Source organism: Carettochelys insculpta, chromosome 9 (assembly GCF_033958435.1).
Source record: "Carettochelys insculpta isolate YL-2023 chromosome 9, ASM3395843v1, whole genome shotgun sequence".
Taxonomy (NCBI): Eukaryota; Metazoa; Chordata; order Testudines; family Carettochelyidae; genus Carettochelys; species Carettochelys insculpta.
This window is the reverse complement of record NC_134145.1, coordinates 31,832,771-31,903,899: the sequence shown is the minus strand read 5'-3', so window position 1 is coordinate 31,903,899 and position 71,129 is coordinate 31,832,771. Positions and strand designations below refer to the sequence as shown.

General features: G+C 46.5%; 1 protein-coding gene across 3 annotated transcripts; it reads right to left on the bottom strand.

Moving 5' to 3' along the window:
- Positions 1-33,303: 33,303 nt before the first annotated feature.
- LRRC8C (leucine rich repeat containing 8 VRAC subunit C) lies at positions 33,304-69,897 on the bottom strand. Of its 3 annotated transcripts, none has more exons than XM_075002970.1 (4): positions 69,827-69,897; positions 69,105-69,278; positions 42,244-42,385; positions 33,304-38,690 (listed from the first exon to the last, which is right to left on the bottom strand). In XM_075002970.1, exons 3-4 carry the CDS (start codon positions 42,379-42,381, stop codon positions 36,420-36,422), a joined length of 2,409 nt encoding a protein of 802 aa, XP_074859071.1. In that variant the 5' UTR covers positions 42,382-42,385; positions 69,105-69,278; positions 69,827-69,897; the 3' UTR covers positions 33,304-36,419. The 3 variants fall into 3 exon arrangements, with proteins under 3 accessions (XP_074859071.1, XP_074859073.1, XP_074859070.1); XM_075002972.1 differs by having other exon boundaries at positions 69,192-69,278; positions 69,827-69,891; XM_075002969.1 differs by lacking the exon at positions 69,827-69,897 and having other exon boundaries at positions 69,105-69,444.
- Positions 69,898-71,129: the final 1,232 nt, after the last annotated feature.

Here is a 71,129-nt window from a genome sequence, read left to right as displayed (position 1 = left end):
CATCTACCAAACTCACAGTTACATAGAAACTTTGGGCTGCAACCTATTTCTCAGCTTATTTCTCTCAGTTCTTGAGGGTCATCACCTCTGGCCCCACTGATCTTATGAGGTGTTCCTTCACCATCGTTTTTTGCATAGCGGAGCCAGATTCTCCCTTGATCTCCGCTAGTCATTTACATCCATGCGAAGTCAGTGTAATAACAATGGCAGGATCAGAACTTTTATGCGTCTCAAAGCAGGGAAGCAGCGAGAGTTCACACTCCACCGTGCACCGCACAAGTCTGCCCAGAACAATGGGCAATGACTCAGGCAGCTAGCTCTCACTGAAGCTGCTGGCTTCACTCTTACCAGTACCTGTGCTAGCTACACTAAAGCTAGCTCAGGTATGGTTACTTGGGCTGCAATCATATGCTATGGCTGTAGTGAGGGCATACCCATGGAAGAGAGGTTCCCAGACTGCGGGTCACGCCTCCTGAGGGTCTGCAGGGATGTTCAAGGAGCGCTATTTCAGGAGCCACAAAAAGCAGCAGCGTTGCTATTTCAGGGTACCTTTGTATCCCAAAATAGCACCCGTGCTGTAAACATAGCTTTACACATGGCAAAAGTTGTTTGTTTTTTTTTTTAAATATCATAGAACACTAGAACTGGAAGGGACCTTGAGAGGCCACCAAGTCCAGCCCCCTGCCCTCCTGGCAGGACCAAGTTCTGTCTAAACCATCCCTGACAGACATCTATCTAACCTGTTCTTAAATATCTCCAGCAATGGAGATTCCACAACCTCCCTTCGCAATTTATTCCACTGTTTGACCACCCTGACAGTTAGGAACTTTTTCCTAATGTCCAACCTAAACCTCCCTTGCTGCAGTTTAAGTCCATTGTCTCTAGTTCTATCCTCAGAGGCCAAAAAGAACACTTTTTCTCACTCCTCCTCATGACACCCTCTTTGGTACCTGAAAACCGCTATCATGTCCCCCCTCAATCTTCTCTTTTCCAAACTAAACAAGCCCAATTCTTTCAGCCTTTCTTCATAGGTCACATTCTCTAGACCTTTAATCATTCTTGTCACTCTTTTCTGGACCCTCTCTAATTTCTTCACATCTTTCTGGGCACTAACTGAACACAATACTCCAGCTGAGGCCTAACCAGCGCAGAGTAGAGCAGAAGAATGACTTTTCGTGTCTTGTTCACAACACATCTGTTAATGCATCACAGAATCAGGTTTGATTTTTTTTTTTTTGCAACAACATCACACTGTTGACTCATATTTAGTTGTGGTCCACTATAACCCCTAGATCCCTTTCTGCTGTACTCATTCCTAGGCAGTCTCTCCCCATTCTGTATGTGTGAAACCGATTGTTCCTTCCCAAGTGGAGCACTTTGCATCTGTCCTTATTAAACTTCATCCCGTTTACCTCAGACCATTTCTCCAATTTATCCAGATCCTGTTGAATTATGACCCTATCCTCCAAAGCAGTTGTAACCCCTCCCAGCTTGGTATCATCTGCAAACTTAAAAAGTGTACTTTCTATACCAATATCTGAATCATTGATGAAGGTATTGAACAGAACAGGTCCTAAAACAGACCCCTGCGGAGGTCCATTTGTTATATTTGTTAATATACGAACATAACTGAAATTTCCATTAGTTTGGATAATATAAGATAGGTGGGGGGGGGGCTGCTAATGACAGGGATGAAAAAGTTTGCTCACCCCAGATCTAAAGTACTGACACCATTTTGTGCAGAACTGATGGGCTTTGTAACCACTTCCATGGAGAAACTACAGTCCTGTGCAGCTGTATGGAACAGCCTGCTCTTTTATGGTGTTTCCTTTTCTGGTAAGACCTTGACAGGGTGTCTCACATGTTGAGCACATGACCTATGAGGAGAGGCTGAGGGATTTGGGCTTATTTAGTTTGCAGATGAGAAGATGGAGGGGTGATTAAATAGCAACCTTTGACTTCCTGAAGAGGTGCTCTGAAAGAGAGGGAAAGAAATTGTTCTCAGTGGTGACAGACAGCAGTACAAGGGGTAATGGTCTGAAGTTACAGAAGAGGAGTACGTTGGATATTAGGAAAAATTACTTCACCAGGAGGGTGGCGAAGCACTGGAATGCATTGCCTAGGGAGGTGGTGGAATCCCCATCCCTAGAGGTTTTTAAGTCCCAGCTTGACATAGTCACGACTGGGATGACTTAATTGGGGTTGATCCTGTTTGGGGCAGGGGCCTGGATTCTATGACCTCTTGAGGACCTTTCCAGCTCTGTGATTCCACTCTTCTATGACACATGGACAGGGAATGTACACTGTGTGCATAGAGAGCTGTTTCATGGCTGTACAGCTGTGGAAATCAGGTGTTTCTGAAACAAATCAAAACAATACACCAGGGTTTGTGGAACTGTAACCCCGCTGCATAAATGCACAAACATTTAGTTGAGAAATCTCTGACCTTGACATGACGTGGCGCTCAAATGCTATGAAACTGTCAGGAGAGTCTTGTGCCAGTGGCAAATGGAAGTAATAAGAATAATTAATGAAGTGCTTTGTGGTGTGTCTCTCAATAAATTATCACAACCCCAAGAGAGCTGGTACAATCTGTTGAATAAACAGCAGGCACACTCAGAATTGGGACAGTTAGCAAAATACAATTTTATGATTTAGAGAAGAACCCTTACAGCCAGTTGGCGTCATAGATCAGTAGGGCTGTGTAGAAGTGCACATTAGGGGTTTGCCCCCTCCAGGGTGGAGTAAAGTCACAACAACTCTCTACTGTCTAGGACAGGGATCAGCAACCCACAGCACACATGCCACAAGTGTCACGTGAGCCAGTTTTCATTGATACGCAAGGCAGGAGCTCAGCCCATCCCCTCTTCCCCTATGCAGCCAGGAGCCTGCCTAAAGCCAGGCTGCCTGTGTGTTAACAAAAGACCAGCTAATGCTACCAACCACAACATAAATGGTAAAGCTCTGCATCTGAATTTATTTATTAATGAAACTGTTTTAAGTAGGACTATTAATGACTTTAAAAAGTATCACCGGCACTCAGATTGTACGTAGAAGTCAAAAGGTCAAATTTGGGCACATTGCTGGAGCTGCCTGGTTTAGGAAGGGCCAACCATCACTACAGGGCTCAGTTCCCCTTTAACTGGGCTGAGCAGACAAGCAGTCAATAGGGGAGGCTCAGTGCCTTGCGGCAGGTCTGAGCAACCAAACAGTACATAAGTGCCCAGCCATGGGGCAGGGCAGCACAGCAGGCAACAAACAAGTCACTATGGATTCTGGAGAGGTGGAAGGCTGCTGCTCCATGGGGAGGGGTAAGGGGCGCAAGCCCACCCACTCCACTGTGCCCCAACTTGGGGCCCTAACAGCAGCCATTGCTAGCTGCCAGTCAGTGGGGATCTTGGCCTCCACACACTGACGCCGACTCTAGTGAGGCATGCCCCAGGTCTGCTTTCTACCACCACCTCCATCGGCTTGGAGTCCCACTCAGTGTCATCTGGGAGCTTGGGCAGGTCCACATCTTCTGAGTAGCTGGCTGGCAGCAGGTCCAGGGACTCAGGCAGATCAGAGCCTTCCTGGTACTGTACCCATAGCAGGTCTGGGAGCTCTGGAAGATTGAGGACCTCTGGGTAGTGGGCAAGCAGTAGGACTGGGTGTGCCTCTTGGGTTGGGTCAGGGCAGGTGACCAGCTTGGCCGGTATGCAGGGCTCCTAGCTTGGCATCTTCTACCTTGGCATCTTGTTCCCTTTTTCCCTTTGTTCCCAACTTGCTTCCTGTTTGCCCCCCACTTACATAGCAATAATCTCAGCTATAGTTTAACCAAATCATGTTACTAAAATTTAACTAACCAATCCTAACGTTTTGTGACATGATTGTCTAGCCAATAATAACCCAACACCTCAATTGGCTTACACCTACCAAAATTAATTATACAACAGATAGAAACAAAGAAACAGAGACCATACAGATGAGCAATAGAGAAGCGGGAGCCTTAATGGCAAAACAATACTGAAATGAAGATATCACAATGCCAACTATTGTCCTTGCCAGACAGAAAGTTATCAACCTCCAATTCCTTTAAAAAAATTCTAGGTTCCTCCCTTTATCTGGAGGAAATAATTTGGATCGTCTTTTTAACAGCCCAGATTTGCCTTATTTCAATGTGTGAGGACATGACCACATGTTTCTCATCTTATGACTGTCCCTGCAGCTTAGCCAAAGGCATTAGCTTAAGAACAAGGCCTCAGACTTTATACAGACTCTGTCTCTGATTCTTTGTTTTTATATCTCTATTAACTAGCTAAGTGCTAACTCCCACCCCTAAATTTCAAGCATATTGGCCTTTACAGACAGGCCTAAACAGCTATACACTAATATCCATTGTCCTTGTTCTGCTGCTGTCACTCATTTTGCTTAGAATTATGGCATCTGTTGTTATGTGCCATTTTCATCCAAACCACATTCCATCTTTAGATTCACAGCCAATTCCTCCCTGGCCATCAGAGTCAAATCTAAAATGGCTGCACATTACTGTATGTTCAGCCTTCATCTGTTACCCAGATTATGGACTGAACCTGGCAAACAGCATCCCTTAAGAATGCCTGCACAGGGACTTAGGCAGCTCTAAATGTATAGTTATACAGTGCTGACTGCCTCAAGGGGGCAGAGTGTACATACATCAGCTACTTGGCTCACATGATTCACCAGTTTGTGAATCAGGAACACCAGTCCTGGAACTTTTCCTTGCAACAAAGCCCGTTGCCAAGTTTGTCCACATATCTATTCTGGAGATACCAGCACTGGACCTAACCAGGTTATTCACAGAAGCACGGGCACATTCTCATGCTTCTCAACTAACATCATACATGTCATCATGTGCCAACAATGCCCAGATGCTTTGTATATTGGACAGACTTCATATTCTCTTAGACAAAGAGTTAATGGGCATAAAACAGACATAAAAACACTCCTGATTCACAAGCTGGTCAGTCACCACTTTCATGGAGTGGGCCATTCTGTTAATGACCTGAAAGTTTGCGTCTTACTGAAGAGGAATTTTCACAACACTTTGCAAAGAGAGGCTGCTGAACTTTTATATTCAAATTCGACACATTAACACGTGGTTTGAACCAGGATGGGAATTTTTTAGGTCATTATAGGGGCTCTTTTGCATACTTGGCTTACTCTAATTCTTGACTCCCCACCCCCACCAGCCCCACTACTCTCTGATTTGCTCAACTTCATAATATTTTTCTGATTTGTCCACCTTGATTACTATTTTTGGTTCTCTGTGCCTTAAATATTGAGTCTGTTCTGGTATAGCTATGATCTGAAGAAGTGGGTCTGTCCCACAAAAGCTCGTTTCCTAATTTAAAAGGTGTTTCTGCTTATCACCTGGCTACACAGATAACAACTTATGTTTGGGTCAATTAATAATAATAATATGCAGGGCAAAGGCAGGCCTCTGGAGCATAATAGTAACTGGGCAGAAGGCCTGTGAGACATTCTGTCAGTAGAGGCCAGAAGAGCTCAGGAGTGAGAAAACAATATGCTCCTCATTGTTATGTTAAAGAAGCAGCTGCCAACAGCTGATGCTGATTATAGCCACTGGTGTATAGAAAGCTCTTGGGTCTCAGCTTGAGCTTGGAGCAAACTAGCAAGTGATCTGTATCACAGTCAGCACTATGATAGCTGCGTGTCAGAAGGACGTTTGAGGTTATTACACCTAGTGATGACCACGTCTAGTTGATGCCAGTGCTTCGAGTGTGGGTGTCTCCACGACACTCTGTGCTGTGGCTTCGTTTGGAAGAATGTGTTTGTGATGCACAGATTGTGGTACGTGCACAGTTCAAGGAGACGCTGTCCATTGTCATTCATTTTTCCCACACCGAAGTGTCCTAAGCAGGAAGGCCATGAGGCCCAATCAGCTCCAACTCTTGCATTGAAGTCACCCAAGATGTATAGTTGTTCACGAGCAGGTATTTGCGCTACAGCAGCACTAAGCACATCATAGAACTTGTCTTTTACTTCTGGTGTGGCGTACAGGGTTGGGGCATAAGCGCTGATCAGGTGGACAGGACCGGCGCAAGTTTGAAGCGTGATACGAAGAAGTCTTTCTGATCCGCCCATGACTAATTCCACCATTTGTAGAAGGGTGTTTCTGACAGCAAAGCCAACACCATGCTCTCTGGGTTCTTCTTGGGCTTTACCCTGCCAGAAAAAGGTGTAGTCCTTTTCCTTTACAGATCCCGAATCTGCGAGTCGCATCTCTTGCAGTGCAGCGATATCAACTCAGAGCCCCTTCAGTTCCTCATTGAGGACAGCGGTCTTTCGGGTGTCACTGATGGCCTGAAGATCTTCAGTCAAGCCGGTCAGCATGGTCCGCACATTCCAGCAAGCAAGCTTAAATTGTTGATGTTTCTCATTTCTTTCTCTCATTCAAGCTGAGACCCAAGAAGCTGTACCACTCTAAACCTGCTGGAAGGCCCCACATTGACTCCAGAAAGACAGCAAACTCAGAGAAAGCTGAAAAGTTCAGAGAGACCCTCCAGGAAAATCTGCGCAGTGGCCCTAGGGGCACCGACGTGACATCCAAATGGCAACATCTGAGGGATACAGTTTACAACACGGCCTTGTCGGTGTTTGGAAGAAGAACTAGAAACACGAATGACTGGTTCGAGGCTAACTCCGATGAGATGATTCCAGTCATTGAAAAGAAGCGCGCTGCACTCCTGGAGTACACACGCTCACCGAGCCAGAGTAACCAGCAAGCACTTAGAGTGGCCAGAAGAACAGTACAGCAGACAGCCAGGCGCTGTGCCAACAACCACTGGCTCCAGCTATGCAGCAGCATCCAGACCTGTGCTGACTTTGGTAATCTCAGAGGAATGTACGAGGGTATGAAGAAGGCATTAGGACCCACCCAGAACAAGATGGCACCTCTGAAATCCAAATCTGGTGAAGTCATTGCTGACAAAGCCAAACAGATGGAGCACTGGGTTGAGCACTACTCTGAGCTGTACTCACGCAAGAACGTTGTGGTTGACGCAGCCCTCAATGCCATTGAGCTCCTACCAGTAATGGATGAGCTGGATCAAGAACCGACTGTGGATGAACTGAAGAGAGCCATCGACAGCATTGCAGCAGGAAAGGCCCCTGGCCAGGATGGTATACCACCAGAGGTGATCAAGTGTGCTGCAGACACACTCCTGGAACGAACCCCTACATGAGCTACTGTGCCTGTGCTGGAAAAAGGGTAAGGTTCCACAAGATATGCGCGATGCTAACATTGTAACGTTGTATAAGAGCAAAGGAGACAGAAGCGACTGCAACAACGACTGTGGAATCTCCCTCCTAAGCGTCACTGGCAAACTGTTCGCTCGCGTCATCCTTGGCAGACTCCAGAAGATTGCTGAGAGGGTGTATCCTGAATCACAGTGCTGATTCCGCGCAGAGAGGTCTACCGTTGACGTGGTCTTCTCTCTAAGGCAGCTGCAGGAGAAGTGCAGGGAGCAGAGGAAGCCACTCTACATAGCCTTCATTGACCTGACCAAGGCCTTTGACTTGGTCAGCAGGGATGGTCTGTTCAAACTGCTCCACAAGATAGGCTGTCCTCCACGGTTACTCGAGATGATCCAATCGTTCCATGAAGACATGAGAGGAAACATCCAATATGACGGCGCATTATCAGATGCTTTCGGAATCAGGAGTGGCGTCAAACAAGGATGCGTGCTTGCTCCGACATTGTTCGGGATCTTCTTCGCACTCCTCCTGAAGCATGCCTTTGGATCTTCAACAGAGGGCATCTTGCTGTACACAAGATCTGATGGGAAACTGTTTAATCTTGCAAGGCTGAAAGCTAAGTCTAAGGTGCGGGAAGTCCTCACCAGAGACATGCTGTTTGCAGACGATGCTGCTGTAGTGTCTCACACAAAAGACCAGCTTCAAAAACTGCTGGATCAGTTCTCCAAAGCTTGTAAGGACTTTGGGCTTACCATCAGCCTAAAGAAGACAAACGTACTCAGTCAGGATGTTGCTGAATCCCCATCAATCAGCACTGACAACTATACATTAGAGGTCATCTACGAGTTCCTTTACCTCAGGTCCACCATCACTGACACCCTGTCGTTGGACACTGAGCTAAACAGGAGGATTGGAAAAGCGGCCACAACTCTGTCCAGACTCAGCAAGAGAGTGTGGAATAACAACAAGCTGTCCACTCTCACCAAAATGCAAGTCTACAGAGCCTGCATCCTCAGCACTCTCCTTTATGGCAGTGAGACTTGGACCCTGTATGCCCGCCAGGAAAAGAGGCTGAACGTCTTCCACTTGCGCTGCCTCAAGCACATCCTTGGAATATCATGGAAGGACAGAGTGACCAACACCGCCGTCCTCGAGCAAGCTGGAATCCCAACCATGCACACCCTCCTCAGGCACCGTCGGCTCCGCTGGCTTGGCCACGTCCACAGGATGAATGATGGAAGGATTCCAAAAGACATCCTGTACGGTGAGCTAGCCTCTGGCAAAAGACCTCCCGGACGCCCCCAGTTGCACTACAAAGATGTCTGCAAGAGAGACTTCAGAGAGGTAGACATCGAGCTGGACAACTGGGAAGAACTAGCAGACGACCGCAGCAGATGGAGGCAGGGGTTACACAAGGGCCTTCAGAAGGGTGAGATGAGGATCAGACAGCTAGCAGAGGAGAAGCGAGCGCAGAGAAAGCACAATAAGGACTTGCCAGACACCCACCACATCTGCAAGAGATGCAGCAAGGACTGTCACTCTCGTGTGGGTCTTCATAGTCACAGTAGACACCGTAAATGAAGTCCTAAATTGAAACTATAAAGGGCGTGATCCATAGTCTATGCAGACTGAAGGATGCCTACTGATGATAGAAAGCTCTAAACTGCTCCCATACTGGCTTCTCTGAGGTTCCTGAGCAACACTTCAGGGAGCACTAGGCCAGCTTCCTGCTTTGCTCCTGCCTGCCACTCCCCAGGCATTCTCACAGGACGGGGCAGGCTTTTAGCATTTAGGCATAAATCTAAAGCACACTGACGCCAATGGAAAGATGCCCTTCAGCAGGCTTGGGATTCTCAGAGCACATGGTGCCTTCAAAACCAACGGACGCGGTGGGCAACTTAGCAAAACAAGTCATGGAACTGCAAAAATTCAGGGGATGAACCAAAACATTTAATTTTGGATTGAGCTAAAATGAGGGTTTTTTTTGTGAAAAAAGATAGTTGGGGTTTGGGGCAAGCAAAACGTTTTGTTCAACCTGCTGTAAAATGTTTTGGTTTTGAGTTTTTAAACTTTTTTTTTTTGCAAATGAATTTGCAGTAAAATTCAAAATAAAATTTGAATCAAAAAGTCAACATGGTCAGGTAAAAATGTCAATATGAAAAGTTTTGATTTTTTTTAAATTTGTGAGGGTATTTGTACTGAAACAATTAAGCAAAGTTTACACAAATTCATGTGATATTTCAGTTTACCCAAATCCACATTTTTCAAGAAAAAAAAACTGGAAGGAAAAATATGCAATTTTTATGTCTCTCAGCACCTCAGTTGTCTATCTTTTCTGTCTTGCATTTATCTGCTGTAGAAGCCATGTGACACTAAAAGTGTTTTTTATGAGCACAATGCTGGAATCCAAATGTAAAATCGATGGTTCAGGGAGCATTGGTCCAACAAAATAGAAAGAAACCCTTAATCACGAGCAGCAAATATTAGACATCCTGAAAACTGTAAGATATTCATGAGAGAGGTGGTGTCTTGCTATATATTCTTTAAGGTACCTATCACAACTATCTACCTGTGAACAATGAAGGGACAGGAAGACTGGCTAATTGCAATTCAATCTTTTCATATTTTTTGTGTCCCTCTCTCTTGTTCCAGAGATGCACATATGCTGAGGCAATTTGCAAAGTGTGCCAATGACTCCATCAGCTTGCTGAACCTTCAGCTCATTTTCTTCAGAGTGTTCAGAGCAAAGCTTATTGCTGCTGCTGTCTTGCCAATTAATTTTTCATACATTTTCTTTCAAATCTGAATTGAATTACTGAGCATACATAGTTAGTAGGGCTGAAAAAACAGCAGATAAAAGCTGCTATAGAGCAGGTGACTCTCGTTGCTGCTGCAAAGCCAATACAGTGTATTATTAAAATGCCAGGTAAATGTAGAAACCAAAGGCAGATCCTGGAAGCTGTTCAGAGGCCATTTACTTCTGGGTTTTTAAAATACTCCACCCTGTTGACACTATCATCTTCCTTGAGGGTTTGTCCATTATGGGCTACGTCTACACGTGCCCCAAACTTCGAAATGGCCACGCAAATGGCCATTTCGAAGTTTACTGATGAAGCGCTGAAATGCATATTCAGCGCTTAATTAGCATGCGGGCGGCAGCGGCACTTCGAAATTGACGCGGCTTGCCGCCGCGCGTCTCGTCCAGACGGGGCTCCTTTTCGAAAGGACCCCGCTTACTTCGAAGTCCCCTTATTCCCATGAGCTGATGGGAACACTCTGAAGAAAATGAGCTGAAGGTTCAGCAAGCTGATGGAGTCATTGGCACACTTTGCAAATTTCCCATGAGCTGATGGGAATAAGGGGACTTCGCAGTAGGAGGGGTCCTTTCGAAAAGGAGCCCCGTCTGGACGAGACGTGCGGCGGCAAGCCGCGTCAATTTCGAAGTGCTGCTGCCGCCCGCATGCTAATTAAGCGCTGAATATGCATTTCAGCGCTTCATCAGTAAACTTCGAAATGGCCATTTGCGTGGCCATTTCGAAGTTTGGGGCATGTGTAGACACGGCCATGGTATGAAAGCAACAACTCCAGAGAAGGCATCAAGAACAAACTCATTTACTGTTCAAAAGTGCTGAGTAATGCAGGAACCATCAGCAAAAGCAGTAGAAAAGTCCATTGTAACTGAAGGCCTGGTCATGAATAACACAGTCTGCTATCTGACTGGCTAGGAGACTTCGTCCCATCCTAATACACACCCTTATCACCTCTCTTTGGAACTCCACCACTGCCATATAGCTATGGGCATGAAACCATCAGCACCTGAGAAACATCCACTAGTCCCAAATGCAACAGGGCATCTCCTCAGCTACATGGATTATCAACACAGTTATGCTAATCCTGTCCTCTGCACTGGACTCTGTTTCCTACAGAAGAAAGTCAAATTCAAGGTCTCTTTTTTTACTTTCAAGGTGCTCAGCGGCTGGACCCAGGCTATCTAGAAGAGATCCATAAGTTCCGAGGTGAGAACTGACAGTACAGTTTGTTCCTCAGGGGACATCTATACATCTGGGAAGAATGAACTGGTCAGGGTCGATCTTCCATAATTCAATTTCATGCAACTGGTAAAGAGGCACAAAAATCAATCTGTTTGGAGTTGGCAGTCGACCCCCATATTCCTCACTATCATGAGGAGTAAGGGTGGTCAAAGGGAGAAACGGTCCCGTCAACCATCCTTAGTGAAGACAGTCAGGTAAGTCGATTCCGATACATTGATTCTAGTTATGCAATTGCCATAGCTAGAATTGCATATCTGAAATTGACTTTCAGGTCTAGTGGGACAATGGAACTATCCAATGCGGAAGCGAAGCAGATCTGTGCAGGAGACCATACTTCCGGGGGAGGAAGAGGATTGGTTTAAGATCGTGGCACTCACTCACAGAGGATCTAAGACTTTCATCACCTTTTATTCCAAGTGCAAGGTGCACACCTTTTGGAACTGGCTTTCAATAATAAACAAACAGCATCATATACAAATAGCGTATGAAAAATTGAATCCATAAAGCCCCCACCAATACAAAACATTATCCTGCTTTGCCTCATGGAGACAAAATGAACCATTCTTTACAGATGTTAATCACATCAATTAATGCACATCTGGAAAGAACTTGAATGCTATAGTGATGAAGATAATACTTCCCTATCAGTCTGTATGAAACTGTTGTCTTTTGTCTTATACCTGGATTGTAAACCCCTTGGGGTAGGGAGTGTATTTCTGGTCTGAGTTCATAGCACAATGGGCTCTTGGGCTATGGCTAGGGACCTAGCAACTACAGCAATATAAATAAACAACAGTGTAAAACCCATATAGAATGGAATAGAAGAAAAAAAAAAAGGGGGACTTTTGCTCCTATGGTTCTAGGTTGATCGGGGACACCCGTTAATGTTGGTGGCAGTGCTTAAGTCATGCAACAGGCAGCTCAGTGGTAAGTGACAGATTTCTCAGACAGGCTTATGGGCCAATGTTACATGCTGAGACTCTGAAGTGCGTGCAGCAGCCAGCGCAAGAGTTACAGACCTATGCCTCAGGTTGGGTTCCTTACCAATCTAGGTGCCCTTTTGTAACCTGATCCTCCTTCTGCCATACTGCCAGCACTAGAATGGATTTAAGACTCTGTTTAAAAATCAAAGAACAAATGGGGGAATACAAAGGGGAAGTTCAGATTGATGATGAGAGCGGAGAAAGTAAAAGTAAGCGGTGAAGTGAAGGTATTAAGGAATAAAAAAGTAAATGAAGATTAAATGAAGATTAGGATGTCAGAGGAGCAGACACCAATTACCTGCTCTGCTGAAGTGAACATGAAATTGCACAATTTTTTGGTATGCTGGCAAAAGAATCATGTTCATAAAATTGCCCTGAACTTGGGGGGGGGGCAGGGATTGGGTTTAAGCCTTGTTGTGACATAAATATGTGGTCTAAAAAATTTGTTCAAACAGTTTGAGTTTGATTCTCTCTTTTTTAAGCTTCAGAAATATAAAGTCTTTGCTGAAGGGCTCCCCGAGAGGAAGCAGAGCCTTTAAGTGAGTTCTTAAAACAAATGCTTTTCTTACATCAGTTTGTCAGGCCTTTCAGTTATCTCTTCGCAAAAGTCCAAGAGCCCTGTGCTGTCTGGACTGAAATCCACAGAGAAACCACCACATGCCAGAGGTGGAGTTGGAGCTAGTCCCTATTAGAACTCCGGTCAGCCATCATCTAGTTCAGAGAAAGCAAGAGAGATGTCAAATCAAGTGCAGCCTTCTGCTTTCATCACACAGAAGGGCCAAGGGAAGAAAAGCACAGCCCCCTTTTCCCCGTCTGAGACCAAGTCCTGCTCTCTGCCTTCTGGGTGAGGCACTTTTAGTTGTGGGATGAGGATTTTCTCTTTCCAGACAAGCGAGAGGACAGTCACACAAAACACTTTCAGTAGCTGCTTGAAGAAGGTCCATTCCCTTTGGATTCAAAGGTGGATTATGGATTTGTGGGGCCCCCATCAAGTGCAAGTGGGGTCATCTCCCTACCCGTTCTGCCTGGAGTCCACACACATGCACACCCCAAGTGCTCCTGCTGGGGAGCAGGGTCAGAGCGTGGGGGCTTCCCCTGCTGCCTGATAGGAGCACAGGGCAGGTGGGTGAAGTGGACCAGAGTCTGGGAGTACCAATTTTTTCAGAGTCCCCTGGTAGGCCAGGATCCCAGGGCACAGGCCATGTTGGCCCAGTGGCTAGTCTGCCACGGCTTAGATTCATTGGTTTCACCCCATCTGCCCAGTCTTTCCTCTAAAACCCACCTGAGAATTGTCCTCAATGATTCTGTAAGCATAACTGCTAAAGTGGATGGCAGCCCTGAGGTCTCATGAGTCTCACCTGAGCTGGGTTCCCTCAGAGTTAAGCTCTGCAGGCTTTGCAAAAGCCCTTTTTCTGTCACTTAGGCAAGGAAGATCAGTTTTGTTTCCTTTCCTTTCAAGCTATTGCTCAATCTTGTTGAGAAGAAAAAGGAGGCAATGGTCTATTAATAGAAGTTCCAAATGCATGAAAGAGCAGGAAGATGAACCAGCAGAACTGCAAGACACCAGCTGAATTATCCATTATTGTCCCAGCAATTTATTAAAAGAACAAAGGGAAAGGAAAGGCTAAGCTGTCTAGTGTTGATTACAAACAGACACTCAAACACTCTTCTTCCCCAGCTGTGTTTGATGTGCTATGTATGAAAGCTCTCACACATGTGCACACACCCATAGTGATTTCATATTAGTTTATGGTTTTTAATTGAATAATGTTTTAGGTTTAGCTCAAAGGTCTTTAGGTGTCTTCCTCCTATTGAATTCAATGAATTTAAATACCTCTGAAGCTCTGGGCCATAGGAATACCCAATTTGTTTGATGCACCTGAGTTGTTTTTTTTTTAATAGAATCAGCTGTAATTTACTTTTCTTGGAGAAGCACAGTGCTTTTTTGCTTTCAATAACAGCAACACCTCCCTTCTCCCACCAGAAAAGTCCCTTAATTAGTCAAAAAATAAATAAATCAAAAGCAAACCCCTTACCCACCTAGATCCCCATTTTATCAGGTGGCAAGCAATTTTCTCTCCAATTTTTTTCATCCGTGGGCAGAATAAATTTTATGCATACTGAGGCACAGGCAGGTGCACCACCAGGAGACACACAAGCCAAGCTGTGGGCACTCTGCTCATCAGCTGGGTGGCATTTGAAGCTCTCCTGAGGGGCCGCCCAAGTGCACAGCTTACAGGACACACTGGTGATAAGTGCCTTGAGAGAGCTTCCCCGGGGGCTCAGAGCCCACCATAGGGCACAGGACCCTGCAGGCTACAGCCTGTGTTGGAGCTCTGTCACAGCAGGCAGACAGCAAAGCGTGCTGGCTGCTGAAACCCCTCAACCACATATGACGTGCGAGAGGAAGTTTAAAAATAGCCCAGTTGTTCCTGAAAGTCTGATTTTGTATTATGATTATTATGAGCATGACAGGGTGTTCAATCTCCATGACAGAGACCAGGACAGGGAAGGCCTTGGGAACAGGGAGAGAAATTTAAGAAGCCCTTGCAGTCAGTCGAGGGGAGGAAGGTGGTTTCAAGGAGGAACGAGGCAGGAAACAAAGTGCCACCTCAGAGGAAGCCGAACGTTTCAGCGGTACTGCACGCCGCTCCTTTACTGCGCTGCAGTGAGACAGCTGCTGTGCTTGGACAGTTACACTAGACCAGCGGCTCCCAGCCTTCTCGAGACAATGACCCATTCTGACAATTCAGGAAGACTTTGTGACCCAAGGCAATTCAAAATGGAGGGGGGGGGTTCTCACTGGGAAAAATGCATCCCCTCCAACCCCCTGGCTTAAACCCCTCTCAGCCCCAACCCCCTCCCCCCACCTACCTCACACGAGTGCCGCACGCTGCTGCTGCTCCTTCATCGGGCTGCCATCTCCTCTGTGCGACTGCCCGCAGCTCTCCTACTCCCGTCCCCCATCTGCAGTGCAGGCAGTTTCCTGCTGTGCAGCGCTGAAACAGGACTCAACTTAATCGGTTTAACGGCTGGATCCCTCCTGCCGGCCATGAAACCAATGAAATTGAGTTCTGTTTCAGCACATCAGGACAGGGACTGGGAGTCGGAGGTGTGAGCAGCGGTAGCAGCAGGAGCCAGAAATGGCTCCTTAAAGAGCCACATGTGGCTTGGAGCCACCCAGCCGGCGACCCTTAAAATCTAATGGCGACCCATAGGCTGGGAATTCCAGCACTAGACTCAGTGCAAACCCCATCTGCCAGCACGGCCAGTGCCAGGTACACAAGGGTGTGGGTAGCAAACAGTAGCTGTGCTTCCTGAGTACCACGCAGCCGGCGAGACATGATGCAGCTGCAAAAGTTCTAGAGGGCAGGCCAGGCTGTAGCTCTGCAACACCGTGCTCCCCAGACGTTCCCTTCCCCTGGAGCAATAAATTAAAGAGCTGGCCATTGGAGAGCAAGGGAGTCACTGTAACAGGGAAAGAACCAAGGAAAAGGGTGACCAGCCGGCCCATTTCAGGCAGGACGGTCCCATATTTGGGATGCCAAAAAGGCATCCCGACTTAGTTTTAAAAGGGACTAGTTGTCCTGTACTTGAGCCCTCCCCTGCTGACCTTTTCCGCTAGCAACTGTGCAGGCACAGCTGCCAGTGGAAGTCACTTCCCCAAGCCTCAGGGAAGCAGGGGGAGCGTGGGTGGCTGCAGCGTCCCTGCCGCGTTCCCGGGGCTCTGGGAGAGAACCGGCAGCTGCCGCTTCCCCAGTTCCCAAGTAGGACCAACGGCTGCCTCTTCCCCGGGGCTCCCAGAGAGAGCTGGCTGCTGCCACCTCACTCCCAGCTCCCCAGGGATTAGTGAAGCCAGGAGGGGCCACCCCTCCCCCTCATATGGGAGATATGGTCGCCATACCAAGGAACCAAGAACCAGCTCTGAGACCCAGCAGAACATAGCTCTCCTACTATGTGGTGCACTCCAGTCATCTCTGCTCCATAGCAGTGCCAATGGTCAGCTCGCACTAGCCTGGTGCTGAGCGCCAAACAGGCAACAACTATGGCAGATAAATGAATCCGCACTCTTTACGTATATTGGTCAGAATTTAGTTAGATGCCTTTGTTCCTTGTCACAGACGCTACAAGAGGTGGGAGTCTGGAGAGAGGGAAGAGAAAGCTCTCCCTATTGCCTGGGGGTGCCTTTCCATCATTTCGCTTGGCTGCGTAGCTCTGCTGGACTCAGTTCAACAAACAGCTCTGGTTTCTCGTCTCAGAGAGGTAGTCGTGTTAGTCTGTATCTTCACAGAACACAGCAAACGGTCCTGGAGCACCTTAAAGGCTAACAATGTTATTTACTAGGTAATGAGTTTTCATGGGAAAGACCCACTTCTTCAGATTCTGGAGCGGAACCGACAGAAAACTGAGGAATCAGCTAAATATAATTTTTATATTAAAATATGATTTTATATAAACAAATAAAACATAAAATAATTTTTATATATTTAGCTGATTCTTCAGTTTTCTCTGTTTTGCTCTCAGTTCTGCTCCAGAATCTGAAAAAGTGGGTCTTTCCCATGAAAGCTCATTACCTAATAAACAATATTGTTGGTCTTTAAGTGCTACACGACTGCTCACTTAGCTCTGGTTTCTGTGACCCTCTTGAATGGTGGCCTCCTAGCTGTTGGATACATGCAATATTCCTATGTTTCCTAAGGGCCCTGCAGAGGCATGTGGAGGGACCCTTAGAAAAGGACCAGATTTTTAAAGGAGGGGAGAGGAGGAGGAGAACTGTAATATGACAGCAAGCAGCCAACTGCATTGTAAGCAGAGATAGGAGTGTGAATAAAAGTGAAAGTGCAATAATAAGTAATGTTGATGGCAAGGAAGCAGGAGAACAGCAGGGGTGGGATACACTCTTAATCCATAATTCACAGCGAGATCTATATTACCCTCTGCCCAAAGCCAAGTGTTTGAGAGCCAGAATCTGGAACTGGCCAAAAAGGAAGAGCCTTACTTTCAGTGATTTAGAAACACAGATACAAGCTGCCCACTGGTTGCATGGGATGATTTGCTAGCTAGGACTAGGTGAAATGGAGACTGCTGGCTATGTTTTAAATAGATACAGAACTGAGTGGAGCAGGGAACCAAAAATCTGCTAATATTTATAACAGTAAAAATAAAAGTCTTTTAAAGAAAATTTTATCTGTGGCGCTCAACGCATTTAGCAACGCGTGAATTCATCTGTACAACTTTCTTCAGAGATAATTATCCCTCTATCACAGCTAGGGGCTGGGACTCTGAAGAAATTAACTGAGCTCCCCAAGGTTGCAAGCAAATAAGTTGCAGAGCCAAGTGCAGCAGTTCAAACTTCCAACTTGCAAACTTGTGCTGCAGCCATTTTATTTGTCAGTGTAAGCTAGATTCAAAATATACATCCTGAGGGAGCAGAGTGCACCCTCACAGGAGTGGACCAAGGAACAGTTTTTGTCTGTTTCCAATATACCCACGTTTCCTGCTTGGTCAGGGAGAGTTAAAAACCAGTTACCTACCCTTTGTAACTTCTGTTCTTCAAGACGTGTTGCTCATGTCAATTCCATGCACGACCAGTGGAGATTTTTGCCTTAGTGGTACCATAGAGGTGGCTGTGGCACCCTCTAGAGTGCCATGCTGACGCCATGGTATATGAGGCACCACCAGCCCATGCATTCTCCATTCCTTCTTACCAGAGTGGATAAAAAAAAATCAATGATTAAAAAAAATTTGATTTTTAAAAATTTAATATTTATAATGAGCAATAAAATAATGTTCTTATTTTAAAATAACAGTTACGGTTGAATCTCATCACAAACATGCTTCACTTACAGTCTCAGAAAAATGAATTAATGGCTGTAGTCTGTCCAGCCCAGCTACTAGCTCTTGCTTCTTGAAAGTTCTGGGCTTTCAGTTTCTGTTTCTCAGAAAACTAAAAGGTAACATGTTCAAAGAAAGACACCAGCTGGAGAGAGTTGGTCTTGTTCTGTGCGTATGCGGTGGTGAACCTTGGCCAAGCACAGGAGTTAGTGAAGACTTTGTTTTAAGACAGAGAGACAATATATAAGAAAGACGGAGACAGCATGGAAAGGAATAGACCGGGGGTCAGCAACTTTTCCAAGGCGGAGCACCAAAATGTGACCTTTTGACCTCTATGTATGTTCCAAGTGCCAGTGATACTTTTTAAAGTCACTAAGGCTATGTCTAGATGGCGACCGACCCTCGAAATAAGTAACATAATTTGCGTTACACAAATCACGTGGCTTATTTCGAGTAGATTTCAAAATAGGCTATTTTGGCATGTGGCACTAAACAGCACCACGTGTCAAACTAATGCACTATTTCGAGGCATCCCTGTACTCCTCAGGTAACAAGGTTTACAGGGATGCCAGAATAGTGCGCTGTATCTCAAAACCTGTTTTGAAACAAGAGGTGCATTGCACAGACACGGGCAGCTATTTTACACACACACACACCAGCATCTAGACATAGCCTAATAGGCCCACAGGTCACAATTTCATTAACAAAGATTTCAATCCTTAAATCTCCATGTAGCCAGGTTTTTTGAACAAGGGGACAGGCCCCAGCTCCCCCCTGCTAGACCCCATCTGTCTAGGGCACCAACAGACCTGGGTTGCCAGCACCAGGGATTGAACCTGTAATCAAAGGGGCTAAAGCCCTGTGCTCTACTGCATGAGCTAAAGGCCAGCTGGCTCTCAGCCAAGGCCGTAGAACAGAGACTTCACTCACCCTAGCATGAAGTCTCAGTGCCTCTGGGTACTATGTCTATGAGGGGCACAGGGGGACACAAAACATCCTCAACCCCACCTGTCTGTGTGTGGGGGGAGGAGGTGGGACACAAGACTCACCCATCCCTCAGACTGTGGAGGGGGGCACAAAGTGGGTATGAGGGGAATGGCACAGGCCCAGAGCCTAGCTGTGGTTGCTGAGCCAGCTTTGGCCAGGGTCCCTCTTCGGCCAGCCCCCACCCTGCCAGGGTCCCTTTTCACCCCTACCCCCTCTACTACCTCTTACTGTTTGCCAGCTGGCTTGAGTCAGCAAAGAGAAGGGAGGCGTCCACTGTTAAAGTGCAGGTTGAAACTCTCTCGTCTGGCAGGACAATGGATGTTGCTGGACCGGAGAGCTCCAGCTGTGCGTGGCACAGCATAGCCCTGCTGGAACCCTACTCTGGGGATGCCCGGGGCAGCTCCAGGAGAGGGCGCCAAGTCAGAGGGCCCCATTACCTGGAGCCTGGTTGTGGGGCCCTGTGGGGTGTCCAGCCCCATTTGGGAGTCCCACTGCTGCAGGGAGCCTGGCTGTGGCATGGGCCCTGCCAGAGCAGCCCCAGGAAGGTGGTTGGGGAAAAGAGCCCCACTGGGGCAGCCCTGCCCCCTCAGGAAGGTGGCCATGGCAGAGAAACTGGCTGTGGCTGCCCCGTAGAGTCAGGAAGCCAACTGGGATATGGAGCCCAGCCCGCAGTCCCCACAGACCCCAGCCAAATCCCCTTGCAGCCAGACCCCAGACCTCCCCCACCTTGCCAGCAAGCCCCACAGCCGACCCCCCAGAACCCCCCCACCCTCCCCACAGCCATGCCCCCCAGAACTGCCCCCCTCGCCTCCACCTACCTTACCAAGCTTTCTGCTTAGAGGGAGCAGGCAGTGAGGGGGGGCAGCACAGGGCTCATCCATCCCTTTCTGCTCCCTCGCAGCATGGGAGGCCGAGGGTGGGACTGAGCTCCCGCCACATGCCACTGAAAAGCGGCTGGCATGCCAATGATGGCCCACATTCTGGGGGCTGCCAACCCCTGGGATAGACTATGGACTTGAAATAAAAAGGGAAGATGTTATTCAGCACACCCACAGCTTTCGCCACAGAAAAGCTATCCTGTCTTCTGCATGTAAGAGAGGCCTGTTCTGGGAATAGTTTGAAGAAATTCATTCCCTGGGTAAGAAAGGAAAACGTGTCAAGTGTAAGCAGTGCCAGAAGACAAAGCGAGACCTAGCTGCAAGGATGAAACATCCTACGGAAAACAGCTTTTTGGGAGAAATTGATGTGGATGTGGCTGAGTGGATCAACCAGTTGGTAAATTAAATAATTCATTTTCTCTCGCTGTCTTTTAATGCAACTGATTTGCCAAGCGAATTCCTAGACTGTTTACTCTGTTGGACGTTGCTAGAAAAAAAAATTGGCTTAGCTAATCTTTATGATTTGTTTAATTAGGGTTAGACTCTATCGCTCAAGTATACAATACCGGAAGCTGCGGTAAGAGAAATCTAGAGTTGCCAGTTACTACTGACAGTTGCTATCTTATCTTATCTTGGCGGTCACTCAATAACCAGTCGGTCGTCTTCATGTCACCCTCCTATCTGCGGGTCTGTTGATGTCTGACCAGCCGCATTCCGGAGCCGCAGGGCTTCCCACAGAAGAGGCAGGCGTTGGTAGCTGTTGCAGGGACATGGGCAGTTTTTGCCGCTCTTCTTCTCTGCCTCTCCTCGCCTGCACTGCAGCAGGACCTCTCAAACTGCGCCGTCTCCTCACGGGTGACCGCTCTCCCATGGCGACGGCCCAAGGCATGGATCTCCCAAGTGTCAGTACTGATGCTGCACTTTTTTACGTGCTTTCACCGCCTCATGTCAGGTGCAGAGGGAGGTTCTGTGATCCAAGACGAGATTCTTTGGGTGGACACCAGGCAGGCCTGCATCTCGCTGTGACAGAAACGAACAATTGTGCCAACGTACGGAGCAGCCGTGTTCTAGCAGAAAAGAAGGCCAGAGCCTGCGCTTGGTGCCTGGAGCGTGCAACCGGTGCTGCTCAGCTGATGCATGAGACTTCAGAGGACTGGTAAATAAATATTTTGTCCCTTTTCATTGGCTGCAGACCCGACCGGCGATTCTGGAGGTGGGTTGGGTTAAAACAGAGATTCCCATACTTTTCAGCATCAACTTCTGATTTTTGAGAAACCCTCACATCCTTCCCCTCTTCTTTACCACCATCCAACCCCCATTTGAACAGAAAATTCAATTTGTCATTTAAAATAAACACAAAAACTTAATATAAAAAATGTTATTTAAAATTAAAAATAAGCACAAGTAGTTTTTCTTGGCCCACCGCGGGTGCCTGGTGCAGCCCCAGCTGGCCGGCTGCCTGAGCCCCACGCCAGCTGCCCGAGCTGCCCGCACCAGGCACCTGCCTGCCACCCAAGCCCCACACTGTTGGGACCAGCTGCCCGCCCACCAGCCTCCTGCCCCAGCCACAGTCCAGCTGCCTGAACCGCCTGCCCAAGCCCCATGCTGCTAGGGCCAGCCACCCACTCGCTATCCCGAGCCACCCAAGCCCCACACTGCCAGGGCTAGCTGCCTGAGCCACATGCTGCTGGGGCCACCTGTCTGTCTGCCAGCCCCAGCTGCCCAAGCCCCCTGCTGCCAGGGCCAGCTGCCCACACTGCCAGGGCCAGCTGCCTGAGCCCAGCACTGCCAGGCCCAGCCCCGCAAGCCACACAAGTGCCACAAGCCAGCCGGCCGCCTGAGCCCCACAAGTCATCCCCCCAACCCCTCCCCTCCCACAAAGCCAGGCACCACCAGCCCCCTGCTCTTACCTCATCCCCATCCCTCTCACTTCAGCCAGGCAATCCCAGCCCCGCATCTAACCCCATCCTCCTCCCAACCCACACTTGCTCACCTTTGCAGGAGGGAGATAGTTCCACATGGGGTCTTTGCCAGTTGCCTGTTTTTCTAGTGGCTGCCGTGGGTCACCCAGGTAAAATGGCAGGGGCTGAGAGCCAGAAGCAAAGGCCGGCTCTTTCTTGAGGTTGGGGGGGGGGTGATGGGGAGCTGGGTCACCTGGCACTCCCCTGGAATTTTTTCACACCCCCCAGCGGGGCACACCCCCAGTTTGGGAAAAGATGATCAAAACCTTTGGCCGGCACAAAGTATCTTTTCTTAGCCCATTTTGAGGTAGGTGGGATGGAGAAGGGGGTCTGGCACAGGGATCTGGCAATCTTGAGGACCCCTAATGTGTCGGGAGGTTGGCTCCAGTGGGTATGGAGGCTGACAGGAGACTGAAGAGCATCCTCCTGCATTATCATCATCTCTGGCACCTCAAGCCCTGTGGACTCAGCCGCCCTCCAGAGAAGGCTTCGTGCTCTGTAAAGTCATGCAGGAGGCTAACCCGGGACGGTCCTGTGGCCATTTCATCTGGGGACGATGAAGTAGTGGCCACAAGTGGAGGTGCTGAGGGCTCAGTCACCACTGTAGAGGGAGGTTTTGGGGTAGGTTCAGGGTACAGGACCTTGGAACGGGCTTCTGTTACCAGAAACCTTGTCAGTGGGGCTGCCCACTGTTGCTCAAATGCAGCCACCAAGGATCAACGTGAAGGTGTCATTGTCATCACCAGAATGCCCCATGCTCCCCAATATGGCCACACAGTGGCCACTGGCCTTCCTACCACTGCAGTGCTGGGAGTGATGGAGCAGGCTGCAGGGACCAATGTCATTGCTGAGACCAGGACAATGGTCTGAACTGGGCCTCCACACCAGAGAAACCACCTTCCGGCAGCCAGTGAGGACCTTTTGCTGCCTGAGTCTGTTTACTAGTTGTTGCTACTGGTGATCGCTGGCCAGCTGTGACTGACCAGCGACTGCCCTAGGGAGAGTGGTCCTGACACTGGAGAGACAATCAGGGAAGGTGGTGCTGGGTGACTGGTGCCATGGAGATGGGCAGCATACCCACAGTACCACCTAGAGGTACCCGCAGTCGAGAGGTAGACCAGTGAGAGGGTGAACAGCGCCGGCCATAGCATGGAGATTGTCCACCCCATGTGAGAGAGCAGTGCTGGGGAAATCAGGAGGGGAGTCTGGACAACAGACAACATGATTGGGACCTGCCACAGGATTCTCTGTGCAAGGGAGAGCGACATTTTGCCTGGTGATGCTCCCTGGCCCATGAGGGGCCTTAACAGTGAGCTTGGCCTCTCAGGAACCTCTGTCTGATCCTGAGGCACAGGATCAGGTGGAGACCTGTGCCCCCTCCGTGCCTGGGCTTGGGATGATGATGATGCAGGCAGGGTTGTGGGACACGAGCTGCTCCCAAGACTGGGTGGCGACCTTTAAGGGGAGCCCCAATCATGGAGACACATTCACGCAGTGAGCAGCAGGAAGCTACTTTAGCCCCACTGTGCTATCAGCAGTGGCAGCAGGGCCCCCGGGCCATTTTTAATCATCTGGAGTGGCAGGAGGGCCAGGGGATGCCAAACAGGGAGTGCGCGGGGGTGGCAGGAGGGCCGGGGTGCAGCACTGTGGCGGGGGAGGAACGTGGGTATGGGAGGCTGGCAAGAGTATGTGGAGACCTCTGTCCCCCAAAGAGCCATTGCCGGAGGGGGAAACCACAAGTAAGGCCAGAAACTCCACTCCGTACCAGTACCTATACCCTCTCCCTCTACCCCCCGTACTCCTGTACCCCCTCCAGCCCCATGCCGTACTTCCATCAACCAGAGTCCTCCTCAGAGCCTGTCCCCGAGGTCCCCAACCACTCCCACATTTCCTCCCAGAGCCCAACCCCCACAAGCCCTTCTCCCACCCAGACCTGCTCCTGGAGCCCTTAACAGGTATGTGGGGAGATGGAGCAAGAGAGGGGTTCATGGTCTGGATACCAACATTTGAGGGCTTTGGGGTGCAGGAGGGTGCTCAGCACAGAGGGGCATCTCAAGGTGGGGCTCAGGCTTACCTAGGCAGTTTCTGCTGGGGATGGTAAGGAAGGGCCTCTTCTCTCAGGAGTGGGAGCTCTGTGCCAGGTCAATAAGGGAGGAAATCCCCCCCCCACACACACACACGGTCCCCAGCCACATCAGAGTGTGGGTAGAGGTTTCTCATAGAGCTGGAAGGGACCTCAGGAGGTCATCAAGTCCAGTTCCCTGCCCTCTTGGCAGGACCAAGCACCATCCCTTTTTTCAACCTATTTGCCCCAAGTCCCTAAGTGGCCCTCTCAAGGATTGAACTCACAGCCCTCTACTTGCTGCAGCTCTGAACGCCTGGGCAAGGCTTAATGGGAAGCAAAGTGGCCATGTGGCCACGCAATTTAGGGGGACCTTAGCTTCTGAGACGCCAGGGTTTTCATCTACATTGCTCAGGTCATCTCAGATCCTGTGCCTTCCCCTCATCAGGCATTGCTTTCTATATCATATTACCATAACTACTGGCTTTATTCCAGCTTCCATAGTATCTGCTGCCTGTGGTATGACATCGTGAAATACACCCACCCCCCAGACCTCACCTCTCTTCCACAACCAAAAAAGGAAAAAAAACCCAAAAATGTTTCCATTTAAATGCTTTGAAGTTTTACAGAACAAGCTTCCCCACATGGATTGCAATGGGAGAAAATTCACATCATTCTATATCTGAGGCATCATAAATCTAGGACCTAATGCATTTTCTAATACATACATGACAAATGGTTCTTTAAAGACTTAAGAGCCCAGTGACACCATGTTATTTAAAAAAAAAAACCTCAGGGAATAAGACTCACTAACTTGGAAACCACCCTATGCTTAATGGAGACTGATTCAAAAATCTACTAAAAGCTATAAAGCTTGCTAAGATTTGGCATTACAGCAGGATCAGTTCAACGTCTCCCATAAATTCCATTAGACTCCAATCTCATATGGTGAAATGTGGGATTAAGAGACCATTAACAACATGTTGGAATTCTCTGGAGGAGTGAGTGACTATAAACACATGCTAGCAGGGTGTTAAAAGTTAAACATGTTCTAGAGAAGAAGAGCATGAGAAATGGAAAAATAGGTAGTTCGGGGAAAACTTTAGGTCCTATGTTTGTGTGCTGTCTAAATTCCTTTAATGAATTGAATCTGAATTCTCATTGGCATGGGTCTCTAACAGCTGAATGATTTCTAATACAATAATATTAAGGCAAGGAAAGGCTAAGAATAACATGGTCGTAAATTAGTTTGACAGATCTTGCAAATACAGCTGCCCCTAAACAAGAACTGCATGGACTTAAGGCCCAAATGGATGGAGTTTATACTACTGCCAACCCCCTTTTTATTACAAACTTTGCAGAAAAGTTAATTGCAACTGCGGGAAAGGAGCTTCACTAAGATGAGGCTAAAGAAAGACAATTAAACAAATAAGTAAAAATAACCCTCATTAAACAAATAATGTACATCGTGATTGCTGGTGGGAAGAAGGGTGGTGGGAGAGTAGTGTTTCTTTAGGCACAGTTTGGGCCAAGGTAGCTGGACCTGAGGTTTGCAAACAACCTATATTATTTATGAAGGGCTGAACCAAAACACGTGAATTTTTGGAGCACTCACAATCTGTCTCTTGGATCTCGATCTCACTCTCTAAGTTCAGGCCTTCACAGATATGTTTGTGTAAGATACATGTGTCCCATACGTCACCTGTATTGACCTGATACTCATGTCACACACCGCACGCATCATATTCCTTTAACCAGCTTGCTTGTTGTCTGAGTCTGCTTCCACTGAAGTCAGCAGCAGAACTCCCTCAGACTTCAGAGGGGAAGGATCAGGCCCAGGCCCACCAATAGGGAGGGTGTGAGGAGGCAATTGCTCTGGAGGCCTGTGATTCAAAAAGGCCTGGGGCTCTGGCCACTGCCACAGCTACCACAGCAGAGGAGACCCAGGCCTTTTCAATTGGTGCCGGAGCACTGTGTGGTGCGCTGTGGGCGGCTGTGAGGGCTGCTGAGGGGTGGGATGCGGTGCAGCATACTGCAGGCAGGCTGAGGGCCGGCTGCCCCAGCCCCAGCCCTTCTGCCCGAGGCCCCACCCATTCATCTGGATACCCGGATAAGACAGGTTCTAAGCCCTCTGGAGGGCTGACTTAGCATTCAGTGTCCTTGGCAAACGGGGAGAGGTGGTCTGAACTCAACAGGGTGAAATTCAATAAAGACGAGCACAGAGTAGAACACTAAAGAATGCAAACTGAAATGCATAACTGAAAATATGGACCAACTGTCTAGGCAATAGCACTGCGGAAAAGGGTCTTGGAGCTGTTCTAGGCATCCTTCAGTCTGCGTAGACTATGGATCGCGCCATTCGTAACTCCATTTAAGATTGTCATTTGCAGCATTGACTGTGACTGTGGAGGCCCACACGAGAGTGACAGTCCTTGCTACCTCTGCTGCATATGTAGTGGGTGTCTGGCAGGTCCTTGCTGTCCTTTCTATGGGCTTGCTTCTCCTCTGCCAGCTGTCTGATCTTCATCTCGCCCTTCTGAAGGCCCTTGTGTAGTTCCTGCTTCCAGCTGCTGCAGTCGTCTGCCAGCTCTTCCCAACTATCTGGGTCATTGTCTACCTCCTTGAGGTCCCTCTTACAGATGTCTTTGTCACAAATTGTATATTTCTCAGTCTGATGCTGTTTAAAAAGAGGCCTTTTTACTCTGGTGCATATGAATAGGAGTGCCACAGGTAGCTCATTTGGGGATTAGCTCTTGACTGGTCTGATGCTCGTTCCTTCAGCTGCTCATCCTGTGGTCTTTCACCCTGCCACTTCCCCTGCCCTTCAACCCTAAATCCAGCAATTATGGTCTAAGAAATTCCAGTCCCTGCCACTGTTTCCCTGGGTTTCTTCCTTCATCTGCTCTATACCTGGGTTACCACTGGAAACACCTCCCTTCCTTGGGTTCTTGCCACAGATTACTAGTAGGACAACTCATTGACTCTTCTCCTTGGGTCAATGAACGATCCTTCCTGCAACAAGCCCCTTCTTTCTCTCCGTTTCCTGATTTTATTCCAGATTACCCTCTCCCTGCCCTGCTGGGGTTCATCATCACTTACAGTTTATCAGTCCTGACTTCCATCCAAGTGCAGCTTGTCCTGGAGTTAATTGGTATGTCTACCTAGCCAGGCCTTGTGCAGGATAGACATGCCATCATATCACTGAAGTTAGGACAAAAAACAATGGCCTTAATTTGCAGCAAGGCCTGGGAATACGTTACCAAGGGAGGTTGCGAAATCACCATCAGTGGAGGATTATATTTGGTCCTACCTCAGCATGGGACACATTACTAGATCTCTGAAGTCCCTTTGGTTGTCTGATTTGACAATTGACAATTTGACAATTGTAAATATGCATTTTTTTCCTTAAAGAGAAAAATCTTCCACAGAGTGGTGGACTTTGATTAAAGCAGGTGTCACAGGCTTGCACGACCTGTGGTTCCACTCCGACCACTGGAATCCTGTGGACCCATGGCCACAGTCAGTTGCTGTGGCCCTTACCTTCAGGGCAGCAAGGTCTAGTGGCCAAACTCTGTACAAATCGTTGCTGTAGTCAGGCCCGTGGACTAGCAGCCAAAGTCAGTCACAGCAGTGCCCATTTCCCCCTTTGGGCCCACCCTCGGGCCTTACTGGCAGAGGGGTTCCCCCGATTAGTTCAGCAGCAAATCCAACAGCAACACTCTGAATCAACCAGGTGGGAGGTTCCGCTCTCTCTCCTCCTCTGGGCCCCTTCCTACCCTGTGTCCTGGGGTTGGTGTTTGCAGGATGCTAGGATTACTGGGTTCCTCTGCAAAGCAGATCCTCCAAGCCTCCCCGAGTTCAGGGCTCTGTAGGTCAGCAGGGCCTCCCCACCCTGCAGCAGGAGGCTCCATCTCCAGTCCTTCCTCTCCAGCCATTCCCCCTGACTGAGCTGGGTTACTGCCTTTTATAGCCACCCTTCAAATGGCACATGCCCAACAGGACCTTGGGGGTGTGGTCGTCTCAGCCCACAGAGTGGAGTTAACCCTCTCAGTACAAGTGTGGGCCTGGTATGTCCCATCACGGTAAGGTTTGCTGTTGTTTACTTAAAGTTTGAGCTTTGCCTGAAAAGAATATCACCCTTGGGCCACATAGTAGTTCCTTACCTCATCAGCTCCTGCCTCAGAATTTTCTTTGTTCTCCAGCAAAATCAGAACTTCACCTTTCCAGGGTAAGGAATGTCTAAAAGAAATTAAACTTCTGACCACAGCAGCCTTCCATCCAGTCCCTGACTCTCTGGGCCACAGCTCTGTCTCCAGGGTCTGCTTAAGGTTTCATTCCTTGTGATGGGTTCATCCTTCTTGAGGCAAGGCAAAAATTATACAACCAGCAGGTAGCTCTGGCATTGGTTATGGTTCTCCCAGGGCTATCTCCTACACTGATGCCCTTCCTGTGGGTAAGTCCAGGGCACTGACCCCTCCTAAGTTTCTTTCCAGGCCCATTTGACAGGTTTCCTGGTAATCCATTTTCCTGTGGAGAGTTTCAGAATTCTTTCTTTTACCCATTCTCCTTCCTCAACAAAGAAACTCCAGCCTATTCCCTCACATCTACTTTACTCTCTCCTGGCCCTCTCAGAAGGAAGAGCCACAACTCCTGCTCTTTCCTCTTATCTCCCTCACAATGAAGAAAAGGACTTGCCTTTATAGAGCTCCCCTTCCCAGTATGCCTTGCTAACATTTGTCCAAATCCCACTCTTCCCTCTGGACTATAATCCCCCAGAATACCCCTCTCCTGGGCGAAAAACAGAAACAAGGAATAGCTGGCTCACAAGCTTAGACTTTGTAGACTTCTCATAGAATCATAGGGTTGGAAGAGACCTCAGGAGGTCATCGAGTACTGACCCCTGCCCAAAGCAGGATCCACCCTAAGTAAATCATCCCAAGCAGGGCTTTGTCAAACCGGGACTTAAAAACCTCTAGGAATGGAGATTCCACCACCTCTCTAGGCAATGCATTCCCATGCTTCACCACTCTCCTGGTGAAATAGTTTTTCCTAATACCCAACCTACACCTCCCACTCTGTAACTTGAGACCATTGCTCCTTGTTCTGCCATCCCTCACTGCTGAGAACAGCCTCTCTCCATCCTCTTCAGAGCCCTATTTCAGGAAGCTGAAGGCTGCTATCAAATTGCCCCTCACTCTTCTCTTCTGCAGATTAAATAACATCAAATCCCTCAGCCCCTCCTTGCAGGTCATGTGCTCCAGCCCCCTAATCATTTTCATTGCCCTCCACTGGACCTTCTCCAGTACATCCACATCCTTTCTATACTGGGGACCCCAGAACTGGACGCAAAACTCCAGATCTGACCTTGCCAGTGCCGAATAGAGAGAAATAATAACTGCTCTAGTTCTGCTGGAAATGCTCTTCTTAATGCACCCCAATATACCATTAGCCTTCTTGGCTACAAGGGCACACTATTGATTCACATCTAGCCTCTCATCTATTGTAATCGGAAGAGGTATTTAATGCCCTGTAAATCCCAGGTCCTTTTCTGCTGCACGGCTACTTAGCCAGTTTGCACCCAGCCTGTCACAATGCTTGGGGTTCTTCCATCCCAAGTGCAGGACTCTGCATTTGTCCTTGCTGAACCTCATCACGCTTCTTTTGGCCCAATCGTCCAATTTTTCTCTCTCTATGGTACACGCAAACCAGAATCACTGAACATTTCAGTTAGCCACCTGGCTTTAATTGGGGGGGTAACGTAAACAACTACAGTATTTTCTTAATCCAAGAAGTGATTAAACTTGTTTCATTTTGGTCAGATGCTGTAACTGCAGCCTCCAGGACTGTATTATGCTGTGGTTTCTCCTTCCCCTTATCTCTTGCTGTGAGAGAGAACAGAATAGTCTGACAAGATCCTCTTCTCAGAGCACAAATAAGTCCTTAATAGGAAACTCAAAGGAAAGCAGAGCCAGCTCATGCGGTCTATCGAGTTCTACTATAACTGAAGCATTTACATAGAATCTTTAATGCAAGAATCCCGAAGAACCCAAATACCCTTTACAAGATGAATGCCACCAATATACCTGCCCATGACATTCAACAGGTACATTTGATACATGAAGTCCGCGTCTACATGGGCAGCTTCTGTCAACAGAACAGCCCTTTTGTTGACAAAGCTCACGAAGCATCTACACAGCTAAAGCGCACTATTGAGAGTTTGTCCACAAAACTCAGCTATTCAGTCAGCAGCGTTATCCCTGTTCCTGATCAGGAATAGCAGAACTTCTGGTCAGCCCTTCTGTCAAGAGAAGGCTGGGCAGTCTGGCTGCTCTCCGTTGACAGACCAGCTTGCTCTTTCCATCTGCTTTTATGTGTAGACGCAATCTGTCAACAGAGGTACTGCCAAGGTTTCTGTGTCGACAGAGGCTGCCCGTGCAGATGTAGCCAAAGAAATAAAATATAAATCAGATGCAAGAATCAAAGCCCTGCTACTTGAAAAGTGATCACAGTAAATTATGCTGTGGCAGCCTATTGAAAGCCTACAGCAGCACTTTACAATCCCTTCAAGATAACTTGTGAGAGGAATACTTTAATCAGCAGAAACCACACAGGGGTCTGGACAATTCCATGCTGACAACCTCAGCTGGAATTTAGTCTGGACACAGGAAAACAGGACATAGAAATATTACCAATAAAATAAAGCATTGGTTATACACTGATTAATGACACATTTTTGGGCTGATGTGGGAATTGTTGGGTGAAAATGTTTAACTTCTGTTATACAAGAGGTCAGACTAAATTATTACACATTTCTAAAATCTCCTGATGTATTGCAAAAGTATATATTCCCCACTCCTCAGCCCCAAAATCATTAAATCAAAGAAATGCTTATGACTGGTCTTCAGGTAAAGCAGACACAGGAAAAGACACGTTTGCAAAACAAATAATCACATTACAGTCAGTCAATGTTTTATGTTATAAAAATTTATTTTTGTGTGTTTTCTTTAATGGAATAGAATGCTAGCAGGCCTATTATCCAGTAAGAAGTTTCTCATCACAGGATTAAGTTGTTTGTCTATTAAGCCACATTTCAAAACTTTTCTTTGACAGTCTTACAGATCTTGTCACCACTTGGGCACATGCATTAAAATGGAAGTGCTGGAAATGTGAGAGCAGAGACTTGGAACAGGTGCTTTTCATTAGGAATATGCACAAGCTCATCAGACCTGACTAGATACAACGGTTCATCACAAATATAACTTATGACAATCGGGAAAACAAACACACTTAGCTTTTGCTCAGACAGTAGGCCTGCATTTCAGGTTCAGTGCACATTTTAAAAATATCAGAAGGTAGTTTTCTTATGTTCTATCCACTATTGGTCATCTTTGCTCTTATTAATAAGAAGGATCTGTATTGTCTGTATGTAGATGCATCGATTATATGTTGGAATTTTGTTAGTTACTAGGCACCTATTTAATATAACTGAACATACATGCTCATTCAAACCATGCCTATAGTATTATCGATATAAAATCCATCCATTCTCACTTAGGTCTGTCAATGGCGGAGGGGCAGAGGGCAAGGGGGCAGTGGCCCCTGGCCCCAACCTTCAAGAGGGCCTGGAACTCCAGCAACCCTGACTAACAAAGTAGCAGCAGCAGTGGTTGGAGCGCTGGGCCCCTTTGAATTGCTCTAGCAGCGCAAATCTGGCTGCCCGTGGCTGGGAGGAAGCGGGGAGGGCCCAGTGCTATGGTCCTGGCACCACTGCGGGATGAATGCCCTAACTCCAACCCCTGTCTGCCATTGGCCATGCCCCCTTCTGGTGCACGGAGTCGGGCCCACTTCCCACCGTGACTCAGGGCCCGTAACAGCTCTCAGCTGCACTGTTCTTACTAGATTAGTATATTTCCCAGAGAGGTTTTCCCTAATCTATCACAATAGGTATGAGTAGCAGACGAATAGCTGAGTCAATATGGCACTTTTATATCTGCTTATGCAGTCTTTCCTGGAGCTCCTACAGAATTAGAAAACAATCATTTGTTTGCAAAAGCGTTTCTCAAATGCTGTAATTTGAAAATACACACCACAGACTAAGATATTAAGTAGTTTAGAACACAGTTTCCCAAACTGGGGGTTGTACTTTCCAGGAGAGGTATGAGGCAACCCAGCCCCTCTGTCATACCTTCCACCCCAAGAAAGAGCTGGCTCCTGCTTCCAGCTCTCAGCCCCTGCCATGTCACACGGGCAACCTGGTGCAGCCACTATACAAAGCTGGCAGCTGGTGAAGGCCCATGCGAAGCTAGCTGCCTCCTGCAAAGGTGCATGAGTGTGGGGTGGCAGGGGAGGACATTTAAGTTAGTAGGGGCTGGCGGTGCCTGGCTTTGGGGGAGGGGAGCCACTCAGATGGATGGCTTGCAGGCAGCTTGGGCAGCTGGCCCTGGAAGTGCTGGGGTTCGGGTGGGTGCTTGGGCGGCTGGCCCCAGGAGTGCTAGGGCGTGGGCGGGTAGCTCGGGCAGCTAGTCCATGGCTGGTGGCCGAGCAGCTGGCCCCAGCAGCACGGGGGCTCAGGCTGTTGGCTAAGGTGGCTGGCCTGCAGCTCAGGTGGCTGGCCAGCCCCAGGAGTGCAGGGGCTCGGGCAGACAGCTTGGGCAGATGGACCTGGTAGAGCGGGGTCAGGTGGGCAGCTGGCCTCTGGCTTGGGCGGGTGGCTCAGGCAGGCAGCCCCAGCAGCTCAGAGCTCAGGCAGGCAGGCAGCTAGCATGGGCCTCAGACAGCTGGCCAGCACGGGCTGCACCAGGCACCCTCAAGGTGAGGCCAGTGCTGTTAGCCGGGATGGTCCATAGTTGGGTTCCTAGGATTTCCTAACTTACAAAGAAAATGTGGCATCATCTTTCACGTTAAATTCAGTTGTTTCTGCTGTTACATTACATTTTTCTTAAATTTTTGGGCCAAGAAAAACTGAGCTTATTTTCAATTTTAAATAACATTTTTATATCAAGATTTTGTGTTTATTTTAAATTCCAAATTCAATTGTTTGCTAAGGGGGAGGTTGGACAATGGTAAAGAAGAGGTGGGAGGGCAAGAGGGTTTCTCAAAAATCAAAAGGGGGGTGTGATGATGAAAAGGTTGGGAACCAGTGGTTTAGAAAAAGCCAACAGGCCACTTACCTGAGTTGACTTCACAAGAATTAAACTGATAACGGTGAGTTGATATTTTATCATTCACTGTGATTCTTGGGAGCTGTCTAAACACAATTCTATTTTATCTACTTCTGTATAATTAAAGTGATACAACGCCCCCCCCCCCCCCCCCGGTGGATGCCATTATATTAATATTAATGTTCTTACACAAATACGTCTATTCCGCAAAGGAAGGAGAGTAAGTTACACCAAAGTAAGACACATATATATGAATATAACTGTGTCCACACTACTTATCCTCAACCACAGGTACATGGACAACGGGGCGGGGAGGAGAGGGGATAAATTGGTCTTTGTGGCGTAAATCAACTCATCTAAATATGTGCCTAGTTTTAAAACAGGCTTCACTAAATGCACTAGCAAGTCAGGACAAACAAATTTCATACAATGACTTATTTATACTACTCCGTATACTTCACATTGAAATGTATGTACAATATGTATATTCCAATAGATTTTATAATTACATAGTACAATGAGAACGTAAGAATTTTTTCAGTACTAGTGTTCTGGGGCACTTTTAAATTTTTATGTCTAATATTAAAAGTAAATAGTTTTTAAGTGAAGTGAAACCTGGGTAAATCAGATTCTGGAAAGGTGCAAAGTAGTTTGGAAAGCTAGAGAGCCATTCCACTAGAGTTGTAGTGGTACAACTATAATAGGTAAATAATCACATCCCTCAATGACAATTATACCAGTACAAAACCTGAGTGTAAGCCAGACTTTCAAAACTTTAACTAAGAGGCGTGTTTAATTTCCATTAAGAATATACACCGCAATATACAAGGGAGACAACAATAGATGCAAAATAAATCACGTTTTTGAAATGCTATGTCAGACTACAGACATTGCAGAGATTTTTTTTTTAAATCAACCCTAATGTAGTCTCCTATTTCAGCTCTAAATCAGATAGCTATACAGATTCACTGATTGCTTGGACATTGTAAAGAGTTTACATTCACAGGAACTACAGCACTTTGATTTACAAAATTAGGTTAATACAAGCAATGAAATATTTCTCCCTCCCAAATCACATCCAACTGAAGCACATTTGAAGTATTTATACTTTAAAGCAGTTCTTATAAGTGCATGCCACAAATGAATAAACGTATCCCTTGCATTAGAGATATATCAGTTAGAGAAGTAAACAGAACCATTTTAAAAGGCTTGTTTTGATTCCTTCATGTCCAACCCATCTGCTGATAACCATCTGGAAAAAAAAGTATCTCCATATCCCTGTTTTTGTTTTTTTTTTTTAACTTCAGTTTCAGCATCCGAGGAAGTTTTGTGTGTTGTATCTCACAAAAGCTCATGCCCTAACACTGTAATAAACCCATTAGTCTTTCAAGTGCCACCAGTCTCCTTGTTGTTTTTGTTGAAGCAAGCTAATAGGGCTAAGTCTGACTGCGGTACTCTGGCAAGCATTCTTACTCAACTACCCAGTATGTCCTGGATCAATATGGAAAAACCTTCTATTTCTTCATCTTACTGCTCACGCCCCTGTGTCAGACCCCTACAGCAACAACATGCTTTTGTACCAAGACCCAAAACTTAAATTAACTCTCCTGCAAGCCACACAAGCATTAATGACAGCAATATGCCAGACAATCACCTAGTAATTGTTTCACATGTTAAAAATCAGCAGCCAAGCCTCTGCAGGTTACAAACAGCCTGTCTGCCCTTCAAAGGAAGTACTTATCTCTAGGTATCTGCTGAACCTAGTGCCTGCATAAGGATTCAAATGTACACTATGAAGACACTTTCATTAGGTTTAAATTAGCTTTGGTACAGCCCATATAATTAAAATGGACAAAACCTGCCCATGAGAAAGCAAATGACAGGAACAGGACAAAATCATTTATAACAGCTCTAGCTAATAACATTCCCAACCTGTCATGTCAGCCTATTACAGATGATTAAACTTCAAAAAGCAGGCTTCCAACAGCTGATTTTCAATTTAAGTACTAGCTGTGAAATTAAAACAAATGTGGCTTTCACCCCCATCCTCTGCTATGCTGAGACGTGACATATTAAGATTTGATTTTTTAATTTAATCTGGTTTCTGAAAACCTGCAAAGCCTGGTAATGTGCTACCCAGTTCACTGCTTCTTAGCTGTTGGCAGCAAGTCTGTTTCCTGGTCCAAAGCTTCGCAGACCAAAAGTAACTGCAATGATCCTGAGTCCCAAACAGTCCAATCATACAAGACTGAGCATTCTTGGGGGCAAGGGAGAATTCAGTGGGAGCTGAAGGTACTCACTGCTGTGTAATAGGCCCTCGACAGGAGGATGGTGGTTTTTCACCTCTACCTTGCAGTGTGTAAACATCAAAGCAGTAACTTAGTTACTCACCTTCTGTTCAAATGAATGGTAGGGGGGCGGCTACATCTCCTGCACTTTTTTGAAAATCTCAAACTCTAATCCTTCCAAGGTTGGCTTTTCTCTACTACTTGGCGAATCATAGCCTATCTCATTCATTTCTGAAGAACGAGTAAATGTGTTCTGTTCAGCACACTGCATGGGAAGGAGGCTGAGATTTTTAAAGGGGCACGAGAAAGTTAGGTACTCGTTTACTTTCAGTGGAAGCTGTGCATCTCGTTTCCTTAGGCCCCCTAAAAATCCCAGCCCTTGTACAAAGAAACATTTCTAAATGACTCTGGCAATTTGGGAGAAGAGCTGGTGTGTGTGAAATCTCAATAAATGGACAGTCAAGACCAGGTGCTGTGAGTTAAAGGGCACCTTTGACACCCCTTGATGAAAGCAGGAGTTGAGACTGCTGAACATCTCCTGGGAGCAACTGCTGGAAAATCAGATCCTGAAATCAGATTAAGAATAGTCCAGGAGACGATACGGTCATCTCTTAAAAATATGTTGGTCATGGTAGACAGTTGCAAACACAACACCCCCTTCTAACCAAACTTAAGAAACAGATGATCTAACCATTAGCTTTAGCCAATATAAAATAATTTTTAGACCCTCATTATCAGGGCAAAATAAACTTTAAAATATTTTTAAACTTTGAAAAAATACAAGTAAATTTTTATTTAAAAATATATTTATATTCCTTACTCCACATTTGTTTGTACAGATAGTTTTGTGTCAAAAAGACAAAAGAAAAACTCAAATGAACATATCAATAAAGGCATATTCAGAATATCAAATTATCTATATAGTGTATTTGGTAGAAGCATCTTTCTGTAAAATTGAGTAAACGGAAATTAATTATTCAGCTTTCATTTGTTCTCTAACATCAGAAGGCAAAGTTTCAAACAAAGTGTCTTCTACAATTAAGCCAATCCGCTTCAAAGCCCTACACTCTCCAAGTTCAGGTGGGAGACTTTCAAAGTGATTGCCTTTAATATCCAAAGAGGAGAGGAATATTAAATTACCGATTTTAGGTGAAAGGACTGACAAGCTATTTTTCCCAATCTTCAGAGTCTTAAGTTTTTTGCAGAAGTATAATTCATCGGGCACACTCTCCACTTTGTTACAAGTGATGGAAAAATACTGTAAACTTTGTAGCACCCCTATTTCCGGTGGAATAAATCGTATATCATTGTAAGACAAGTCTAAGTATCTGATTTTGTTGCATAGGAATAGGTGGGATGGAAGAACCTCTATTTTGTTGTGACTAAAGAAAAGACGTTCTAGGCTAGTGAGTTTCTTTATATGTTCTGGGATGTATGTTATACTGTTGTACCACAGCTTTAGGACTGTAAGTTTTCTCAGATATTGAAAGCTAACTATTTCTTCTATTGATTTGAGGTTGTTCTCTTTTAAATCCAATTCCTGGAGACTGAGAAGGCTAAAAACTGCATGAGGTATGCGCTCCAAATCACAGTGAACCAGCTCCAACTCAGTCAAGTTAACCATTTTCTTCAGGTTATTGAGCATCACTAATTTGGTGCCATCGTTGTGAATACACATTTTTTGAAGGTGACTTGCAACATCAACAGCAGATTGTGGGATTTTGGATAAGTTGCTTTTAATGTAGAGAAGTTTAAGGCTTTTAAGCTCGCGAAAAGACTCAAGCGTAATATTTTTGGAAATATCATGACTGAGAGAGCCAATTAAGTAGAGCTCTTCTAAATTTCTGAGCCCATACATCCAGGGTGGAAGCTCTCGGATGTCATCAAACTTGACGCTCAAGATCTTCAGATTTTCCTTCAGAAAAGCCAAGGCAGCACTGTGGATCTTCACAGAACACTGGTATAAAGAGAGCTCTTGGAGACTGTCCAACTGTGCAATGGTTGCTGGTATCATAACATTATTAATTATTTCAAGTTTTAAAGACTGCAGCTCTGTAATTTCAAAAACTGTGTCTGGAAGTCCAGAAAGCATGAAGAGCTGCAGTTCTAGCCGGTTCTGGGCATTTGTTTGTAGTCTCTGTCTCAATTTATCCGCAGTCCATTCATTGTTTAAGTTCAGCTGTTTCAGCTTGTTTTCACTGACTTCAGACAGGAACACAGCAAATCTCTTTGAATAAAGAGGGTCATATTGATCTATCATGTGAAACATAAAAGCAAAATCATTCTTAACGTCTGGGATATCGTCAATTCCAGTCTCTTGACGAACATATTCAAAAGAATACTCCTTTAGTGAACGATAGAACAACCAATACAAGGTGTAAAGGCATGTTAGTCCATAGATGCTTACAAAGCACAGGTAGCAGAAGGAAAGTTTAGAAAACAGATGAGCCATGGTATGATTACAGGAAAAATTCTTATACCCTGTCATATCCTGTATGTCCACATTACAGTCTACTGTAAATTGAACTTCAGAAACTAATGCACTATTGTAAGCAATAATGATAAGAAATTTAATAACTTTAAGGACAGTCTGGCGAACATACATAGCATAGAGTAGATCACCTTCTTCAACATGCAGTCGGAATTTCTTCACCTTTTCAAACAATGCTTTGGCCTGTTCCCCTTCTTTTTTATCCAGTGCTCCAGCCGTCCCCTTATCGACAACAAACTTTTCTGGTATTGATTTTAAAGACTGAGTCTTGACCAAAGTGCCTTCTGTGCTAGGCTGGATGGTATTTGACCTGCTTATGTTGTTCTTCCTGTTGTCCTTCTCTTCTGAGTCTTCCCCAGACACTTCAGATAAGGCCCTTGTTGTCCAGGGAGAGTCAAAACATTTCCCCAATATGGAAATGAAGTGTTCAATTTTTGAGCTTGATCCAGGGAATTTGAACCAGAAGTTACTACATAGCATGAAAATCAGAGTGTGTATAAGGACAAGGTAAGGGAAGTACTTTGCATACCAATGCAGGGCACGTTCATAGCACATTTGGTTTATAAAGCTATACTGCTGGAGGTCTAAATCAGTCTTTAGTCCTTTCATTTCAACAGTGGCAGGAGTAGTGGATGGTTTGGGGGGAGGAAGTGGGGTTGTATCTGGGACTGCATTAGACCCATTAGGAATGTGAGAGTGATTCTGTGAAGGCTGGACTCTCTTTGGAAGGCAAATTATCTTGTCTTGCATGACCTGAAACACACAAAGATATACACTTTCAAATGATGTAAAGATGATGTCTAATATCATCCCTGTTTGGATAATAGCATCATCAGTACATGTAATTTCTCCTTGACGCACTCTCTGCTCCGTACTAGTTCAGTCGCTATCATACAATCAAAGAACATAAGAGTAGGACGCAACCTCAGGTGGTCTTCTAGTTCAACCTCCTGCTCAAAGCAGGACCAACCCCAACTAAATGGCTATGTCCATTATTGATATTTGTTATGTGATAATCTCATGCTTAATACATATGCTGAGAACTACACTGCCTGACTTATGCAGTCATTTCTGTACATGTAACATTTTTCCACATGTAAACAAATCTAGAAAAGAGTAGCTCAGATTTTAACTTCATGATCATGCATGAATTCAAAACTAATCATTCAGATTTATACCCACCAATTACACATAGAGGGGCTTATCCTGCCTGAATGTCTGCACTTCCCATTGGTTTCAGCAGGTGCTGAAGGAGCATGCCACCTAGCAGGATTGGACCCCATCATTGTTTTTTAACTATTTACTATTAAGGATGGTAACTGTTGAAATGTAGGCCGTGTTTACACTCACTGGCAAATAGGAGCTGCAGCAACGGATGCAGCATATATTAATTTAGCGGGTCTAGTGAAGACATGCCAGAATTGATGAGAAAACACTCTCCTATCCATTTATATACTTCACCTCCCTGAGAACAGTAAGGTAAGTCAAGGGAGAGCATCTCCTGTCGACATAGCATAGTGCACACGCTTCAGTTAAGTCGATCTAAGTGACGCAACATCACTTGTGTCAATTTATTACAATAATGTAGACAAGGCCTTAGAAAACTCCTTTTGATAAACGGAGCCAGACTCTCAACTGGTATAAAGCTCCAGTGAAGTCAACAGAGTTACCCCAATCAACACCAGTCAGGGATCTGGCCCTTTACCTTGAAATTGGGTTAACACATTTGTAATGAACAGGAACGTTAATATATGTCTCTTTCATTTGCATTGTTTTCACACACCTTTTCCCTTGTGTTTTATTCGGTCAAACAGTTAAATATGCAAGTGACGGAAACTATGCTTTGTTCATGTCAACAAACACTTGGCTGCTGGCCCAAAAAGTCCCCTTGTGAAGTGTGGGGTTTTTGAACATATCTTCTGTACACAGCAGGAAGTATTTTTAAAACTTTAATACAAACAAATCTATAAGCCTGCACAATTGGGGACATTTATCATTGAAATTCTTCAGCAAATTCTCTCCTGGTGTCTGTGAGCAGCATTCCACTGAAATCTGCCAGTTTTATGACAGCAGAGAGTTTGCCCCTCTAACTCCACTTCTAGAGAATGTGACTCTAGAATATTATTAGTGACAGTACTGAATCCAGCAGTGTCAGATGGATCAAAATCCTGCTAAGAAAACGTGAATTGCTAAGAAATGGCTTTGGGGTTCAATAAGAAATTAGGAAGCTTATTTCACTTAGGGCCGGAACAGTCACCGCAGAATCTGCAGAGTCACTATTCGCTGTAGAGTAAACTCCGGAGAGATGCGTGTCTCGGGTTAACACAACGGCCACCCCTAGTAGGAGCTGAGCAGGAATTCTGACTTATGCGAGGGTTGCAAGAATGCAACTCCTGTGTAAGGCAGGGGGCCTACTGTATAGGTAGGGAGGCAGGAGGCAGAGCAAAAGCTGTGGAAAGTATATCAGACCAGGTATACGCTGAGCATAGGGCAAGCCCTAACTGGAATGGAGACAATGGGGAGGTAGCTCATGATCTGATAAGTAGTTCCTGGGTCTGCACAACCGTACACTGCCTCACACTTACACTCTCAGTTTAGCCCCATCCTTTTACAAAAACTAAGAGACACTGTTAATGTCAGTGGCCATTTCTACACAGGCCACCTCCTTCAGAAGTGGCATGATAACACAGAGAGCAAAAGATGCTAATGAGGCGCGGACGCAAATTCCCCATGCCTCATTAGCATAATGTCACGTGACTTAGTGAATATAGAAAAATTATTTACCTTTTCCCATAATACAAGAACTAGGGGACACCAAATGAAATTGATGGGTAGTGGGTTCAAAACTAATAAAAGGAAATTTTTCTTCACACAGCGCACAGTCAACCTGTGGAACTCCTTGCCCGAGGCGGCTGTGAAGGCCAGGACTCTATTAGGGTTTAAAAAAGAGCTTGATAAATTTTTGCAGGTCAGGTCCATAAATGGCTATTAGCCAGGGATAAAGTATGGTGCCCTAGCCTTCATAACAAGGGCAGGAGATGGATGGCAGGAGATAAATCACTTGTCTTCTGTTCTCCTTCTCTGGGGCGCCTGGCATTGGCCACCGTCGGCAGATGGGATGCTGGGCTTGATGGACCTTGGTCTGACCCAGTATGGCCATTCTTATGTTCTTATGTTCTTATGTTCTTATGACTTGGAATCCAGAAGACCAGACCGTTCTTCCGGACTCCAAAATGCCGTGTACAAGCATGGCCGCTGGGGGGGGCTTCCAGAAGGAAGTCCTTCTTTCAGAGGCCTCTTCTTCCCGAAAATTTTTGGAAAGAAGGGGCCTCCGGAAGGAAGACCCCCCCCCGAGGGCCACGCTTCTACATGGCGTTTTGGAGTCCGGAAAAACGGTCTTCCGGACTCCAAATCACGTGACATTATGCTAATGAGGCACAGGGAATTTGCATCTGCGTCTCATTAGCATCTTTCACTCCCTGTATTAGCATGCCACTTCTGAAGGAAGTGGCCTGTGTAGAAACAGCAGTGTGTCTAAACAGTGATCCACTCTCAAAACTGGTGGAAAGGCCCTTCAAATTTACAGATGTAAAGAACAAAAATAATGACCAAATATCTATATTTTTAAAATAATAGGTATTTTTGTGGAGCCCGCCATACAAAGTGCTTTCTGCTCCTCATCAGATTTTGGCTCTGTGGCAGCATTTAATTAATCCAGAATGGCAGTTAACATCAATTGTTTATATATCAAGCACCCTTGAAGTGTTTTGGCATGCAGGAGGCACAATTATTAGTTATGGGTAGTGCTGAATAAAATGTGTATACTCATTTCAGTTCTATTCAAAACACAGGGAGAAAATAAAATTGGTATTTGCCAAATGCAAAAAGACAAAAATATATTTTCAAGGCCCTAAGAAAGTTGTAAATAATAAAGAGTGAAAAACAAGAATTTAACTCTACAGTAAGGTTTACTTTGCAAAATTATTATGAAAATTGGCCAGGTCAGGCACAAAAATCTACTCACTCTCCCTTTCCTATGACTGAGGATCATTAAAAAATGAAGGAGCCAATTTGTCAGCTGGTGTGAGCCAACACCATTCCAGTGTATTCTGAGTTTCAGCAGCTAAGTCTGGGCCATATTTTATTCATCTGTTCAAGCATATTACTCATCTGGGCCAGCAGATTTTGGCATTGTTGATAGCGACCATGGCAACAACAAACCTTGACAATGTTCTTTCTAAAGAAAGCTCTGGCACTTTTTGAACACCTCTGACATTGTCTCTAAGTTATATTTTTCGTAATATACCTGTAATGTACATCCAAATACACCAATCATCAACATGGCTACTGAGAGATAGTCTGTAAACACATCCCACCATGGCTTCAGTACTCTGAATGCCGGCTGCTGTTCAGAGAACTGACGAAATTCGGTGACAGGAATCATGTTTCTGAAAGACAATCAAGCAAAGCTGGTGTTAGTCATTTTAGGCCATCCTCCTCCGTTCTGTATGACTCATGGAAAAAGATATTTGACTCACTTGGGGAAAAAAATCAAAACTATTTTGACCTGTACAACCATCAGGCATTCCTTGTTCACATCCCGCCCCTGCCCCTCCAGCTCCTTGAATCTAAAAAAGGGCATAACAGTCACCTCATAGAGGTGTTGCTGGATTATTCACTCATAGCTACAATGTGTTTGGAGATCCTTGGATGGAAGGCACTCTAAGAATTAGTTACATTACATACAGTCTTAAATCCTTCAGACTGCATACACTGTCAATGAAACCACCCCAGTGGAAGCATTACTTCACAAAACCATGTTAAGAAGCAATTATTTACAACTCATCAGGCAGTATCCCTATCAACAGGCTGCCACTGATCCCCAGTTTACTGGACTAATGGTGATGGTCTGTGACACTCTTTATGAAATTACAACCAGTCAGGAGAGTCCCCTTCTGATACCTGTGTGTTTCTCCTGAAAAATTCACAGAGAAACCAAAGGAAAAAAGTTTCTTAAAAAGAAAAAAAGAGCTAGTGTGAGTGACTAATAGGACAAATCTTCTCTTCATTCTCTTTCCTTTTGGAAAACAGTGCAAAATTCGGTCCCTTTAAATTATATGACCAGTTCTCATCCGTGAAGCACAGTGAAGCACAGTGTCACCAAAACATGACATAAATTAGCTTTCTTTCCATAGCAAAAATTGCACTGTTTCACAGCCACCGCTAAGAAGACCCCTCCCTCCCTCCCTCCCTTATTTCCTGCACAAATCTAAATGATTTTGGAAAGCTATTCCATCAGATTTTATTTAAAAATTGTTTTTTTCTATCAAATATCCAATAGATAGATACATCCTTTCAAGAATATATAAATGCAATTTTAATCTTTTAGGTGGTATTCAGTGATTTCTGATGAATATTTGCCATTTACATGTCTGTCAGCTCAGTCATTGGAAGTCCTGCCAGTTCCAAAAATCCCAAAGATCATGAGAGTGGCTTCAAAATAATTTTTTGCTCTGTTTTCATCATAACCTTGAAGGAGTTGAGGTTTTTTTTTTTGTTTTGTTTTTGGGGAAGGGAAGCGTTATGTCTTTTGGCACCAGATCCTTCACATTTTCAAGCTTTTCTCCACAACTGTGAGTGTTGAAATAAATTTAAATCATAGTTGGGATTCTCCCACAATCTTATGATTCCAGAACGAAGCGCCTAAGGTCATGAGAATTGGCAACACCACAGCAGGGAAGAAATGCACTGAGTGTAGGAATGGATGGGATGGGAAATCATTCTATAATGAAACCAGTACGAAGCCTCTTGAATCCTCTCTTGCCGGTCTCTCTGGGGAGAAGGATGATCTGAGTCTACCTAAGTGACAACATGAGAACAATCTGAAAATTTTCAGATGCAATATTTTTCTGTCAGAAAGTGTCACATTGAAACAATCCACCAGAAACATCAAAATTTTAGCTTTTTGTTCTGACTTAGAACAATAATGTAGAAGGTTAAAGTTTCCCACAGAATAGAAATTTTTGTTCAAAGCACCTCAAGATAATGCTTTGCCTCAATATTGTTGCACATTAAAAAGTTTATACACTGTTTTTTTAAAAATAGAAATGGACCAATTGATCTTTTTAGATCATGATCTAAAAGCTCCATAAAATTAGTAACCATTTGTCTCAGATAACTCACTATGGCTGCGTCTACACTACAGTTCTGTTTTGAAAAAACATCTTTCGAAAGAGAACATTGAAAGATGCTCTTTCGAAATGGAGCGTCCACACACACCAGCAGGGACTGAAGGTTCGGTCCGTTCTTTCGAAAGACTCTCAGCACAATTTTGAAAGAGAGCATCCACACACGCCAGGGCGCTCTTTTGAAAGAGCAGGGACAGGAAGCGCCACGGGCAGGGTCGCATGGTGGACGAGCCCTTCCGGGGCCACCGTCTGCCACCCCCTTAAAGGTGCCCCCCATGCCTCAGCCTGCACACACCGAGGGCCAGCAACCCTGTCCCCAGACAGCGTGCGCATGCGCGAGAGAGAGAGAGAGAGAGAGAGGCATCGGAGGTGGCATCCTGGTCCCCCATAGACCCTGACCAGCACCCCCCCGCCATCGCAGCTGTGGCCAGTGCTCAGGCCGCGGTCCTGGCCGCTGTGCTGCAGCAGCTCCAGGTGGCTACCACAGTAGCCACCCTCCTGGATGCCATTCTCAGGACACAATGTCCCCATCCGGTCTCCCGGGTCATCCGCCACCTGTGGAGCTTCCCCACAAGCAGCGACTGGTGGGACCGGCTGGTGCTGGAGGACTGGGGCGACGACCGGTGGCTACAGAACTTCAGGATGACTGAGGGAACATTCCTGGAGCTGTGCCACTGGCTTGTCCCAGTCCTCCAGCACCAGGACACACACCTGAGGCCGGCACTACCCCTGCACAAAAGGATGGCCACTGCCCTATGGAAGCTGGCCACCCCAGACAGTTACTGATCCGTCGGCCACCAGTTCGGGGTGGGCAAAGCCACTGTCAGGGCTGTCCTCATTGAGGTAAGCTGCGCCCAGCTCACACTTAGACTGCATGTGGGGGACTGGGGGCAGCCTGGTGATGGGCACTGTCAGGAGAAGGGCAGGCACCCTGGGGCGGGAATGGGGCCAGGCATGGGCGGGCAAGCTGCACCCCACCCCTCACTCACGAGCATGCCTCCCTATGCCCTGCAGGTCATCTGGGCAATCAACCAGGTGCTCCTGAGGCTGCTGGTGCACGTCAGGCACCTGGACGACTCCATCCAGGGATTCCAGGAGCTGGGCTTCCCCAACTGCTTCAGGGCCCTGGATGGCACCCACATCGCCATCCGGTCCCCGGGGTACAGCCGCGGGGCCTACGGGAACCGCAAGGGCTACCACTTGGTGGTCCTGCAGGCCCTGGTCGACGCCAACGGCCAGTTCCAGGACATCTACGTGGGCTGGTCCGGCTGCGCCCACAACGCCAGGGTCTTCAGAAACTCAGGGCTGGGACATCATATGGCCGAGGGGACCTTCATCCCCTGGCGGGAGCTCCCCATCAGGGAGACGACAATGCCGCTTTGCATAGTGGCGGACGCGACCTATCCCCTGCAGACCTGGCTGATGCGGCCAGATATTGGGCACACCCAGCCGAGCCAGGACCTTTTTAAACAAGCGGCTGAACCACGCCCGGAACACCGTCGAGCGGGTGTTTGGCTGCCTCAAGGGGCCTTTTAGATGCCTCTCCACCAGGCTGGAAGCGGATCTCCCCAGCGTCCCGGTGGTGGTCGGGGCCTGCTGCACCCTCCATAACCTGGTGGAGGCGAAACGCAAGCCCTACATGCAGAAGTGGGCCACCGAGGCGGGGCATGGGTATGAACAGCCCCCTGCCGCCCGTGCCACCAGGCCCAGCAGGAAGGGTTGCGTGTAAGGGAGGCCCTGCGGCAGGCCTTTGAGCGGGGGCCACGGTAACGCCCCCCACTGCATTCTGCACACACACACACATCCACCAGCACCCATGCACAGGGGACACAGGGTAAACCATGACAAGAAACCGTTTATAAGGGAAAACTGTGCCCCTCATTATTCAGGGGGAACTATATACAGGTGTGGGGGGAGGGTGAACGGGGAGAACTATACACATGTGTGAGGGAAACTATTTACATGGGAGTGGGGAGGGTGGCCGGGGGGCCAGGGTGGGGGGGGGGCCTCGATGGTCAGGAGCCCTGTTGCCCGCGCCCGCCCTTCCTCCCCGGTTCCGGGGCCCCCCGCCGGGGCCAGGCTGGGGCCAGTGGCACAGGGAGGTAGCGGCACAGCTCAGGCATGGTCCCCACGCCTGCACGGCGCTCAGCATTGGGGAAAGGGGGGGCTGGGGGCTCGGCCTCCACCGGGCCAGCCCTGGCCAGCAGGGTGTGGGACAGGTGGATGAGTCTGGCTGGGGGGAGGTGGGGAGGGAGCAGGGCCTCCAGGTTGGCCTCCTTGGGGGTTGGTGTCGTGGGGGCGGGGGTCAAGGGGCTGTGGGATTGGGGCGGGGGGGGTGAACTCCTGGGAGGGAGGAGGGGGATGCACAGGTGAGGGGAGTGTGGGGGATGGTGGAGGGGTGACGGGGGCGTGGGTGCAGGACTGACCCACAATGGAGCGGCGGCAGGGTCCAGGTGGCCAACCACGGCCTCGGTGAGGGTGTCCAAGTTGGACCCCACGTGGTCCCAGGCCTGCCGTTCCATGGCAAGCCACTCCCGCACGACGCCCGTCAGCTCCCTCAGGGCAGCTGTGTGGGCCGTGTCCCCTGCCTCCTCCTCCCCAGCCTGGTGTTGCCGGCAGAGCAACCGGCGGCGGCCCTGCACTGGCCCGGATTGAGGCCTGGGCCGCTCCCCCTTGTCCTCTGTAGTGGGGCTCCCCAGGCCCACCGCAGGGCTGGTCCGGCTGCTGGAGCTGTGGAGACAAAAGGGGAGAGGAACAGGCCATTAGTCCCAGTGAGAGACCCCCTGAACCCACCCCCCGTCCCACCCGCCCCATGCCGGCGGTCCTGCAGGGACCACATCCGAGGTTCCCGGTCTGGTTGTGGGAGCGCTGACTCTCCTCTGGCTCCCTCGGTCCCTCCACAGCCCAGCAGCCCATGGTACCGTCTGACCCACATGGTGCTGAATGCCACACGTCAGCCCTGTGCAGCCGAGACGGCGGGGCCATCTGGTCTGCCCATGCCCCACGGGTGATGTCCCTGCAGGTGGGCTGCAGCCATCCTGGACAGGACTGTGCACCCCTCCCCCCGCGTGCACAGTACATACCTGTGGGTCCCTCCAGGAACTCAAGTGAGGCGCAGTCAGAGGGGACCGGGCTGGATGGGCCTGAGGGGACGTCAATGACAAGGGCCCCCTCACTCAAGCCCTCATCATTGCTGGTGTCCTGGATCCTTGGGGGACACCTGTGGGTGGCCGGTGGTCCGGGCCGGTCCTTCCCCTCAGTCCCTGTCCCTGTCTCCTCCGGCTCAGTCGGGGGCTCAATGCTGTCGACACACATGGATGGGGGTCCCACCTCCTTGGGTTCAAGGAGGTGGTCCAGTTCTTGATAATAGGGGCAGCTGGTGGGCGCTGCCCCTGACCACCCAGCCGTGTCCTGAGCCCGGCAGTAAGCCTGCCGGAGCTCCTTGACCTTGGACCTCCCCTGGTCTGGGGTCCGTGAGGGGAGACCCCAGCCTGTGAGGCTCTTGGCCATGCACTTGAAGGCGCGTGTGTTTTGGCGCCGGACCTCCATCTGCTGCAGAACCTCCTCATCTTCCCACAGGGCGAGGAGGTCCTGCAGCTCGGCGGCTGTCCAGGAGGGGGCCTGACATTTGGGGGGGCTGGCTCCCCTCTTGGGAGGACTTCCCCGGTCCCTGGACGGCCCCTGGGGTGGGCAGGAGTCCTGGCTGCTGGCCATGGTGCCAGAGGTGCTGCGGCTTTCCCCGGGGCATCGCGGCTGGGAGCTGTGTGGGCGGCAGTGTGGACTCCATGCTGCCTGCACGCTCTCAGCTTCCTGCCTGAGGGCTTCTGGGAGCCTGTGTGCTAAGAGGCAGCCGAATGCAAGAGCCATAGAGCTCCGCTTGTGCTGTGAGTGGTGCCGCCGCCTGCCAGCTGATCGCGGCCATGGAGGGCCCGCTCTTTCGAAAGAGTGGGTCATGGAGCGTCTACACTTGCTCTCTTTCGAAACTGACTTTCAAAAGAGGGCGCTTTTCCCATCCCGGGAGCAAAGGACCAACTTCAAAAGAAGGGGGGAGGGGGCTCTTTTGAAGTTAAATTCAAAAGAGCGTCGTGTCAGTGTAGATGTTCCGCAGCTTCATTCTAACGAACTCGGTCTTCCAATCCTAATTTCGAATGTACTTGCTAATGTAGTTGCACCCTAGGGGAAAAAAGCTCTCAGAAAAATATTGATATGAATGGGGAAAAATGACTTAAAAACTTGCTGGGGTAATTCAGTCTAGTGTTCAGTTTTGTTGTGATAACTATATCAGATTGTTACCAAAGGCCCTGTTCAGCATATCTTACTTGATACCTAGCATCAATATTGGATGTGAATGAATAAATAACAGATAATGACAGAATACAATGCATACAAAGAGCAGGAATTGAATTGGTAGTCCTTGGTCAATAGAGTGGGAACTTCCTATGCTTGATACTTTTGCAATAATTTGCAAACATGTATATTTGCAAGATCCAGATGGAGATTGGTCACAAAGGTACATGATATTTGAGCCATTTTCTGTCATTCTTTCAAGAAACTCAAACATTTCTCCCAGTAATATAAGGCTCCCATTACAGCACGAGAAGACACAGCAGAGGCCAATAAGAAATTCAAAGGAAGGTATCGCTATTCTGTATTTTACAATGCTGCTGGATTGAATGATTGCACAAAAAAAGGAGGCATATACTTACCACTTCTTCTGCAACAGTAACTTATTTTTACACATTACACTTCTAGCCCTGTTACCAGGCATATTCCTTGGAATTCCATAAGCAGAGGATTTCAAAGCTTCAGAAAAACAGACTCTGTGCTTATCTTTTTCAAAGAATTACTAAAGATCTCCTCCAGCCTGCTCAAGGCCTGTGACCCTAAAGAACTGTAGCATTCAAACAGTATTTTGTTCATAGATTCATTTCCAATCAGATGTGACAAGGACTTTGCAAACAGAAAAGGTTCTGATTTAACGTATGTCTTACTGACTATTTTAAACAAGTCAGAAGAGAGATCATTTAAAACCAATGCCACATTTTAGGACAAAGATCAACACACTAACTACTGGAGTTTCTCTTGTTGTGATTAAAAGGAATTGCAATCTGAATGATGAATTTAAACACTGTAGGTTAGAACTGTAGGTGTTATACACTGCTCCAGTGACTTCAATTCAGTTGCATCCAGTTAGGATTTGCAGACACACTAACCAGTAGTTTAGGCCTAAACTTTGACTTACATTAAATATTGTTATAACCTGGCTGGAGAATCACTGAATTCTAAATACTCTTTATTTTCTTAGTTAAAATAATCACTGTTTTTCTCTTTTCACTCTTGCTTTCCCTACCCAACCTAGCTCTCCAGAAACTTAAAAAAGAAAGGGACATGTGAGCAAGACTACCTGGCATTCTGCTGCTGTAGAAACTAAGGCTACATTTAGACTGAGTTGTTGTTTCGAAATAATTTGCGCAATTTGCACAACACAAATTATGCACATTATTTCAAAACACCTTATTCTGAACTTGGTGCCCTCCAAATGGCACCGAGGTTTGGAATAAGGGACTATTTCAAAAGCTCTGTTACCCCCCTCATAATGAGGGGTAGCAGAACCGGAATAGCGTGCCCAAAATAGGGCTCTGCGAAAAGCCACGGCATTGCCATTTTGGGATATGCTTGTATCCCACAATAGGACCCGCAGTCTAAACACAGCCTAAGAGAGGAAGCCCAAGTTAAACTCTATTCTAAGAATCAACCAATGTTGGTATACAAACCAAAGGGATAAACAACATAAAAGTAGTTTATAAACCATTCAAAATCAAATTTTGAGTTTGCAGAAGGAAAACTGGTGGGGTGGGATTAGTAGAGAAATATACTTTTGTATTTTTAGCAATGCAGTTCAAACAATGAAAATAAAGGAAATTGAAAATTACTCCTGTGAACATGGACAATGAGAGAAGGTGTGAAAAGAGAGGCGTTTAGAAGAACCTTGGGGAACCCTGATTCCTCTGCACGCCTCTATTTTCACACCTTCTCTTGGGGAACCCTAAAATTCAAAGGCAAAATAATAACACATGGGGAAAAGGAGCCAATGTGACCTTCTTAAGCAATAGGAAAATAATAATGTGCTGGAAATGGAGATGTGGGGAAGAACCAAAAATGATCACTGAGGGCCACATTCTCAGGTGATATAAATGGGCACAGCTCCGATGACTTCTGTAAGGCTTCACACATTTACATCAGCTGAGAATTTGGCCCACAGAGTCAGTTAATGCTTTTGGGAGCAGATAAGAGCAGCAAAAAGTAGACTAAGTTAATGCAAGCTAAAAGAGCTAAAGGAGATAAATAGATGAGGATAGGGAAGAAGGGAATTGGAGACAAATTAGGCTCATTAATAAATGAGAGAAATTAAATCAAATCATGATCCTAAAATGGCTGCACCATTGCACTAATCTGCCTTCATCAAATGAAATAAAGAGAAGTGGTATAGACAGGAAGTAATGAAGGCTCTTGCCAATGCAGCTCAAGAAAAAAGTGAATATATTTTATAGCTCATGAGATACAGATGATGTGCATGTCAAGCTATGAAGGAAATTAAATAATTCAATTTCTGAATCACTCACAGGAATACCTGAAAGAAGCAGCTGGGTTGGGTGATGATAGCAGAGTGGCATTTACCAACTATCCCTTTGTGGGGCTGACCCATGCTTGAGAGCTAGTTTAGTAGGTTATAACAGTTTTACTATATTTTTTGCCACTGTTTTTGTCGAGTGTCTTGAAAATTCCTTTATAATTGAAAATAACACACACAAACACATCTAAAATACAGTGCTGAATTAAAAAGCAACAAACAATTGTGTTAGTATAGCATTTGGGCCTAATGAGGGGCTATCATGGTCATTTTTAAAAAGATTCCTTTTGAGCGACATACTTCTATGTAGTATAATCCTCATAGATAAGCACTAACCTTTAACTGGATGCGGGGTTCGGTTGAATGAAACTGCTGTGTGTGTGTTTAACTAACATTTCTCTGCTTTCTTAATGTAATATAAATAGGTAATATGATTGGAAAAGCAGATTCAGTACAATATAAAGAATGAATTGGACAATGTTTCTTTATTTTATCTATTGCAAACTCTTTGAGATAGAGAGTATGTCTTTGTAGATGTCTGTATGGCCACTTAGCAAATTTTCCTCACTGAACATCCAAAAATGCAAAAAAGATGAGACCAAGATGGCTGCTTGCACAGAGTTGTTTTTCCCCAGGTTCTGAAAGCGCCAGATAAATGTACTGTGCACAGGTGACATGCAGGAGATGGTGTTCCCATTCCCTGTACCAGTGGTAGATCAACCCCTTTGACAGGTTGTAGCAGAGGCTACTTATTGCTCTATACCCCTTTAAATCGGAGATGTCAGTAAGCAGTTGATATTACTTGTTGACCCTACTAATCAGACCCCATCTGCCCCAGGCACCTTCCACACTATCTCCAGATACTCACAGATCAGTGCGCCACGACTGCATCCCCACACACAGCTTCATTACAGCTTGTTTGCTACATACAGCATAAAATGGCAGCTACACTGATTTTTGTTTCTTATATAGATGCTAACAGGGGAACAAGATTTGCCACTCCCAGAGTAATGGGTCTCCCAAATTGCAGAGTCTTCATTGCAGGGTGACCCCTTCCCTATATTTTTATTCTTCATGCATAAGAAGACTGTGTTACAACACAGAGAGGCAATCCTCATATATTATGTATGTGATTATTTATTGTGTGTGTTAAGGGGTTAATAAACATGCGGACAAGGGGCACCCAGTGGACATAATATACCTAGATTTCCAGAAAGCCTTTGACACGGTCCCACACCAAAGGCTTTTATGTAAATTAGGTGGTCATGGGATAGGAGGAAAGATCCTTTCATGGATCGGGAATTGGTTAAAAGACAGAAAACAAAGGGTGGGAATAAATGGTAAATTTTCACAATGGAGGAGGGTAACTAGTGGTGTTCCCCAGGGGTCAGTCCTGGGACCGATCCTGTTCAACTTGTTCATCAATGATCTAGAAAATGAGGTAAGCAGTGAGGTGGCAAAGTTTGCAGATGACACCAAGTTGTTCAGGACAGTCAAAACCAAAAGGGATTGTGAAGAACTACAAAAAGATCTCAGCAAACTGAGTGACTGGGCAGCAAAATGGCAAATGAAATTTAATGTGGGTAAGTGTAAGGTAATGCATGTTGGAAAAAATAACCCAAATTACACGTACTACATGATGGGGTCAAATTTAGCTACGACAGATCAGGAAAGGGATCTTGGAGTTATAGTGGATAGTTCTCTGAAGGCATCCACGCAGTGTGCAGCGGCAGTTAGTAAGGCAAATAGGATGTTAGGAATTATTAAAAAAGGGATCAATAATAAGACAAAAGATATCATACTTCCCCTATATAAAACTATGGTACGCCCACATCTTGAGTACTGCGTGCAGATGTGGTCTCCTCACCTCAAAAAAGATATATTGGCATTAGAAAAGGTTCAGAAAAGGGCGACTAAGATGATTAGGGGCTTGGAACGGGTCCCATATGGGGAGAGGCTAGAGAGACTGGGACTTTTCAGTTTGGAAAAGAGGTGATTGAGGGGCGATATGATAGAGGTATATAAAATCATGAATGGTGTGGAGAAAGTGAACATAGAAAAATTATTTACCTTTTCCCATAATACAAGAACAAGGGGACACCAAATGAAATTGATGGGTAGTAGGTTCAAAACTAATAAAAGGAAATTTTTCTTCACACAGCGCACAGTCAACCTGTGGAACTCCTTGCCTGAGGAGGCTGTGAAGGCCAGGACTCTATTAGGGTTTAAAAAAGAGCTTGATAAATCTTTGCAGGTTAGGTCCATAAATGGCTATTAGCCAGGGATAAAGTATGGTGCCCTAGCCTTCTGAACAAGGGCAGGAGATGGATGGCAGGAGATAAATCACTTGATCATTGTCTTCTGTTCTCCTTCTCTGGGGCACCTGGCATTGGCCACCGTCGGCAGATGGGATGCTGGGCTGGATGGACCTTTGGTCTGACCCAGTATGGCCATTCTTATGTTCTTATGTTCTTATGTGTTACAGAATCAGGGCCTCACTGTGCTGGATTCAAACATCCAGGTTTCATCTACACTTGCATTCCTCTTTCGAAAGGGGCATGCAAATGAGGGAAACTGAAAATGCAAATGAGGTGCACATTTACATATCTGATACCTCATTTGCATATTCTTATTTCAAAATTGCTTCTTTTGAAAGAAGAAAACCAGTGTAGACACTGCTCTTTTGAAAGTAAATCTCATCTTTGAAAAAATCCTTCTTCCCTTTTTTTATGGGAAGAAGGATTCTTTCAAAGATGTTGTTTACTTTTGAAAGAGCAGTGTCTACGCTGGTTTTCCTCTTTCCAAAGAAGCAATTTCAAAATAAGAATACGTAAATCAGGCACCAGATATGTATATCTGCACCTCATTTACATTTTCAATTTCCCTCATTTGCATGCCTCTTTCGAAAGAGGAATGCAAGTGTAGATGCAGCCTCAGTGTGTGTGTCCTTGCCCCAAAGAGCTCACTGTTGCAATAAGGAATGAAGATCATAATGGAGAAGAAGATGAAAGTGACAGACACAAGGAAAACAAGGTTGCAGTTATAATTAACTAAGTATAGCTTGGAGGCTTGAAAGCCATGGAGCAGGGATCTGCAACCTGCAGCTGTACAGCTGCATGTAGGTCTTTAAGGATTTCTTTGCAGCTCCTGATGCTATAATTGCAAAAAAAACCCAAACCAAACCAAACAAACAAATAAACAAAAAACACCTCCAGATTATTTTCAGTAAAGGGTGAACATCTAAAAGCCCAAAAAATGAACAACTCATTTCTAAATACCAAATGATGTGTGATCTCAAAGCATTGGATAACTACCCCAAAGTCCTCCACAGAGAGAGAGAGAAGGTTTGGGAGCGAAAGGCAGGAAAACAGTGGTACCAACACACATGTAAAGTGTGAGGAAATAGACTCTGTAAAAAATTTGTGAAGGTCCTGCAGCAAACATGTGTTGCATTCCAAATCATTGTGTGTGTGCTGGTCTTAAACCAGATGTTACAAAAATAAGTTTTGTCGTTATTAAGGGCCGCCTCATATTCACATGCATTGCCACCCTGGAATTATTGAGGTTTTTACCGAATTGGAAAAAAGTGCTTTTTTTGCTATTTTGGTTGCCAGCCCTTGGTGTGGGAGTTCTTAAAATACCCAGCTAATATACGTTGGAAGATGATCCTTTTCACGCTCATGATACTGCATCAGACGAGCGCACGTCTCAAGGCTAAGGACTTGATTCTACTCCTCTGAAGTTGGTGGGAATGTTGTCAATTGACGTAGGTGGGAACAAGACCAGGCAGGCTCCAAACCGGGGCAGAACAGCAGCAGGGCTGGCAGTGGAAGGTACATACACCAAGACTATTCTTTGATTTTGGCACAGACGGTGACTGCAGAGGAATTCAGGTTATTTCAAGCCAGTTAAATCCACTGATGGCAAAAACTTTCTAGGCTAAACAAAAGTAGCTCTCCCTGATGGCTTAAATACACAGAATGTGTTCGTATGAAGTCTGAAGGGCCTGTTGGGAAAACAGCTGCAAGTCAGTCTCTGTGCTGGTTCCCATACACCAATTATGGAACATTCATCTTCATTAAGAAGCAGAGGGCCATGCATATTTAACATACAGGCTCTGACAACTATGCGATGAACCTGCAGCCTGGTAGCTGGGGCTGACAGAGCCTGTAAGCATTTATGTTCCTTGTACTGGATGATTGCTGGTTACGTGATGTATTGCATCACATAAAACATTACACTACACACTCCTGAAAATGGAGCACTTTGCCACAGACCATAAACATTTGTTACTAAGTAATAGTTTAGCACAACTTTCTAAGGCTGCTGTCTTTGGCCTTGAGCCAGGCACCAAATTAGGAAAACAAGCTAAACTGTTTTATAATATAGGTCCCAATTCTGCAGTTCTGAGCAGATAAAACTTCCCCCAGCTTGTTCTTCTGTTTGCAAAGAAACTACAGAATTAAGCCTTTTGTGTGACCAGTGAGAGTGGGCAAAGCTAAATTTCAGCCAGAGTCCTGCAGCCAGATCTGCCATGACTGTGCCTGGGGTGTTGGCTTAGGCAAAATCATTGCATCCCACGTGGGACAGCAGATTAGCTGGGCCTCTGGGCAAGGTGGAGGGTGTGGCCTGATGATCCTGGGAGGGACAGGGCCTCAGGAGAAAGGGGTGGGGCTTGGAGCAGCCAGCACTCAGTGCCATTAGGAGCACACCATGCTGTCCCTTCCCCCAACCAGCCAGCCCTGACAGCTGCCAGAAGCATGTTGCACAGTGCTCCAATGGTGATGTAAAGGTTCTGGAACTCCAGCTGCCACTGTTCTGGTGGTAGTGGTAGCTGGGCTCCCGGGGCCCTTTTGAATTACTGGGCCCTAGGACAACTGTCCTCATCTCCCTCTCGCCACCCATCAGCAGGCTTCTGTCCCCACGTGGAGCCCCAGGGATTACAGCAGAATTTTCACCTAACTGCACTGTAATACCTAATCTTGTAATTGAAGAGGCAGGACTGGCCCTGTCATTTACTGATGCTGTCCAACCCTTGCCATTTTAAGACCTTGTTTTCAGTTTCTTATAACTTGCTAATCTTTAACTGTTTGGCATTGAATTTTTCATGATGGATATCTGCCTCAGTCTGAAGTCGTTTTGTTTTGTTTTTAATCAGAAAAATGTAGCTAACGGGGTTTGACCATTTCTGAGAAAGAGGCTGGAGAAAAATACATTCTGCCCATATTAAAAAAACTCTTGAGACCTTTTCTTTGAAAAACTTTGAAGCCCAGACTCAAAAGTCGGCAAGATGTGGCATTGTAGTCAGGGATGAACCTTAGGCCGTCTGTGCAAAAACCTGTCAAATTTGGCCAAGTTACAAGACTTTGAAAAACTGCAGTTCAACCATGCTCATCAGAGATTTCTTTGATTTTAGTAGCCACAAATAAATGAAGGTTCTACCCTCACTGAGCATGCTCATGCCTCAGCTCTCAGTATTCTAGTGCTAATCAGACTGTGCATGTACCAGAGTGACTGAACGTGCTCCATCTCATCACAGCTTGTGTGTGTGAGACTAGACTGCACGTGTGGCATCACTGCAGAGTTACTGAGCATGCTCTTACCCCAAGCTAAGGGGGCTCAGAAGGAATATATATAATTGCTTCTTCCAGCTACTCTCACCTGGGCACTGTAACTAACAGAAGGGAGCCTGTATCTCCAGTGCTCTCAATAAAGCCCCATTCTTACTGGTACCCAGTCAGCACGCAGGCGGAACCCATGTGATGGGAATGAAGCAGGGAGAAAGGAGAGATCACGGCGAGGGAAAGGGATAAATTGGGACAAGGGTCTGGTGAGACTGGGACTGGAGGAAAGAAACTGGGATTTGGAGGAGGGAGACTGGAACTGGCTGGGCAACAAGACAAATAGTAAGTATATAATTGAAGACTATAACAGTAAACTCTTTCGTATCTGGCGTTCTATTATCCGGAACTCTCATATAAACGGCATTTTAACCATACGTAAATTTTAGTTACATTTTCCATAAGTATAGTATAGTGAAAGTAAATACACATAAATACAGCAAATACAGTATAACTTTACTGTTTACAATACTACTCTTATTGGTCACTAAAGTACTCTGCTTACATTTCTGTTTGTTTCTTAATATCTAATCTTGTTTTTCTTTAGTGTTATGCATTGCTAGGTATACCTCTATTATTACTATCATTATAATATTATCCAGAATATTTGAAAATCTGACAACCTCCTGGTCTTGGGGCTGCCGGATATGAAAGAGTTTACTGTACTATTATTCATACACAAAAAAAGGGTAGAATTAAGGATACACAGACAACCTTAAATCTGGCATTTCTGAATGTCTGAGTGCTTGATTTTACCATCTTAACAATGTTCTTTTAATATGTGTACGTAAAATATATAATAAAATCTTGGATGACTTCTCTTTCCATTTTGGCAATTATTTTATTATATGTCTGAGTAGTGTCCACTACAGTTGGTTCTTAATCCTGCCTGGAGTCTCTGGCCATTTGTGTAACACATAAATAACATGTGTAAATAAATACACTACAAATTTTTTCCTACCTTTTAGGCATTTGAAAAAACAATACATTTGAGAATGAGTCATCTCCCTTGTTAAGCTTTGAAGCCACAGCTGTTTTCTGTGCAGTGGAAAAACTACTATGAATACAGACCATTTGAAAAGTTCTTGCACTTTTTCCAAACTTTGTTTTTGGTAAGCTACAATTAATTCTGTTCATCATATCTAAAAGTTTCACAGTGAAAAATATCAGTACTTGGGAACAAGGAATACATACATGTGATGCAACTGCTCAATAATAAATCCAATCTTAAGGAACCAGCAAGCCTGTAAAATAATCTTTTAAAACTCCATTTATGTCCTCAAGGCAGTCATTTTTAGGTCCATATGTTTACTGTATTTTAGAAGCATATTAAAACATAATATTTGAAATTCATTTTCTTGGTGGACAGAGCTGATCAACAAGTGTAGCCTAGTAAGTGAGACAATGGGGTAAGAGTCAGGAGCAAGGTTCCCTCTAATTTTTCCCACCCATGTGCAGAATAAATTTTGTTATGTACATGGCATGTGCGGATGTGCACCGGCAGTAGAAACATGCTGCTGGCTGTGTGTGCTCTGCCAATCAGCTGGGTGGCACCTGAATCTCCTGGGCAGCACCTGAATCTCCTGGGCAGCACCCAAAGTGCTCAGCTTACAGGGAACGCTGGTCAGGAGTCCAAGCCTCAGCTTGGTCACTGACTCATTGCATGACCTCAGGCACGCCACTTTATCTTACTATGTCTTAGTTTTCCTGTTTATAAAATGTGCATAATAAGGCTTATTTCCTTGGTAAAGTGTGGAAGGATATGCTGCTGAACGGTGAAATATCAGTGCTACATATTATTTTCTCTGCTTCTCTGGAAAGAATCCAATCTGAGATAGTACTGACTGAAAGTTGTTCTCTGATGGCTTTATGAAATTAGGCTCATGCAAGATCACAAAAAATAAAACCTGAGTTATCAGATTCTGTTTACCCAACTTCTAGGATCCCCAGGGCAAAGACTGCAGCCAAGATTTTTCTGAGCAGCTAGTGGATTTGTGACACTTGAGACACTTTAAGAGAAGGCAGATTTTCAAGAAGTACTGAACACTCATCTTCTGAAAATCCTAGCTCTACTGAAACCACTGACAGTTTGGATGTCAGTGGTAACCAGACCTTCAGTTGTCTCCACCCAGCAATGGAGAATCCTGAGTCACTTCTGAAAATCTGGGCCTGGGTCATTCTGCAGACACGTGGCCCAGCGTGCAGATGCTGAAGAACAATAATAGACACTACAAATAGCAAATGAAGTGGCGGAAATGCAAGAAATGGTTCTTGTTCTATTTTAAGTGTTTGTGATATCATCAACTGCTGCAGAAAATCAGAGAACTAACTTCAAGACCTGGCAACTAAGTGAAAGATGAACTGATTTTAGCATGCTCTGTTTTAAAATGTGTGTAGCAGCAATTTCATTCTACACACAAGTGTATTTGTTGCTGTTGAGTTAGTTCCTCAAAATGTTCTTGTTAGGGTATGAAATACAGAAAAGCCACAAAGCCTCTTCATGAATAGCATAAACACACCTGCATGCTTCACAGCTCTCTCAGCTCTGTTGGTTGAAGGAAACACAAATGTAGGGCTGGATCAGGCACTCCAAAACCTCACTGAAGTATATGGCCATGTCTACACTAGCCAAAAACTTAGAAATGGCCATGCAAATAGCCATTTTGAAGTTTACTAATGAAGCGCTAAAATACATATTCAGCGCCTCATTAGAAGGCCGGCAGCCATGGCACTTCGAAATTGACATGGCTTGCAGCCACGCGGCTCGTCCAGATGGGGTTCCTTTTTGAAAGGACCCCAGCTGCTTCTAAGTCTCCTTATTCCCATCTGCTTCATTAGTAAACTTCGAAATGGCCATTGGCATGGCCATTTTGAAGTTTTTGGCTAGTGTAGACGTAGCCTACGAGACCTGTGTGTGGGCACAAGTTACGCAGCACTGAGGGAAGTTTACTTAAACATATGGAACAAATAGTAAAGTCCCCACTTCTTCTGTCCCCAAAATACTGCTTCAAAAGGCATATACAGCACTTTGCAGCTTAACAAATAATATTCATCTTCAGAGCTAATACATTTTTGATGCCTCAAACTCTGCTCACAGAGCAGCACAATGCTCTTTACATAATAAAACTAAAACATAGTGTAAAAACTTATTCAAAAAATGATATGGTACGACACCCAAAAATCTAACAGACTGATTCAGACAAGCAAATGTTTTGCTAGGTTCTTTAGAAATCCTCATTTAACATAGTCAGATAGCAAACACTCTGAAGAATAATCTTTAATTTTAGGGAATACTGTACAAAAACTGTAAAAACAGTGCAATTAATTGATTAGAAATCTGCATGGTCCATAGCCTAAGAAATAGTCATGATCCATGAATCTGAATTTGCATGAACAAATTTCAGTGATGTAATTAAAATCAATCATGATCAGGTCAGGAAACGTAAAACATCTGAAGAGATCCATTCTGAGTCCTAAGCAGTTCTATCATCTGAAATGTTCAAGACCACACTGTAATGCAGCCAAAGAAAATGAAACAAGTGACTGCTGTCATTATTTATACCTTTCCATATAAAGGATCTTTTCTTCTGTCTCTAGCATGTGGTACAAGGGGTCTTTTTAAAGTTTGCAGTATTCTTATAAAGTATTAATCCCAGAACACCTGAACATACAGATGTTTTCAGCCAGGAATGTATTTCACACATTTTTTTCCCTTAGCATAAAAAGAGAGACCACAACTTGTAGACTAGCTCAATAACAGTATCATAGCCCACTTTATACCAACAGTGTCACTGTTAAAAGGGTTAATTGGAATGGCTAGATTATACAACTTTCATTTTTTTAAAACTGATATAGTCTACATCCATACAAAAAATGCAGCAATGCTGTTCTTAAGCACTTCGTCCAGATAATCGCCTTATCTCAAAATCCTGTTCTAAATGAACAGAAAAAGAAATGTTATTAACAGCTGCTGTATATGCATAACTACTAACATTACGTGGAGTCTTAAGGTCATAAAGCTCAAAGGTTTAAAGGCTCCAGAAAAATAAATCTGTGTCTGACCTATTCATAGGATTCTTTTGTCTATGCTTACAATTTAGGTCAAAACAACTACGGGCTCAGAATGTAAAAAATCCACCTTCATGTAGGCTAAGTCTACACTAGGGGTAAAACAATCAATATAAGATACACAACTCCAGCTATGAGAATTGTGCAGCTGGTGTCAACACATCTTAAATTGACTATTGCTGCCATCTTGCAGCAGGAGATCAACAGGAGAAACTCTCTTCAAGTTGCGCTTTAACAGCGCTGCTGGGGGAAGGCAGGGAGAAGCAGCCAGGAAACTGACCAGCCCGAGTGGTCAGTTTCTTGGCTTCAAGGAGCGTAGGGGAGTCAGGAGCCAGGCTGCCCTGGTTCCCAGCTCGCCTCCACTGGCTGCAGCCAAGAAACTGCTGCTGTCCTGGTCAATTTTCTGGCTCTGCAAGGGGAGGGGAGCCGGGAGTCAGGCTGCTGCCTGATTCCCAAGTCCCTGCCACAGGGGGTGGGGGGACCAGGAAATTGATTAGCCAGGGGATGGCAGCAAAAATCAATTTAAGATGTGTACCAAGCAGCTGAGAGCTGGGAACCAAGCAGCAAGAACTGGGAAACTGACCATCCATGTGCAGCTTGGTTCCCATCTCTCCACGGCTTGAGGGACCTGGGAAACTGACCAGCACATGGCTGGTCAGTTTCCTGGGTGCCACAAGCAGCAGGGAGACAGGAACCAGGCTGCCCCCTGGTTCCCAGCTTCCTGCCACTGTGGGAGCCAGGCAACTGGCCAGCCCTGCTGGGCTAGTCAGTTTCCAAGCTCCTACAAGCCCAGGGAAGCTGGGAACCAGGCAGCAGCCTGGGTCCTGTACCCCACCCCTACCATGTGCATGAATATTTGAGTTACACGGGGGTTGCAGGAATGCAATCATCACATAAGTTGAAGGTTTACTGTAGAGGGAACACTGGCAGGGAGCCACCTCAGCTAACCAAAGGAAATGTCAAGGAGAAAGATGTGGCTGATAGCCCACCCCACAAGGGAGTTAGGTGCCTAAATTCGGGCTGGATTTTAGGTGCCTAGCTCTGTTTGAGATTTTCCTCTCCTGGAGTTAGCCATGTGAGGCTATGTCCAGACTACAGGGATTTGTTGGCAGAAGTTTGTGCCAGAAGATGTTGTGCAACAAAACTTCTGTCAATAGATCGTGCCCAGACTGCAAAGCTGATTGAAAGAGCAATCTGCTCTGTCAACAAAGAGCGGCTGGACTGCCTGGACACGCTATTGGAAAAACGACCACCCGGAACCACGTTGGACAGGGTTGCAGGTCACCTGTTCCTTCTTGAAGCCCCAGCAAGACACGCCCTTTAAGGCATCCCCCCCCCCAAACCCCAATTTCTGACAGCCGTCCTCCTCTTCCTCATGGAGGCTGAGTCCAAACCACCTGCAAGGACCTTGCCCTGGCTGCAGGACATTCACACCTGCAGCCCCTCCACCCCCACAAATGCACAAGCGGCTCTGGAGGCACCACACCATTTCTGACTGGTGGGACTGGCTGGTCATAAGGCAATGGGACAACCAGCGGTGGCTCCAGAACTTCTGAATGAGGAAGACCACCTTCCTGGATCTCTGTACCTGGCCTACCCCTGCCTTCCGGAGACAGAACACACGGCTCTGGCCCACCATCCCCGTACAGAAGCAGGTCACAGTCGCCTTCTGGAAGCTTACAACCCCCAACAACTGCCACTCGGTGGGCAACGTGTTCGGCATGGGGAAGTCCACCGTTGGGGCCCTCCTCATGGAGGTAATGCACGCTCAGGCTGCTGTCCCTGCACGGTGGGGTGTGCGATGGGTTGGGCTGGGGTGGGGGGGAGCCCTGAGATTGAGATTGGTTTTGCTTTAAACATAAATCATTACAAAATGAAGGCTCTGATACTTCAAAAATGTTGTTACCTCATATGAAACACCTGACTTTATTATCTCGGCAAAGTGGTAAGATCAAACAAGAGATGGATTTGCATAAAGTGGAATTCTCTCAGATCACCACTAGAGTAGCTTGGGAGTTGTTAAATCAAGAAGCACAGTGTTATCTTGGGTGGCACTAAATCACTTTTTAAAAAAATCTCATCATACCAAGCGCTCCTTGATTCCAAGTCAACCACTTCCTCAGGATCTGGAAGCAGAACTCACTCTTTCTATTATTACAGTTTTAAAAAAATAAGATTTCCAAGAATTATTTATAATTATATGCAGACTTACAGAACTAAGTTTCTGTTTCTCTTGATGACACCGTTTTTTTCTTTTCTCCAGCTGACTCACTTCTTTAAGGTACGTTAAGATAAGAGTACAGAGCCTGGACAGCTTAAGATGTCCTGGAAAAAATGTAAGTTTAAAGAACTTCCTCCGGCAGAGAACAAGGATGGTAACATTGCCCGGCCTACCCTGAGAGTGAATGGAGCTATGTCTGAAGGTGTAGCATGTGCAACTGCACATTGAGACAGAGCCCAAAAGGGTGAACCAGGTATCATATCTTATCATTTTTCAGGGAGAAAAAGCCCTCAAGAATCAACAGTATTTAGAGCTCCCCATTCACTGTTCCCTGAGTTCCCAAACAGTGTTATCTCAGGATGGAGAGGTTAAGGATACGCTGTGGAGGGACGCTTTCAGTGCACCAAATTCGTGGAATTAAATTCTGACTGAAAATCTTCCATGGAATCCTTTTGGGGTGGAAAATGGCTCCTCAACTACACTGAGAATTTCATGAAAAGAATCTTTCATTGAAAAATGTGCAGGTTTTGTCAAAAACCTGAAAACCAAAATTTTTTTTGACTTCAGCAAGTGAAAAATATTTAGTTTTCAGGTTTTCTAATTAATACCAAAAAAAGAAAGAGAATGAAAGAAAAAAATTCGCAGAGAAAGAATGAAAACAGCCTTCTCCATACCAGCTCTACAATTAAACACACAGGTCCCACGTTGTGAATTGTTCTGATGAATTACCTCTTTCATTTCCCTTCACATTCAGAAGTGTTGAGTCAGGAAGCATCCCTCTTTCTTCCAGTTAAGGAAAGCCAGGTTTTACTGCTTCTGAAGTAAGCTAGTGTTGTAAGGTCACATTACAACACTGTTCAAAGAAAGGCAAGGTTCTGCATCTCCAGCAGTCCTGACACCTTCTGGCCCATGTGATCACAAGAAAATATAATGATGCCTAACTGACCATCCAGCCCTTAGTTTGATTTAATTTTCTCGAGTCCTCACCCAGCGCACACACATATATATAAGAATATTCACACTTATATTTTAAAAAAGCGACGAGAGGTTTTGGATGCTGGCATTTTTGGAAGCCCAGCTTGATGCATACTAAAGGGGCCTGATTTCCTGAAAGTGCTGAGCACCCACCTAAGTATCTTTGTGAAGGATAGCTTAAGTCAGAAGGATTCTTCTGATTGCCTCTGGACACACCATTCACAAATACTCTATGCACAGGTAAACCAGCTGTTTCATGTGGGAACTAGTATTCCCTGTGAGCCAAGCATTTGGGCAGATGCCCAGGAGAAATTCAGGTGCCACCCAGCTGATTAGCCACACGCCCACAGCTGCCAGCTTGTGTATCTATTGGTGGTTCACATCCACACATAACATTTATTCTGCCCATAGATGAAAAAAATTAGAGGGAACGTGGGCAGAAACCAAAAGTTTACATTTGAAACCATTTCACAGGACAAAATAATCCTGTAAAATCCAAACCTGCATATGAGCTGTCCAGCGACTTCCTTAAATACTAGACACTTAAGCAAACAAAGCAAAAACAGCAACAACCTTTACAGCAAAATCAGAGTGAGATGGAAAAAGGAAATGATTCAGAGAACACAGGTGCTCAGTACAATGCCTTTATGCTTCAGTGGTGCCATGTAGTTATGTTTACACATAAGCAAGTTGTCGTTAGTTTAAAAATCATAACGGAACAGGGACCAATTCTGAGAAACACTCAGCACCCTCCACTCCTGTTTAAGGTTCTAGTCCTGCACCACAGAAGTGAAAGGGAGTGTTCAATAGATGCAGACCACCAAGTGGGAATGAGGAGAGCTGGACTTCTAATTCCCAGGATTAAGCCCAAAAATGAACTTAAAATACAGATTTTCTGAGTTTTATTACATTTGAATCAATACATTTTTCCTTGGATTTTTTTGCAAATTCTCTCTCACTCCTCCTTGCCTCCAGCTATTCACATATCTATTTTTAACCTGAGATGTCTATTTTTAATCCATATTTTCTGTCTCCCCATAATAGGGGTGGGAGGATACTGGCTGACCCTGCTCTTAAGTAAAATAAGCTAAGCTAAGTCAAGTAAGGTTCTTAAGTAAAATAAACAGTCATAGGACAAGAGGGAAGGTCCTCCTGTGGACTGATAGCTGGTTAAAAGAAAGGAAACAGAGGGTACAAGTAATCAGAGGGTTTTCAGAATAGAGAGGGGTAACTAGTGGTGTCCTGCAGGGGTCTTTACTGGTACTTATCCTATTCCACATATTCAAAAATTTCTGGAGATGGGGGTAAATAGAGAGGTGACAAAATTTTCAGATGATACTAAACAGCCCAAGATAGTTAAGTCCAAAGGAGACTGTGAAGAGCTTCAAAAGGATTTCACAAAACTAGGTGACTGGGCAACAGAATGGCAGATGCATTTTAAAGTTGATAAATAAAAATAATGTAGATTGGAAAACATAATCCTAAATGTACACAGAAAATAATGACAAAACTCGCTATTGCCATTTCAGAGAGCTCTTGGGAGACGATAGCTGTGTCTACACGTGCACGCTACTTCGAAGTAGCGGCACCAACTTCGAAATAGCGCCCGTCGCGTCTACACGCGTCGGGCGCTATTTCGAAGTTAACTTCGACGTTAGGCGGCGAGACGTCGAAGTCGCTAACCTCATGAGGAGATAGGAATAGCGCCCTACTTCGACGTTCAACGTCGAAGTAGGGACCGTGTAGACGATCCGCGTCCCGCAACGTCGAAATTGCTGGGTCCTCCATGGCGGCCATCAGCCTGGGGGGTTGAGAGATGCTCTCTCTCCAGCCCCTGCGGGGCTCTATGGTCACCGTGGGCAGCAGCCCTTAGCCCAGGGCTTCTGGCTGCTTCTGCGGCAGCTGGGGATCTATGCTGCAGGCACAGGGTCTTCAACCAGTTGTCAGCTCTGTGTATCTTGTGTTGTTTAGTGCAACTGTGTCTGGGAGGGGCCCTTTAAGGGAGCGGCTGGCTGTTGAGTCCGCCCTGTGACCCTGTCTGCAGCTGTGCCTGGCATCCCTATTTCGATGTGTGCTACTTTGACGTGTAGACGTTCCCTCGCTGCGCCTATTTCGATGTTGGGCTGAGCAACGTCGAAGTTGAACATCGACGTTGCTGGCCCTGGAGGACGTGTAGACGTTATTCATCAAAATAGACTATTTCGATGTCGCAACATCGAAATAAGCTATTTCGATGTTGGCTGCACGTGTAGACGTAGCCATTGTGAGCAGTTCCCTGAAAACATCCATTCAAGGGGCAACAGCAGTCAAAAAAAGCAAATACAATGTTAGGAATCATTTAAAAAGGGATAGAGAATAAGACAGGCAGTATCTTATTGCTTCTCTATATAAGTCCATGGTATGCCCACATGTTGAATACAGTGTACAGATGTGGTCGCCTTATCGTGGAAAAAATAAACTTGGCACTGGCAAAAGTTCAGAAAAGGGAAACAAGAATGATTCGAGTTGATGGGGCTTTGGGCAGGGCATGGACTCAATGACCTCCTGAGGTCTTATCCAGCCATATGAGTCTACAATTAGGGGTTTGGAATGGCTGCCACATGCGGAGAGATTAAAAAAACTGGGACTTTTCAACTTAAAAAAAGGGGAGATTAAGTGGGGATATGACAGAGGTCTATAGAAATCATGACTGATGTGAACAAAGTAAATAAGGAAAAGTTATTTACTTCCTCCCATGATACAAGAACTAGTTATTTACTTGTTCCCATAACACTAGGACTAACAGGTAGCAGATTTAAAACAAACAAAAGGAAGCATTTCTTCACGCAATGCACAGTCAGCCTGTGGATCTCCTTACCAGAGGATGCTGTGAAGACCAGGACTTTAACCAAGAGCTAGGTAAATTCATGGAGGATATGTCAATCAATGGCTATTAGCCAGGATGGGAAGAAATGGTGTCCCTAGCCTCTGCTTGTCAGAAGTTGGGAATGAGTGACCAGGGAGAGATTACTTGACGATTATCTATTCTGTTCATTTCCCTGACATCGGCCAATGTCAGAAGACAGGGTACTGGGCTATACGGACCTGCCAACCGTGTGGGGTAAAGAGGGAAACTGCCCCAGGGCCTGGCAATTCAAAAGGGCCCGAGGCTCCCATCTGTCACTGCTACTGCAGTAGTAGGTGTGGCCGGAGCCACAGGCCCTTTAAATTGCTGCCGGAGCCCCGTACAGTGCACTCTGCGTGACACTAAAGGGCTGGTGAGGGAAGGCTAGCCCTAGCCCTGCTTCTTTGGCCCATGGCCCCACCCTTCCTGGGAGCCTGGAGCCAGCACCCCCAGTCTACCCAGGGACCCAGCAATTTTGTCATCCCATCCCTCGCCGCTTCTCCTACTACCTCCAGTTGAGCCGGTGCCCCAGGAAAGCCCAAGGCCATCTAAACTAGGGAACTGACCGGGGAGATGCAAGCCCTTCATGCACCAGAGCCCCACACACATCGTTGGCATGAGGAAGCCTTTCCATCCCTCAGCTAAGCTCTGGAAAGGTAGGAGGAAGCAATTTCCAGTCTGTTCATGCCCCTAACCTGCCAGTTCCACAGAAGTCCCCCAGGCAGGGTCAGTCGGTCAGTCTCTCTCTCTCTCTCTCTCTCTTTCTCTCTCTCGCTCTCTCTCACACACACACAGAGACACAGGGGGTCCTGCCCCTCCTAGACACCCTCCCATACGGAGCCACCTCTCTGGCTGCGTTCACTGAAGCCCATGGAATCAGACTCCCTGGGCCCTGCTGCACAGTGCATCTTTAGGGTTTAACCCCTTCCTGTCCCTACTGTGGAAAGAGGACAGGAAGCAGCTGGATTACGTCAATGGCCAGCAGCAGCTATGAGGTGGGCAGGAAGGGACAAGCTGCTTCCAGCCACATGGGAGCAGGGAAAGAGATGGGCTCTGCAAAGACACAGGCCAAATCGTTCCTTCCTCTTTCCCATCCCCCCCGCCACCTCCCTCCAGTGGGAAGCATCCCTCATCCCTTCTCTCTTGTACCGTACCAAAAGGCTGCTACCAGCCACATTCTGGGGTGAACTCTAGCAGAAATTGGGGAGGGATCCTGAATGCGTCTCCCCCCAAACATGTTGCCTTTGGAAGATACAGTGCCAATATCAGGTGAAGCAAGTCTTTCTCACAGGTCCAGCCAGGCATGAAGGGCAGAGAGTGCCAGCCAGGGTGGGTTGGACCGGTGGACCTCACACGCACATGGATGCAAGAGCAGTGTACAGGAATGGACGTATGTGTCACCCTCACCATGTGAAAACTAAAGCCTTGAAGATAAGAAGGAAAATAAAAAGAATCCAACAACACAGTATTTCTTTTTAACAGGGATTCAGTCTACTTGATGTTAATCCAAACACTTGTACGATTGATTTCAATTGATCTTACTTGAATATGAATAATTTTAGCAGGTGCCCTATAGTCAGCATAGGGGACTATGGTCACCCTGTCCATACTATCCTCAAGCTCTACATGGATCTATACCAGCAAAAGTTCACCTATATTTCTAATAATGCTGTTCAAATGTTATGTTCTCCGACACCTAATGTAAATTTCCCAAAGAAATAGCAATCTATAACTAAAATACTTGTTTGTGAGATAAAAATCCTCAAATTTGAAAAAAAAAATTGAAAGGAATTCTGAGAAGATATATTTGACAGACTTTCATCAGCTACTCAATTTGGTCAACCCTCTCTGGTTAACTGGCTAAATTACATGTCATTTTATAATGAACAAAATTATCCATTCCATTGTGCCATAGCAAAGCTATTTTTAAACTGATCTTGAAATGAGGGTCATTTTAATTTTTGACACAAAATCACAGCCCTGTACTCTTGTACCTTTTACAACATTTTGCTCTTCTATTATGTTGGGACCTTATTACTGATTTCCAAACCACGCACATAACCAATAAGAACTGGAAACACACATTTTGCAATTTCTAATGTGAAATATTTTACTCTTCTGTCGTCTAACACAGATCTTCTAAAGTGCTAATCCAATCAATCCCCCCTTTTCAGACATTCCTGATTAAGCCAGGAGTACATATCCCTTGTTTATAAGATTTCTCTTCATCCCTCCGAAGGGCGATGAACAAAAAGCACTGCCAAACTGAGTATGGCAAAACAAAGCAGCAGAAATGTAGCACTTTAAAGACTAACAAAATGATTTATTCGGTGATGAGTTTTCATGGGACAGACCCATTGATCTGAAGAAGTGGGTATGTTCCGGGAAAGCTCATCACTGAATAAATCGTTCTGTTTGTCTTTAAAGTGCTACATTTCTGCTGCTTTGTTTTGTTGGAGTACAGACAAACAGGGCTACCTCTCTGGTACTATTCAAACTTAGTGTGGCTTACACAGTCAGAGCTTTCCGGTATGGTCTTCTCCCCTCTGACAAATGTAAACAAAAACGGGTTAACTCACCTACTCCATATGAATCCCCACTCGTGTATCCTTCCACTGGAGACTTCATAAACCAAAGGAAAGGGACGAAGAGAACGTGCCACTTACACTAGAAGCTGCTGCTGCTGCTGTTTTCTTCTGCTGCATCCCCACTCCTCAGGGTTGCTTCTACCATGGTAACTCAAGCTATTGTTTCTAAACAGAGCCCAAATGTCTAGAATTGCTACCCGTTCTCCTCTGCACGGGCTTTGTGTTTATGGCAACCCAAACCGCCCCCTGTCAGCACAGGGAAGCCTGAGATTCCGCATAAAGTTTTTCACAGGCGGGGTCGGGGGCCCCTGACCACAACCAACTGCAGACGCGATCCTCGTTGGTGGGTGAAGGTGAGGAGAGCCTCTTAGTGACCCGCCCACTCGGGCTGCACCCCCCCCCGACCTCCTGGGCTCTTTAGCTGGGAAGGGGGCGGCCCTTCCCGTGGCTTTCCCCGCACATCTGCCTTCCCGGCATCAGAAATGCGGCTGCCGGGCGGGAGCGACCGGATGCAGGGTCCCGCGGGGGGAAAGGCCTCCGGCTCCTCTGCCTGCTTCCCCGGCGCCCGCCCTGCCGCTTCCAGGGCTTCTCCGCCAGCGCCCGGCGCCCGCGGGCGGGGCAGTGCCGGCAGGCGGCTGGGGGGCGCGGGCCGGCGGGGAGCGGGATGCCGATCTCGGGTCTGAGGCGGCCGGGGCAGCGCGCGCGGCGCCTACCTGGGGGCTGCTGCAGGCGGGCTGCAGCTTCCCGGCGGGCGCGACCGCCGCCGCTGCCGCTGCTGATGTTGATGTCGTCCCGGCCGCCGCCGCTGGGCGCCTCCGGGCTCCGCGCCGACGCAAGGAGCTCCCCGCGGGGCTCCTCCTCGCCGGAGCTGGGCCAGAGCCTCAGGGCGGCCGCGTGGCCCGGGGCCTGGCGGCGCCGGGGTCAGGGTGGGAGTTTTCTCGGAGGGGTCATGTCCACCACGTGACAGCATCGTTCCTTAGCGATTCACGGCTCATTCCTGCAGCCCGGGCCCCAGGGGGCAGCAGAGAATCAGGCTCCTGGGGCTGGCAGGGACCCCGGGAGGTCATGGGGTCCAGCCCCAACTAAGGGATCCCAGCCAGGGCTTTGTCAAGTCGGGACTTAAAAACCTCCGGGAGGGAGATTCCACCACCTGTCGCCCGAACTCAGGGGTGTCCAAGAGCCATTTGCGGGATGGCCACAGCCCCACCTCCAGCCAGGCTCCCCCAGCTCCAGCCATGACTCGAGCTGCCACCCCAGGTTGAAACTGCGCTGCACAAGCCACCCAGCAGCAGGAGCCCACTGGGACTGGAGGAGCCACCTCTGCTACTGCCGCCACACGTTTGTCCCACCACGTGGTGGGGCATGTGCGCGGAGCCGCTGGAGGGGCACCCCATGGGTGCAGCTCTCCTGAGCCGCTGAGCCACATTTCGCCGCACTATGCTGCGTCTAACAGAAAGGGGGGCGTATTAAACACTGCGGAGGTAACGCATTCCAGTGCTCCACCACCCTCCTGCTGAAATAGGTTTTCCTAATATCCAGCCCAGACCTCCTCTGTAACTTGAGACCATTGCTCCTTGTTCTGCCATCCCTCACTACTGAGAACAGCCTCCCTCCATGCTGTTTAGAGCCCCTCTCCTGGTATTTGAAGGCTGCTATCAAATCACCCCTCTCCCTTCTCTTCTGCAAACTAAATAAGCCCAAGTCCCTCAGCCTCTCCTTGTAGGTCAGGTGCTCCAGCCCCCTAATCATTTTGGTTGTCCTCTGCTGCACCTGCTCCAATGCGTCCACAGCCTTTCTATACTGGCGGGGGGGGGGGGGGGGGGGGCAGAACTGGATGCAATACTCCAGATGTGGCCTCACCAGTGCTGAATGAAGGGGAATAATAACTTCTCTACATTTGGTGGAAATGCTCCTACTAATGCACCCCAATATACCATTATCATTTTTGGCTACAAGGGCACACTGTTGATTCATATTCAGCTTCTCATCCACTGCAATCCCCAGGTCTCTTTCTGC

Coding starts and splice junctions, on each gene's coding strand:
- LRRC8C (XM_075002970.1), bottom strand. CDS start 42,381: ATGATTCCTGTCACCGAATTTCGTCAGTTCTCTGAACAGCAGCCGGCA. Junction 38,691..42,243: donor TATTTGGATGTACATTACAG/GTATATTACGAA, acceptor TGTGTGTTTCAG/GTCATGCAAGACAAGATAAT.